The sequence below is a fragment of the Sciurus carolinensis genome, chromosome 1 (assembly GCF_902686445.1).
Source record: "Sciurus carolinensis chromosome 1, mSciCar1.2, whole genome shotgun sequence".
NCBI lineage: Eukaryota > Metazoa > Chordata > Mammalia > Rodentia > Sciuridae > Sciurus > Sciurus carolinensis.
This window is the reverse complement of record NC_062213.1, coordinates 117938366-118010454: the sequence shown is the minus strand read 5'-3', so window position 1 is coordinate 118010454 and position 72089 is coordinate 117938366.

Sequence of the window (72089 nt, the reverse complement as noted above, 5' to 3'; positions counted from 1 at the left end):
AAAAACAAGGAAAGAGAAAAAGAGAATAAATAAAAATACAAAATACAGAAAATAAGTAGATTTTTTTTTTCTTTTTTTTTTAATTACTGTATACAAATGGGATACATGTTGTTTCTCTATTTGTACATAGAGTCAAGGCATACCATTTGTGTAATCATACGTTTACATAGGGCAATGATGTTTGATTATTTTTTTTCCTTCCCCCCCACCCCTCCTACCCCTCTTTCCCCTCTATACAGTCCTTCTTTCCTTCATTCTTACCACTCTCCTTATCCCTAACCCTAAACGTAACACTAAACCTAATGTTAACCCCTCCCACCCCCCATTATATGTCCTCATCCGCTTATCAGTGAGATCATTTGTCCTTTAGTTTTTTGAGATTGGCTTATCTCACTTAGCATGATATTCTCCAATTTCGACCATTTGCCTGTAAATGCCATAATTTTATCATTCTTCATTGCGGAGTAATATTCCATTGTATATATATGCCACAGTTTCTTTATCTATTCATCAACTGAAGGGCATCTAGGTTGGTTCCACAATCTGGCTATGGTGAATTGAGCAGCAATGAACATTGATGTGGCTGTATCTCTGTACTATGCTGATTTTAAGTCCTTTGGGTATAGACCAAGGAGTGGGATAGCTGGGTCAAATGGTGTTTCCATTCCAAGCTTTCTGAGGAATCTCCACACTGCTTTCCAGAGTGGTTGCACTAATTTGCAACCCCACCAGCAATGTATGAGTGTTCCTTTTTCACCACATCCTCGCCAACACCTATTGTTGCTTGTGTTCTTGATAATCACCATTCTAATTGGGGTGAGATGAAATCTTAGGGTAGTTTTGATTTGCATTTCCCTTATTACTAGGGATGTTGAACATTTTTTCATATATCTGTTGATTGCTTGTACATCTTCTGTGAAGTGTCTGTTCATTTCCTAGCCCATTTGTTGATTGGATTATTTGTATTCTTGGTGTAGAGTTTTTTGAGTTCTTTATAGATTCTGGAAATTAGCGCTCTATCTGAGGTATGGTTGGCAAAAATATTCTCCCACTCTGTAGGCTCTCTCTTCACATTGCTGATAGTTTCCTTTGCTGAGAGAAAGCTTTTTAGTTTGAATCTATCCCAGTTGTTGATTCTTGCTTTTATTTCTTGTGCTATGGGAGTCTTGTTAAGGAAGTCTGATCCTAAGCCAACAAGTCGAAGATTTGGACCTGCTTTTTCTTCTATAAGATGCAGGATCTCTGGTCTGATTCCGAGGTCCTTGATCCATTTTGAGTTGATTTTTGTGTAGGTTGAGAGATAGGGGTTTAATTTCATTCTATTGCATATGGTTTTCCAGTTTTCCCAGCACCATTTGTTGAAGAGGCTATCTTTTCTCCATTGCATATTTTTTGCCCCTTTGTCTAGTATGAGAAAGTTGTATTTATTTGGGTTTGTGTCCGTGTCCTCTATTCTGTACCATTGATCTACCTGTCTATTATGGTACCAATACCATGCCATTTTTGTTACTATTGCTTTGTAGTAGAGTTGAAGATCTGATATTGCAATACCCCCTGCTTCGCTCTTGCTACTGAGGATTGCTTTAGCTATTCTAGGTTTTTTATTCTTCCAGATGAATTTCATAATTGCCTGCTCTATTTCTGCAAGGTACATCATTGGGATTTTAATTTGAATTGCATTGAATCTGTATAGCACTTTTGGTAGTATGACCATTTTGACAATATTAATTCTGCCTATCCAAGAACATGGGAGATCTTTCCATCTTCTAAGGTTTTCTTTAATTTCTTTCTTTAGTGTTCTGTAGTTCTCATTGTAGAGGTCTTTCACCGTTTTTGTGAGATTGATTCCCAAGTATTTTATTTTTTTCAAGGCTATTGTGAATGGGGTAGTTTTCCTAATTTCTCTTTCTGAAGATTCATCACTTATGTATAAAAATGCATTGGATTTATGAGCATTGATCTTGTAACCTGCTAATTTACTGAATTCACTTATGAGTTCTAAAAGTTTTCTGGTGGAATTTCCAGGTTCCTCTAAATATATAATCATGTCATCAGCGAACAGGGATAGTTTGAGTTCTTCTATTCCTATTCGTATCCCTTTAATTTCTTGGGTTTGTCTAATTGTTCAGGCTAGAGTTTCCAGGACGATGTTGAATAGGAATGGTGAAAGAGGGCATCCCTGCCTTGTTCCAGTTTCTAGGGGGAATTCTTTCAGTTTTTCACCATTTAGAATGATATTAGCCATGGACTTAGCTTAGCTGGCCTTTACAATATAAGGAATGTTCTCACTATCCCTATTTTTTCTAGTGTTTTGAGCATGAAGGGGTGCTGTATTTTATCGAATGCTTTTTCTGCATCTATTGAAATAATCATGTGATTCTTAACTTTAAGTCTGTTGATATGGTGAATGACATTTATTGATTTCCGAATGTTGAACCAACCTTGCATCCCTGGGATAAAACCCACTTGATCGTGGTGCACTATCTTTTTAATATATATTTGTATGCGATTTGCTAAAATTTTGTTGGGAATTTTTGCGTCCATGTTCATTAAGGATATTGGTCTGAAATTTTCTTTCCTTGATGTGTCTCTGTCTGGTTTAGGTATCAGGGTGATATTGGCTTCATAGAACGAGTTTGGGAGGGTTCCCTCCTCTTCTATTTCATGGAATAGTTTGAGGAGTATTGGAATGAGCTCTTCTTTAAAGGTTTTGTAGCGCTCGACTGAGAACCCATCTGGTCCTGGACTTTTCTTTGTTGGTAGGCTTTTGATGACCTCTTCTATTTCATTGCTTGAAATTGGTTTATTTAAGTTGTGTATGTCCTCCTCATTCAGTTTAGGTAATTCATATGTCTCTAGAAATTTGTTGATGTCTTCGAGGTTTTATGTTTTGTTGGAGTATAGATTTTCAAAATAGCTTCTAATTATGTTTTGTATTTCACTCACATCTGTTGTGATGTTTCCTTGTTCATTCCGAATTTTAGTAATTTGAGTTTTCTCCCTCTTTCTCTTTGTTAGTGTGGCTAAGGGTTTATAATTTTATTTATTTTTTCAAAGAACCAACTATTTATTTTGTTAATTTTTCCAATTGTTTCTTTTGTTTCGATTTCATTGATTTCGTCTCTGATTTTAACTATTTCCTGTCTTCTACCTCTTCTGGTATTGGTCTGCTCTTCTTTTTCTAGCGCTTTGAGCTGTAGTGTTAAGTCCTTTATTTGTTGATTTCTACTTCTTTTTTTGAATGCACCCCATGAAATAAATCTTCCTCTAAGTACTGCTTTCATAGTGTCCCAGAGATTTTGATATGATGTGTCTTTGTTCTCGTTTACTTCTAAGAATTTTTTATCTCCCTCCTGATGTCTTCTGTTATCCATTCATCATATAATAGTGTATTATTTAATCTCCAGGTATTGGAGAAGTTTCTGTTTTTTATTCTGTCATTTATTTCTAATTTCAATCCATTATGATCTGATAGAGTACAAGGTAGTATCTCTATCTTTTTGTATTTGCTAACAGTAGCTTTGTGGCATAAAATATGGTCTATTTTAGAGAAGGATCCATATGCTGCTGAGAAGAAAGTGTATTCGTTCTTTGTTGGATGGTATATTCTATATATGTCTGTTAAGTCTAAATTGTTGATTGTGTTGTTGAGATCTATAGTTTCTTTATTCAATTTTTGTTTGGACGATCTATCCAGTGGTGAGAGAGGTGTGTTAAAATCGCCTAGTATTATTGTGTTGTGGTCTATTTGATTTCTGGAATTTAGAAGGATTTGTTTGACGTATGTGGATGAGCCAATGTTCGGGGCATAGATATTTATGATTGTTAAGTCTTGCTGATTTATGCTTCCCTTAAGCAGCATGTAATGTCCTTCTTTATCCCTTCTGACTAGTTTTGGTTTGAAGTCCACATTATCTGAAATGAAGATGGATACTCCAGCTTTTTTGCTGTGTCCGTGTGCATGGTATGTTTTTCCCCATCCTTTCACCTTTAGTCTATGGGTGTCTCTTTCTATGAGATGAGTCTCTTGCAGGCAGCATATTGTTGGATTTTTCTTTTTAATCCAACCTGCCAGTCTGTGTCTTTTGATTGATGAATTCAGGCCATTGACATTCAGGGTTATTATTGTGATATGATTTGTATTCCCAGTCAATTGACTCATATTTGTTTTTGACATGATTTGGTTTCTCCTTTATTTGGCTATTCATTTATGCTAGTTCCTCCTGTTGCTGATTTGCATCGTTGTTTTTCATCTCTTCCTCATGGAATATTTTGCTGAGAATGTTCTGTAATGCTGGCTTTCTTTTTGTAAATTCCTTTAGCTTTTGTTTATCATGCAAGGATCTTATTTCATTGTCAAATTTGAAGGTGAGTTTTGCTGGGTATAAGATTCTTGGTTGGCATCCATTTTCTTTCAGGGTTTGGTATATGTTGTTCCAGGCCCTTCTAGCTTTTAGGTTCTGGATTGAAAAATCTGCTGATATTCTTATTGGTTTCCCTCTGAATGTAATTTGATTCTTTTCCTCGCCGTCTTTAAAATTCTGTCTTTATTTTGTATGTTAGGTATTTTCATAATAATGTGCCTTGGTGTGGGTCTGTTGTAATTTTGTATGTTTGGAGTTCTATAAGCCTCTTGTACTTGGTTTTCCATTTCATTCTTCAGATTTGGGAAATTTTCTGATATTATTTCATTGAATAGATTGTTCATTCCTTTGGTTTGTTTCTCTAAGCCTTCCTCAATCCCAATAATTCTTAAATTTGGCCTTTTCATGATATCCCATAATTCTTGTAGATTCTGTTCATGATTTCTTACCATCTTTTCTGTTTGGTCAACTTTGTTTTCAAGATTAAATAATTTGTCTTCAATGTCTGAGGTTCTGTCTTCCAGGTGTTCTATCCTATTGGTTATGCTTTCTATGGAGTTTTTAACTTGGTTTATTGTTTCCTTCATTTCAAGTATTTCAGTTTGGTTTTTTTTCAGTATCTCTAACTCTTTATTGAAATGATCTCTTGTTTCCCGTATTTGGTCTTTTAACTGTTGATTGGTGCCATCATTTAATGCCTGCATTTGCTCTTTTATCTCCTCCTGCAGTGCCTGCATTTGCTCTTTCATCTCCTCATTTGCTTCCCTGATCGTTTTAATTATGTACATTCTGAACTCTCTTTCTGACATTTCTTCTGCTGTGCTGTCATTGGGTTTTATTGATGTAGTACCTAGGTTTGCTTGGGACATTTTCCTCCCTTGTTTTCTCATATTGGTCAGCTGTCAGTGGTACCCTGAGATATTGCAGATTTCTGCTATTGGCTTATAGTGTTCCAGTAGATTTCCAGTGTGTCACCTCCCAGCCTTCAGTAGCCTGATGTCTTGGAGGAATTTGATAATGCAGTGCATCCAAAGAAAGCTGCCCCTAGCCCCCTACTGGTTTCAGGGTTTGGAGCTGGCTCTGTGCGGAAAGGCTCTCACTGGGGGCCTGCACCGTGTAGCTGGCCGTGTGGAAGGAGCCCACCGCTGGAGTGTGTAAGGCTACCTGGGGAAGACTCTGACTGCCCTGCCCTGCTCTGATAAGCCACCTCTATCTGGGCCTGCCACCCGGGCCGAGCTTTACCCAGTGGGCAGACTCACCTGTGGCTCTATTTCAGTCTGAGTCTCTCAATGCCTCCCCTTCTTAACTCCTGGGTTCTGGAGCAACTGGGGTGCAGTCACCCTCTAGGCCACCATCTTGGATCACCCCGTGAAAAGAGCCTGCGGCCGGAGTGGGCAGAGCCTCCTGAAGAGGTCTCTGGCTGCCCTGCCCTGATCCCAGAGGCTGCTTGCGAATCGAAGCTCTCCGTTGGTTCGGGGACTTGTGGCTGGTTCTATGTAGAAAGCCTCTCACTTGGCGGTCTGGTCCAAGAAGCTAGCCTTGAAAGGCACCTCCCACCGCAGGGGTCCAGGCTGCTTGGGGAAGTCTCTGGCTGCCCTATCCTGGTCCCTGAAGCTGCTTGCGTGCCGGAGTACGCTGTGCTGCGCTGGCTCCGGGACTTGGAGCTTGTTCTGGTCAGAAAGGCTCTCGCTAGGGGGCCTGCTCCGAGAACCTGGAGAAGCTGGCTGTGTGGGTGGGACCCACCACTGGAGTGCGCAGGGCTGCCTGTGGAAGACTCTAGCTGCCCTGCCCGGCTCCGATAAGCCACCTCTATCTGGGCCTGCCACCCGTGCCGAGCTTTGCCCAGTGGGCAGACTCACCTGTGGCTCTATTTCAGTCTGAGTCTCTCAATGCCTCCCCTTCTTAACTCCTGTGTTCTGGAGCGACTGGGGGTGCAGTCACCCTCTAGGCTGCCATCTTGGATCGCCGAAAATAAGTAGATTTTGATAAAATAGAGATCATAGAGCAGAATAAAACTATAAAGTCTGCATAAAAAGGTTTGATAACCAAAGTTTATAGCAAGCTATTGCTAAGCTATGGAACCAACCTAGATACCCATCAATGGACGAATGCATAAAGAAATTGTGGTATATATACACAATAGGATATTACTCAGCCAGAAAGAAGGATAACTTTATGACTTTTACCAGTAAATGGATGGATCTGGACGCTATCATGCTATAATAAGGCAATCTCAGAAAACCAAAAGTCAAATGTTCTCTTTGATATATGGATGCTAACCCACAACAGCAGTGTGGGGGTGGGCAGGGATAGAAGTTCAGTGGATTAGACAAAGGGGAATAAAGGAAAGGGAGAGAGTGGGAATGGGAAATTTTATGAAATAAATTTGACATCATTTTCTTATGTATATATGAATACACCACAGTGAAACTCACCATTGTGTACATGCACAAGACTGGGATCCTAATTAGAATAAGATATATTCCAAGCTGGTATAAACATGTCACAGTGGTTCCTACTGTCATGTATAACAAAAAGAACAAATAAAAATTAAAAAATAATAAAATGCAGGTTTCCAGGAGGAGAAAAAAATGTTTGATGATCATGAAAGAATTATTTAAAAAATTATCAAAAAATAAGAAAAAAACTATTAAATAAACATATATATATATACATATAAGCATATGTATTTTAAATCACATTCAATTATTTGTAAATAATTGTAAATACAATACATATGTATTTACAATACAATACAATTGTAAATAATTTATAAATATAATACATATGTATTTGAAATATTTGTATATTATCCAAGTAATAAAACAAACTGACCAACAATAAGACAAACTGACATTATGTGTCTCGTTGTAATGCATAGAGATAATAATAGATTCAATATCATTTGTCAAAACTGTTTAATCAATTTAATTATGCCAAATTATGTGACATTCAAATTGAGAAACAGTCTGCAAAACAACTGACAGAGAGCCTTCAAAAATAATCTTATGATTAAAAGTAAAACTGGAAATATTTTAGATTAAAAGAAACTAAAGAACTTCCTCCAATAAAAAGAAAAGTTCTGTTTTGAAGAACACTAGAGGGAATATAAAAATAGAATGCATATTGCAATTTTTCTCATATTAATGCTCTATAAAGTATCACAATCAAATTAGCTATACCTCCAAGATAAAATATTTTTAAGATAGAATACTATACCCAGCCAAACTATTAATAAGCAGGAACAATAATGAACTGTTTTAAACATACATTTTAAGCATGAAAGTTCTCAGAAATTTCACTTTCTATTTACCTTTTTTAGGAATTCACTGGAGGCATGGCTTCCAAAATCATGAGAAGGAGTGTTCCAGAAATAGAGGCAGACAAAGAGGAATCATTATATATACAAATGGTAGAAGAAGTGTAGAAAACCTTCTTGGGAAGGGAAAAATGGTATACAAAGAATAGTGTGGATTGAAGTTCTAGAACATGTGGAAAGAATATAGACTGGCATGCACAAAATCATGCATATAAGAAAAGGGGTGAACTAACTATCGGGAACATGAACAGTTTTTTTTCAAGAAAGGAAATACAGTATTTCTTACAGTGAACAGCATTTATATCATCATAAAGTTGTGAATGTTGATTTTTGATTTACCTACAAATAGTGCAGTTGACAATTTAAGAAGGTGGAAGAGGAATTGAGGTGGATTATGCAAGGGAGTTAAATTTTTGTTTCTCTTAAATGGACCAATCAAGAATAATACTTACAAGATTAACTTAGAGATACAGAATTAACCATCAAAAAGAAGTAAAGTTCAAAGTCTAGCAAAGTAGAAGCAGGATTAAAAACTGTATACAAAAGTATGTGTACATACTATTTTTCTTTTTCTTTTACTTACTTCCTTGTATAGCAGAGTCTGAGATAAATGTTTATGTGTGAGTAATTATTTATAAATATGATTCCAAGAACAAGAAAAAGAGCTAGTTCGGTAAAGTGGGAATAAAATGAGAATTCGTATGAGGACATATTATTGTCAGTCCTGTGATTATCAACCAGGTACTCAATTGTATCTAAAATGGAGAAAATTACACTAAAATGCACAACAGTCGGTATGGTAATCTGGTAGTGAACTCAAATGAGATTCAATGTTTAGGATTAATTTTGCTTGTTCAAACAACTAGGAAATTCCATTACTTAAACAAATGGAGGTCAGAGATGTTTGAGTCAACCATAAATCTCCATGATCAAAACAGTATACTGGCCCACATTTCAGAATCAATCCTATTCCCGACCTTAAATTGTATATTCTGCGTATGTTTTGCTAACTTCTTTGCATTTCCATTGCCATGTGTACATATACACATACATAACCACTATATACATTTATAACAATTATTGATTGGAGCCAAGAGTCTGGGTTTCTAGTTTCATATCCATTAGATTCCTTTTGGGATTTTTTTTAAAAGCAAAACACCTCAGAGTTTCAATTTTTTTATCTGTAAAATAAGAAAATTAGATCATTTCGAAACTCCCACTTGTTACAATTCTATCATCTGAGCAAAGAGTTGTGCAAGATGTCCTTACAAAAGGATTACAGCTGTGAAGTCACCGAGTTTCATACAATTTTTTTTTCATTTGTGGAATAGCATACAGATGTGTTTGTCAATAGCAATAGATATCTTATCTGAAAGCTATATTGGAAGCTGTCGAGGTCCTCTCTGCCATATCCCACATGGAGGAGGAAAGGATTAACTGCCAGAGGAGGATGTTGGCAGTTTTTCTATTATCCAAAAAACTTATCTACTCAATGAACACACAAGAGGCACGCTTTTTATGAGAGGGGTTGTGATGGGTCTGGCCATACCAGCTCTGGCCTCTTTACAACAACACGGAGTCGCCCAACTCTCTTTTACTTATAACACACAGGTAAAGGAACCAAGACAGGGAGGAGCTTCTTCTGTGATGGACAGGATAGGGTAGAGTTGGGGGACCCATTCTCTTAGGGGAGAAATTCCAGAAGGAGACAGGGAACCACTCCTACACAGTGCCACATACTTCCCAGCAGTTCCTAGAAGCCAGGCCTCTTCGTCACATGGCTCAACTTTAGTCTGATTCTGCTGTATAAGGACGTCTTCCCACAGGAAACAGTGCCAAATATCACTTACATCAGATGCTGGTTTTCCATTTATTTTCTTCCCAAATAGTGCCAAAACTACCACCCATTATTTACGTTATTTTCCTCGTCACAGGACACTCCATCAGTGCCAAAAATTTATTAAAAGAAACACAAAGAGACAAAAATGTCTGACTTAGTTTATGGTGACTTAGTTTATGATTTGGATGACAGCCCATCAATTATAGACAATCTTAATAGAACACATAACATATGAACGTCATATAGTTTTCTTACTATTTTCATTCTCAATAAACCTATAATGTATACTGTTCTTGCCACAGATGCTTCCTTTGCATGTATAATTTATTTCAATATATTTGAACATTATCAATGTGATTTTACATGTACCATTGTGTTTTAAACATTAATACAGAGTAAACATATTGGCCAGCTTAAAAACTAAAGTTTAAAAGTGATTAAATTGACAAGAATGAGAAAATAATAAAATATTAAATAGAATGCTAGTTAAAAAAGAGGAAGTGAACAGGCTTAGTTAAAAATTCTATACAAACTATAATAAGATACTACTACTATACAGCCATTAGAATAGCTAAAATATTTTTATTTAAAAAGAACCTGACAATACCTATTGATTTTAAAAATGTAGAGCAACAGAAACTTTCATTCATTGCCAGCAGAATGCAAAATGGTACAGTCACTTTACAACATATTTTGACAATCTCTTACACAACTAGGCTTAGCCTTACCGAAGCCTATCAATCATGCTCTATTACTTTAAAAAGTGATGTCTACAAAAAAACCTGTATATAAATCCTCATGGTAGTATTTTTTATAATCACCAGTAACCTTAAGCAACTTAGATGTCCTGAATCAATAAAATTGGGTGCATCCACAAAATGGAATATTATTCAGCAATAAATAGAAATGAGCTACCAAGGCATAAAAAAATTTGATGAAACTTAATTGTATATTACAACATGGAAAAAGATAATATAAAAAAGACTACACAGTATTAGTCAAATTATATGATGTTGTAGATAAAAAAAAATCTTTGAGTACACTTAAGAGATCAGTTACCCCCATGAGTTGGAGGATAGGGAAGAGAGTTGTTTAGCTGAAGCACATAACATTATTTATGTTGAAGCTATTCTATATTTTGCTGTGATTGTTGATACGTGACACTACAAATTTTCCAAAACTCAGAATTTTATAGGACTGACTAATCCTTAATATGTAAATTTTCAAAATTCACTTATGAGGTCAGTAGGTTATGGGATGGGTGTAGAATGTGACAAAATAATCTTAACTGTATTACAGATGTACAAAACATCTTCAGTGGAGGAGGTGGAAGGAAACTGTGCTGATACTAACTTTGGAAATTGCTAGGACCTGTAAAATCAAAGAAAAAAGGAAAGGCACATTAATACCAGTTAATAAAGTTACCTTCCCTGAGGAGGAGGAATAATAATTCTGAAAATGCCATACTCGTACACTGGAAATAACCAATTAAGTAAAGAGACGACAGGTGTAGCAGTCTTGTTTCTTACTGTTGTTGTAGAGGTTACAGACACGCCAGGGAGAGAGTCTAAAAACATCCATATGGTGATAAATTAGAATTGGAGACAAGAGTATGAACTTGTGTTTAGCTTGCTATAAACACACATGGTTTCATATAAAATATTTAGAGATCTGTGTCTATATAAGGGTTAGTGTTACACACATATATTTGCTTGTTCTGTCAACTGAGAAGGCCTATGAACAAAAATACCCTGATAGCAACAGGCATCCATCATGCCCAGACACTGGATTCTGATGCCATTCCTCAACAAAAGGAACTAGGTCTCCTTGGAGAAATGGTTGATTCTAGAATGGGGCAGTAAATATATAGGACGAGCCCGGAGCTTCTTTTAGTGCCATAAAAAAGGAAACTGCTTGGACAACAAACAAAAAACCACATTGATTAATGTATGTCAAAGGGATAAAAGAACCAACTGAAAGAGTTCCCAATGGCCCAAACTAGTGTAATAAAATAACTAAAGTGGTATTGATATTAGATCATAACCCAACACATAAAATAAATATCCATGAGTCCATACTGTTAAATAATTGATACAATAAATAAATACATGGAGAAAAAACAAATATTCTGTGCAGAAAAATCTCAAATAAATTTTGTAGATAAATATATATTTATGTATAGCTTCTCATTTTTTAAGTGGGAGTGGTGCAGAGTGACATCATTCCCAAGATAGCAGTGTTAAAAAAGAGAAAAAGGCTAACATAAACCTCAGGAAACTTGACATGACCACCTCAGCCAGATGACTAAAATCAGTACCAACACTGCTAAGGAAGTAATGTTAATGGTATGCAGCCTTTGTATGAGATGATCACCCCTCTTCCCCTCTGTGGTATTCCTGCCAGAAGCACATAACCCCAGTCTCATCATGAGGAAAATATTCCATAAATAACAACTGAAGAACAATCTACAAAACACCTGAGTCCTCAAAACTGCCAAAGTCATCCAAAGCAAGCAGGGTCCCAGAAACTACTGCAGCCAAGAGGACTCAAGGGGGCATTAGGACTCACATTGATGTGGTGATCTGGATAGGATCCTGTTGCAGGAAAAGGATATTAGGGAGTAACTAAGGAATCTGAGTAAAGAATGAGCTTCAGTTAATAATGTCACATTGTTATTAATCCAACTGTTGACAAACATTCCTTACTAGTATAAAATTTAATAATAGAAGAAATCTCATTATGATGAGAAACCACCATATACCAAAGTCAAAGAACCTCATCTGGCAATGGCTCTCTTCCTAATAGATTCTGAAGGTGGTGCTGGGCATAATAAAAGAAGAGACAGAGACTATTCGAGAGGTCTGGCCAAACTGCCTTTTATAGCAGCCCTACACTTGAGATAACCTATTAACTCATTAATTAATTAATCACATGAATTGATTAATCCATTCACAAGACAGAACCCTAATCATATCCCGTAAGTTCCATTGGTTGCACTTCTCAATATCCCATATTAGGGTTGAAATTTCAACATTAGTTTCAAAGGGAACAACCATATTCAAATTATGGAAATTTAGAAATTTTATACTATTAATATTTCTACTGTATTTCTCAATATTTAAGATGTTCCATCCAAATCTATTTACTCCTCATCCAATTACTTATTCATATGAGAAAAATTGTTTTAAATATAATTTGAAATAAACCCTAATACACACACACACACACACACACACACACACACACATATGCACACATACTTTAAGAGATAAAACATTTTATTTTGACTTTCTTTCTGCTTTTAGACTAGATTCTAACCTACCATTAGAGGAAAGTGATTGACCAAAATATCCTGCAAAAACCCCACAATGATTATTAATTCTTCTATACCATTATTTTTCTAGACTCACTGTGCAACTTACTGTAATCCATAGATGGTACCCTGATTGTGGAAAAATACTATCCTCTCTTTTTTTGGTTAAGCAGTTGACCACTAGCTTTCTAATCAGTCTTCAGAACTTCAGGAAAGCCTGCCTGCCTTTACATTCTCAGTCAGGTCATATCTTCCTGCTTTAAATGATCACGTACAACGCAGCGCTCCTTCTAACGTTTTGTTACAGTTGTGATTTTTCATGTATACAAATGACTTTGATTAAAGAGAGCAAAGGTGATACCTGTTTATGCCCAATTCTGGTGATTGGCTCAGAGTTGCAACTTCTCTAACTTGTTTCGGTTGAATGACTTACATTCCCCTTTCTCCTTCACTCTGGTAGCTGTTACAGTGACAGAGATCTGACTAAAATATTAAGGGTATAAGATGCTTATTTGGGTCAAAAATAAAATCAGATGAAGTTAGAAAAGTTTTTAAAAGCTTATTGTTCCTACAAAAACCCATAACTGGTAGACTTCAAACCAAAAATGTTAGGAGCTCTGCATGCAGGAGTTACAGTGCAGTTTATAAAGTGTACATGAGGAAGCTCATCCATGTCATCATGATTGAATGTGCACTCCTCTCAGGAAAGGAGAGCTGTTTAAGAGGATTAGTCTGTAAGTGATCAGTTTAATTTCATCAAACTATGCTGAGAAAGGAAAAAAACCAATGTATGTTTCATGTTTTGATTATGATTAGAACTAGGGTTTCAGGTACATTAAAATAATTTAAATTCTGGCTAAATGCCTACCTGGGTGGGTTAGTCTTATGGTGTCTAAATGGTTGGTTGATTAATAATTGATTAATTATTGATAGTTGAAAACAATGAAACTGATTCTGACATGAAAGGGGACTGTAACTAGCAAATAAAATCCCCAGTGACTTGTACATCAAATGCTGCTGCTGGCCCTGCTAACATTGAACTTGCACTGCTGCCTCCACCACAGGACTCAATTCCACTGCCCACTGAGTGAGTGATCTTCAACCATTCTGCTGTTTTATTTCCTGGTGAGAACATCTGACTGGCAGAACCTGTGCACAGTCCTGACTTTGGCTGCCAGAGGCAGAAAGAGGGAACGCACAGAAACCCTCAGACTTGCTAGAGTGACGTAGAACCTTGTTTCCTACCAGACTCACACGCTGGCCCTTCTTCCCAAAAGTGAAGAGGTCTAGATGATACATAGCTCAATATATCGATGAAAGCCTGGAAGAGATTATTTCAAAAATTTCCTGTTTCTTCATATTTCCCAAATTCCCAACACATGAGTGTTTCTTTACACACCACCTGAGGACGATTTTATTGTGTTATTTTTTTTTCCATTGGTTTATTAATTGTCCTATTGCTTGAACTTAAAGCTGTACCTGGAATATATACATTCAATAAATATTTGTTAAATAAATATTACTCAGTAAATATTTTAAAACAACAAAATTTATGCCAGTGTTTACTGTATGTAAAACACTACTTTAAATGCTGTAAATTCATTAATTATTAACATAGTCCTGTAAAGGAGGTCAGATTAGTATCTTCATCTTGAAGATCAGAAAACCTAAAAAGATGGGGATTAGGGGGAGCAATTCTCCCAGAGTCATACCATAATAAATAGCAGAGCCTGAATTTGGATTCTGACACAATTGAAATGTATATATAATTTTATGCTAGGTGGCCTAAATTACTGACTTTTAGTTTTGGTGTAGTATTATAAAAGCAGTAATTAAAATGGATTGTTGGATTAACTAGAAATCCTAAAATAGTATTGTAAGACAACATCATTGATGTTTCTAAACCCAGTTCTACTCAGAAAATTTCAACATTTCAACATTTCCTAGTAAGATTCTTGGCCCTCAGTCTAGCCTTCCAGGACCATTTATGATTTCATACTAGATTCCTGGTGCCTGGCACAGTGTTTACCATTGACAGTAAAATTTACTTCTATCGATGTCGGTGATTATTAGTCTCATCACCTACTCCACCTTCATATGCCCTCAGTTTTCCATTTGTTCTTTGAGGATTTGTATTTGGAAACTCCAGAATTCAAAATGCCATGTGCTGTATTTTGGCCCAAGGCATAGGTGGCAGTAGGAAAGACATTGTGCAGAGTCTTGGTGGGCCATCTGTTCTTAGGAGTGTGGCTCTCACACCACATGGCCAACACTCTTTCTGTTCACAAGTGACCACCTGTTTGGCCCACGTATTACAGGACATGCCATTTTTTTTTCTCCTGAGTGCTCCATGGAATAGGGCCCAATGCCAGGTTGAAATGTACCACCAATGCTCATGGAATAAGGCATCCCCCTAAACCTAGGGTCAGTCATTCCTTATTTACAAAGTTATACAGATTAATCTGAGATGCACAGATATGTGGACACATTCAACCCAAGGCCACCTTAAGGTCTTCAGCCGCATATTCCTTCCCTTAAACACAATTGTTCAAATGTCCCATTTTCATTAAATTTATAACAGAGATATTTAGGACTCAGCAAATGCAGTGCAAAGCACTATGAGAAAACAGCTCAAAGTGCAAGCTCACCAACCAGTAGTGCAAGGCAGTGCAGGCTGGCCGAACAGCAGCAGATCCAGGCTCGTGCTGAGAAACTGGCAGAGCAAGATAGCTGGCCAAATAAAGAGAAGACAGACCTCAGGTGGTGGTCATCATCTACACATCCTGCTTGCAGCTCAAATCTTAGGTCCACCCCATTTCCATGAGGTCATCTCACCTTGCTTTGTCTCTTGTATTTCTCTTTCATCCCTCATGTTTTCCTATCAGAATGCAAGGTTCAATCATCACGTGAACCTTTGAAGAACGCAATTGCTATATAATTTATCTCTCTGTTGAAGTAGCACAATATTTTGTAGCATTAATTCAATAGTAATGATGTGTTGTATAAATGTAGCTAATACCCTGACGGTTCAGGAGTTTCTCTTAATTAGAAAAGGAAAAATATATAAGTTATATTTAAATAAGATTTATAAATTATCTTATAAATGTCATTATCACCCTTGATGCATATCCTACACCTACTAAATAGGTCTCAATAACATTTGCTAAATTGTTAATGACCATCTTATAGATTGGATAAGAAAACTGTTTTTGTCCATATTATTAACAGTTTTTCAGGGTAATGCAAAATGCACTCTATTACAAATGCAAACATAGATATATTAGAAATAAAAAGAAGACTCAAGTGTTACAATTTCTTAAAACTTCATTATAGTTTCTGGGTTCTTTAAAAAAAGAGAAAAAAGGAAAGGTTTTTCAAAAGCTATTTTGTGAACTGTGAGAAAGCTAACCTTTGTAAAGGTGGCAAGATTTTGACATAGGCAATTTTTTATTTTTACCTTTCTGCCTCTGGTAATGACAAAAAGCACACTCTTCCCTTGGTGAAGCAAGGTTTGAAACTTGCTTCTTGGAAAAAGTCAGTGGGCTCAGTTCTATTCTCAGCTCTGCTGCCAGGAGTGTCACTAACCTGGGGCAATGATGCTGATCTGGCTTTGCCTCATTTTCAGCCCCTGAGGGAAAAGACAGTGGTGGCAGTCTCTTAAATTTGTATTAAAGTTGTATGAATTAGTGAGATTGATCTATGGAAGGTTTTGAGTTTTTAGAAGAGTGATTATTTATACGTATAAGCTGCTGTTATTATATCTGAGCCTGTCTTCCAACTGATAATGCTCAACTTTTCAATTTCGCATCCTGGGATGATAATGAATTACTATGGTACCCTAGAGAGAATGATCTACTACATATAAATATTATAAGTTCTTACTCTAATAACAAAAGGTTTTGATATAGACTCATCACAAATAGTAATTTTATTTTATTATACATTTTTGCATTTCTATGAAAAAATAAGAAATAAAATATGCTAAATTTCATCCTGTAGCCTCCCACAGTCACCTCTATGAGAACCATGGTGCTTTCGATATAAATAGTTTTGTCGTCTCTTGGTAAAACAGGATAAGTGGACACTCATGAGACCTAGTGTTTTGTCACTTGAGCATGCACATCAGAAAGGAATTGAGGAAAACTCTGAAAGCTTGGAGACTATAATTATAATAAAACTGCTTCTATTAAACCTGGAGCTCATAAGATAATAATGCTTGACAACTAAGAAAGCAACTTCAGAAATGAACAGGCAACATCTCATCTCAGCACCTTCAGATTCCCACTCAGATTTACTTTTACAATGAATCTGCAGTTAAAACAGCACCAGCACAATCATCGCCATCTCCACCTCTGATTCACCTCATTTCATTTTTTAATCATAGTCCTGATTACACCTGGCAACGTGTGTGTGTGTGTGTGTGTGTGTGTGTGTGTGTGTACTGTTTGTTTTTCTCTACAAAATGTATAATCCTGAAAAACCGCAACTCTTTTTTGCTTTTTCCCCTGAGCCAACAGAGCACACAGGAGGTATTTAATAAATGCTTATAGAATGGTTAACTATCTGATTTCTGATCCATGACACTATCCAAAATACATATTAAAATAAAATTGAAACACAAGGCTTATGTATTATAAGTGGTAAATTATAAACAGCAAATCTTTAAATAGCAATCATGGGAACTATTTTTATATTTATTACATTTCTATAGTCTCAAATCATTGATCAGTCAGTACAAGAATTTAGTAAGAATAAACATTGTAGAAAAGACATTTTAAAACTCACACACCAGCAGATTTGAAGCTAGAAAAATTAGTGTGACTCTGCTATTTTCAATAGTGCAGTTAATGCTTAGGATGATTATGTTTGAAGGTATCTTTCTATCAAAGGGTTTCATAGCTTTGAAAAATTTGAAATAACTCATTTGAAGCTAGCATATCATTTTCACATTATCATAATTGCATTTAATCATAAATATAGTTCTTTGTTCAGGAGGTATTACACATTTGATATTTTTCCAGGATTTAAAAATATGATACTGGTTTAATAATAACAGGAATAACTTTTGCCTTCAAGCAGTTTATGATGTGGACATGTGTTGGAAAATCAAAATGAACATATATAATACTAAAAGACATAGAAAAAATACAAACGTGTTAAATACAAAATATAATGAATAGGCTGTGGTGTAGTTTCAGGTTGGGGAATATTAAGGAAGGTGGTCCAAGAAATGATAAAGGAAAATTATACTCAATGTTTTTGGTAGTCATTTGTGGTCTAAAGTAAATGATGGTAGTAAAAATGGAGATGATGAAAAAATAGAATTTTCAAAGGAAAAGAATCATGAAAAGTTTAAATGAAACTTGGGGGAAAGGGTACACTCATTCATTGCCGGTGGGACTGCAAATTAGTATAACCACTTTGGAAAGCAGGATGGAAATTCCTCTAAAGACTAGGAATAGAACCACCATATGACCCAACTATCCCACTCCTTAGTATTTATCGAAAAGAACTAAGTAGTGTTATAGGAACATCAATGTTCATAATGCAATTCATAACAAAAAATTATGGAACCAGCCCAAGTACCCACCAACAGATAAATGAAGAAAATGTAGTATATATACTCAGCAATACATAAAAATGAAATTATGTCATTTGCTGGTAAATGGGTAGAACTAGAGAATATTTGGCTAAGTGAAATCAAGGGTTGAATGTTCTCTCTTAAATGTGGAAGGTACACTAAAATAAGGGGAAAAAGTGAAGGACTGGGGTTATCCCATGAAAATATAATGGAGTCAGGGAAGTAGGGGAGTAGAGAGAAGGGGAGGAGGGATGGGAAAAGAAAGGAACTGTGGAATGAAATTGAGTAAATTGTGCTATGTACATGTATGAATATACCACAGTGAATTTCACTTTTATGTGTATTTTTTTTAAATTTTTATTTGTTCTAATTAGTTGCACATGACCGTAGAATGCATTTTTACATTTTGATAAATCATACATAAATGGAGTATAATTTCTCATTTTCTGATTGTACATATTGTAGGATCACACGGGTCATGAAATCATATATGAACATGAGGTAATAATGTCTATTTCACTCTACTATCCTTCCTACCCCCATACCCCTTCCCCTCCCTTCACTTCCTTCTGCCTAATTTAAAGTAACTATATTCTTCCCTAGGCATCCCACCTACTGTGAATTAACATCTGCATATCAAAGAAAACATTCAACTTTTGGGTTTTGGGGTTTGTCTTATTTCTCATAGAATGATATTCTCCAATTCCACCCATTTACCAGCAAATGCCATAATTTCATTCTTCTTTAAAGCTGAGTAATATATCGTCATATATCCATTCATCTGTTGAAGGGCACCTAGGTTGGTTTCACAGTTTGGCTAATGTGAATTGAGCTGCTGTAAACATTGTTGTGACTGCGTCACTGCAGTATGCTGATTTTAAGTCCTTTGAGTATAAACCAAGATGTGGGATATATAAATCACCAATTAAAAGTCAATCAACAAATGCAAGGAAGACCAGTAAAGTACAGGAAGGGGAACAGAGGGAGGGAGGAGGAAAGGGAAAGAGGAAATACTGGGAACTGAAATGGAGCAAATTATATTCCATGCAAATATGATTGTGTCAAAAGGAACACCATTGTTATGTATAACTATAATTCATTAATAAAAACATTAAAATATGTGAACTAATTTTGAGAATAATATCAAAAATGGTTATATAAAGATTATTTTGCACTTAAAATGAATGTTATTACATGAAAAAACATTTAGAACATAACTATTTCATCATATTTAATAAGTATGATAAGTACTTTTTCTGACATAGTAGATTGTCAAATTTGACAAGCATGGTTATTTTTCATGTATAAATTAAAGTCTGTATTTGCATGTATTTATTCTTTGAAAATGTGCAATCTTTTCAAGATCAAGCATATTTTGAAAGATATTGTCAATTTAAGTGTTAAACTGAAATGTTAGAAATTTGAAGTTCAAAATTTTATGATTCTGAAAATCTGAGTCTCTACTGCCATGTGATGGAGTCTTCTGAGAGGACTGAGAGGGAGATGACTTGCATTTTATAGTCACAGGAACATGGATAGTCATTGCTTGTTATTTTAATATGTGCTTTCAGTCTCTTGATCTTTCTTCTGTTTGCCATCTCTTCTTCCTTTCCAGTGTGCTTTCTTCTAGCAGGGGTTGCCCTCAACTTGTTTCTAGTTACTTCTGAATTACTGAATAAGAAAGCTAAAAAATATGTAAGTTCATTTGAATTGTGACTGAGTAACTCTAACATAGAGTAAATGTTTTAACTCTATTTGCATGCTACAATACCAGTTTTGGCCACTGAGAGATGTTTCACTTAGAGATGTAGAAGTACATTTGTTTCATTTTTGTCATTTTAGATAATGGTGCTTCCGAGGTATGTGATCTTAGAAAAATAAGGCATTTAGAGAATAAAAAGGATGTATAGGCTAAAATTTCATCACTTAACTATGATGTTATCTTTAATATAAGGGAAGAAAAATAACTACAAAACTTAATCATTTTTAGTGATAACCCCTTTAATATACCTAGATTAATTTCTAGGCATTAAATGTTTAAATTATTATGCTTCAATATAATAAGCACAGAACTAAGATATAATAAATAATGTTAATAATATAGATGATGTTGTTTTGGGTACTTTTACTAGATCTACCACAAATATTTGTTAATAATCTTCAAAATTAATTAGTAAGTAGATTGAAAATTGATGGCCGACTCCAATATCAAAATAAATGTAAACACAGAACACTACAAAAGAGTTTTTAAAAATGTCACTCTCAATTCCTACTCTTGAATTACAACTACAAATATTGGATAAGATTTCTAATAAGTTTCTGAGAACTCGAACTCACTTTATTTTTCAAGTTTGCTCTTAAATGAGTGACTAAAACAAACACTATGTGTATGTGCATCTATGCAGTTGCTTACATATATATTCATATATGTATATATACATACATACATTTAATTAAGGAACAAATTTGTAGATGACTAAAAAATGTTGCACTCAATAAATTAATAAATTAGAAAAATACATTACTGTGTTTTTTCTCTATGTTCAGCAGGTAGGTTAGCAAAATGCTGTATTTTTAGGTTGCTACTTTATCTGCAAGCAAAGAAACTAAGAATAGGACTAGGTACAAGAAGTTTATTTGAGAATGCGATCCCAGCAAGTAGGACTGAAGCACAATAGGAATGGAACGGAGAAGATGGAGACAACAGAGGGGTGAGTTACTGAGTTGGTCATTCCTAATTAATCGATTGTTTCATCCAGGAGCTTCTGAGAATCATTAAATGCATCTAAAACCCATTGTCTGTGAGAAGAAAGAAGCATTCGTCCCTTGGTTCCCATAGTCATTGGTTAAAGTTTGCACTATACAGGGGTTAACTGCTCTGCATGAGTTGCACAGGTAGGAATGCCAAAAAAAAATTCCTATGGACCACCCACAGATAAACCCAGGAGGAAGCCAGACATTTGGCAAAACACTACATATTGTACCTGAGCAATACTGGTCAAAGTCTGTGTAAAAATGTTTGTTATATCAGTTACCAGAATAATAATAAGGGAAGAGTATCTGAAGTAGTAAGCACACAACAGATATCCAATATGGAGTTTCTTGCACCACTCAGATTTGCTCATGCCATTCATGAAACACAATATGTCATAGGTGGTAACCAGGTACAGTCTTTTCAAAGATACAAAAGAATATATGCAAAATGAGTTACATTCCATGCTATAGCCACTAACTGGCCTTGAGGATTTCATAGATATTCATCATCTCCCTCCTCCATCACTAATTCTAGATTTGTTTTCTGTTTTATTAGCACTTTGGCTAGTAAAGACTGATTGCTTTGTGGAGTGGCCCATACCTTTCTTACCAAGGAGCCTGAACCTCGGTTAACTTGTCCTAGTTGTATTTGCCCATTTTATTATTCTTGTCAGGCCAAGTCAATTCCAGACATGAGCTAAGCTCCATTTTATAACCACAATGCTAATTTTCTATACTATTCATGGACAATTACCAAGTACTTGTGCAAATATAATAACCATTTTTGTCTTGTTCATTTAACTAGTGAAGATTTTTAATCAAGTATAGCCCATTAGTTCTGCAAATGTGTTAATAAGAGTAGTGGAAAGGTCTAATCATACTTTTTCCATTTTGGTTTCTGACCCAGGGTTTTATATAGAAACTGGGAATATATCATCATTTATTAGCCATTGGTTCAGCATATATACTCCATTCAGGAGGACAGTGACCTAGTCCATAGTCTATTAAGTCTTAGCTGAACCAGTAATACCACTATTTCATTAGGTCTAGTTCTTCTCACTTCTAGTTCTACTTAGTGTAGAATCCAGCAGCATACCAATGCAGAAGAATTATCATCACTCAGAATGATTATCCTGGCTGCTTTAAGGTAAGTAGATTATATGAGACTCCTTCTAGGGGTTCTTACTTGATAGGAAGTGAATACAAATGTGAGTTTGCCTTTTATGGCCTCAATATATTTGTCAACATTCCTATTTAAGGGCTTACACTGTGCTCCATATATTGGTATGTTATACTATACAATATGACCTCTTGTTAACACTTCTAATTTTGTTCTGAAACAGATTTATGATAATGAATTCCTGAATAAGCAATGGGCCTTGAAAGATATGGCCACAATGGCAAGGATGGAGTCTTAATATGGGTCCAGCAATCTCACCTAGACTATCAGGCTACCCCCATCCCTGTTATGATCAAAGAAAGAGGATGTACCGTCCTTTCCACCTGACTGTTGAGTGCTTCCTCTGCAGTGGATGCACTTTGATGGGTATCAACTGTACAATATTTATAGATCACTACAGATGCCTCCCTGTATTTTCTTGACTCCATTTTTCTACTCTGTTTTTTTTAAGTTCCTGAAAATCCAGTCAAGTCATTCAATATTAGTCATAGTCCAGACCACTTCTAAAACTATGTGAATCTAATAACATGCATATTTTACACAACCGTACTGGGATAATTTTTTTCCATGCTGTTTTTAGAGCTACTTCTGACTAGGTTTGGAAGCAGTCTGTTTTCAGCAAGCACCAGTATATTGCACCAACTCGTGTGAGAGGCAGGCCAGGTGGAGAAGAGTCCCATTGTATCATAGGTATGTGTTGCGGGAGTGATGCCAGGATAATATGGCTAAACCCATGAACATGTGGATCATTTAAACATGTGATTTTACTCATACCTTCTGGATCTCCTCAATTCTGGTCCCCAGTGTACAATTTCCATTGCACAGTGGATTGCTTATTCATTATTATGACTTTATGTTTCAGGAGATCTGCTAATAGCCTACTGAAAATGTCCCATCATCAGGAACAGAGTCTACTGGTACCCGCTAGCACATCAGGGGCCTTTTCAAAAGAAACACAGAGGAGTTTTCTGCCATTGATGGCACTGCTTTCTCTACAGCCATCCTAGAGCTCTGCTCCTGGTTTTATCGGAGACTGAACACTGTGTCCTGGGACATACGGCACAGATAAAATCCATTGCTCTTCTGAGTTACATAAATTGGTTAGAACACTACACCTCTTTGGTATGCTGCCTCCAAAATCTGAAGACACTCTCCAATTTTAATGAGAGAGAATGTAATACACAGCCACTTTATTTTTTACCACATGCCTCAGGTCATTTAACCATAAAAACTTCAAACAACTCACTCTTTGGCACCTATGTAAGTATCGAAGATATCTACCAATTTCTGTTCACTAAGTGCAATTAACAGGTAGCCATTACTAGATTAGTGTGATGAAGAGCCCTTTGAGAGCTGATCACAGCCCCAGGTCACATGAATGAATATGAAAGGGAATTCTTTTGATTCTTTTTAATGATTAGAGAGCATTTAAATAAGTTGATTTTTAGTAGTGTGCACGCTCTATGAAATCTCTCCCCTTCAAGAATGTGTTATCTATTTTTAGATCTTGTCTGCAATACATAAATATTAAAGTCAACTTGAAAAGTTTCTCACAAAATCCCTTGGGATTTTGTCTGGAAATGTTTTCATACTATACTACATTTGAAAAAAATTGACATATTGCAGTTATTTAGTCTTCACATTCATGATTTTATGAATGTCTTTCAAATTTTTTCTAATTGTGTAAGTGCACTCTTGAAGATATGTTATATTTATACCTGCATACATTAATTTTCATTTATAATAAATGGTATTTGAAAACATACCTAAATTTCTAACTGCATGTGTTGATGTGTATAAGTAGTTGAATACACAACATTGATTTTAAATCTGTATCTCCTATAAATCACTGTTTCTTTCTTTCCATTTCTTGTATATTTCATTTATTTTTCAATGTTTTCATCTTACTCTCCTGAAAAGTACTAACTGTACAATATTGAATAAAAACACTGGTAGTGTTTGTTGATCAATTATTTCTCTTTATAAAGAATCACTTGTTGTTTTAGTCAGTTTTTAGCTATTGTGACAAAATACCTGCGATAATTCAACTTAAAAGTAGGAAAGGATTGTTTTGGCTCATGAGTTCAGAGATTTCAGTCTGTGGTCACTTGGCCATGTTATTTTGGGCCTATAGTAGCACAGCAGAGCATGGCAGGAACACATGGCAGAAGAAAATGCTCAACTCATGGCATTTAGGAAGCAAAAGATAAACAGAAGATGTCAGGGACCCAGTAACTGACTGAAGGGCACACCCCCATTACCTAACTTCCTCCAAATAGGTCCTACATCTTAAAGGTTCTACCACCTTCCAGTATTACCACTGGGTTGTGGTAAGAGCCTTAAATACATGAACTTTGGCAATCACTTCAGATCCTGTTACTAAAACTTAGTTTAGAATTTGAAATAGCAAATCACATAGCAAAAGAAAGTTTAAAAACTAATAATTATATACTGCTAATTATATGCGAGGAATTATTCTAAGCATTTTACATATATTTGCATTAATCTTTACTAAATAAAATACGAAGTAGAGCCTTTTATTAGTCCAATTTTATAGAAGAGCATAGCACAGAGAATATTATCCAAATCACATAGCTAGTAAGTAGCTGAGCAGACTTAATAATTGTGTAGTTTGTCTCCTGAATCCAAGGTCTTAACCTTATGTTATGCTGCATGAAAAGGTAATCAGGAGCTCATTTCTTCCTTATCTACAAAGATCCAAATTATAAAGCTTTTCTTTGACTTTAGCTGTGGACATCTAACTATGACCTCCCTTCCTTTCTCTCTTTTCATTCTTGATGCAATAACACAGCATTTTTTGTTCTGTTTTTAAGAAAATTAGCATATATATAAACACACATATCCCACTTGTATAAATTTCATACCTATCAAGTCTGTTATTTAGTTAGAACTTCAGAAAATCAAATTTTGCAGCACCTGTAATTATTTTTATAACTGTAATTAGCCATTTTTTAATGTGTTTAACCTTTAACATATCTACATGCTCTTTTTGGAAAAAAAAAAAGAAATCAGTCTATTAGCACTAAATTTTTAAAACTTCAATCTGATAAGCAGATTCAATCATCAAATGTTCTCGGGAAGCGCTAACCCAGAAGTCATAGTCGCACATGGCTGCACACTGAGATGAGAGAATGCACCACTGACTAGAGCCGATGCCAATCAGCTTTTAATCATTCTTTAACTTGCTCTGAATGACATAAATTAAAATAAACAAATAAACACATGAAAACACCAAGTTGAAAGAAATTCTAAAATGTTTAAAATTAATATACCTAGCATAAATGTTATAATAAAAAAACAGATTAGCAACTTCTCAGTTGCTGAGAACTGCTGTTCTACCTGCAGTTTCAGGTAGAGATTGGTGCTAACTATTAAATGTCAGAAGAAAGATGTAATATGATATCTGCACTTGGAAACTGTAGCAACATAACCTTATAGGCAATTGGAGTAAGGGCCTACAAATATAAAAGTATTTTTAAAACTGTTTATGCACTATTTTCTGTGCTACAATTTTGTGGTGGAAAGAAAGGAGAAGATAAAAAACAGCTAAAGCTATTCTTGGAATTTATATCTGATGACAATGGTTATGTTTACCCTAAACAAGTTCAGAGAGCACTAATGGTAATAAAATAATAGAATATTTTGAGAAAGGATAAAAGCTGAATCATTTTGAGGTATATTGCAAAGAATGAAATCAGATTCACAAATATTGAGTTCAGATCCTAGTCATTCACCTAGTAGTAATAGGACTTTAGAAAATATTCCTAAGAACACTGAGATGCAGGCTCCTTATTTGTAAAATGAGGACATTATATTATTTCAGAATATTCAGAATATGACATAATATTCTAAATACCTCACAGATTAGCAAGGATATGTGGTACTCACTAATAGATTTTAATATTCTCAACTAATAGTGATTGTTTTGAATAGCAACAGCAAGTATTCAAAACTACATTTTTATTTTAAAGTAAATACAGTAAAAATAAGAAAAAGATATCATTTATAAAAATTATTATATACCTGTAAAAAATGATTTGATTAGCAATCATTATGTTTGTTATACAGATAGAGTTCTTAAAAGAGACTTAAAATAGGCTCCCAAGACAGACCTACCGCTATACAACTGTTTGAACTTGAAAAAGTTAACCTAATTCTCTGAGTCTCTTCATCCGTGTAATAGGAAAAAAAAGTACCTATGTTGCAGATCTGTTCTGAGTATGAAGTACTCAGAATAGATCTTAGTAAATAGTAACTATAGTATTAAGTGTTAGTTACTTTGGTCAAAGACACACATTTGCAAAGGATTTATTAATTTCATAAAAAATTATAACATACATAATTTATTTCACTAAACCTTTTATAGATAAGTGCATTCTTTTAGGGTACTACTCAAAGGGTACAGAGTTTTACACTTGTATCCATATTTTCTATATGTGTGTGTGCATATATATGGCGTACATTTTATGAGACCTTTGATCAATAGATTGAGATGATTTTGCCTTTTTACATTGCTCTGGATTTTTTGAGAATAATATAAATATTTATTATAAAGTGTTTAGATAGTACAAATATAAGAAAAAAGGGCAAAAGAAAAAAATACTATAAAGCCAACATTAGGAAAAGGAATAAATTCAGGAGAATAATCATTCATTCTTTTTCAGTGTGTATTATTTCCAATTTTTTTATAATGGTTAAATTATAACATAATTTGAAGTCTGATATAAATTATTTCCAAGTGGCTAAAGTTAGTGTAAGGAATGTTTTAAGGTAATTTTAATTATGCTACTCAGAAAAAGGAAGCTCTCTACAACTTCCTGATGAATTTCCTATGAAGAAAACTCATTACAGATGTTAATCACTATTGTAATTAAAAAGTTTTTTCATAAATTGATCCAAATTTCATCAACATCTTCACTTTCTCAGTGTTTTCCTAACTTTACTTTGTGGAATAATTCTGTCCCAGTGTTTTTCATTTTATGGTGCTTCCACTAGATAGACGGGCAGCAGACCTTACAAGATCTGTGGGTCTGAACAGAAAGGAAGGAGTGCATATCTTTGCACCAAGCATGGGATACCTGGACCCCATTTCAGTCTACATTAGGAGATGCTCCTTGTGGCCAGGCTGACAATTGGCATTACTCAGACAAGAGAAGTCCTGACCTTGGGGCTGCAAAGCAGTTAAAGAAGCCCTAAAATGTAGAGGGGCAGAGCGAAGTTGGTTTTCTAAGGGCAGCTGGGGGACTCTGTAAACAGCTAGCTTACCTGAGCTGTTTCTTACTTAGACATACTCTGAGGGATAATAATACTCTATCCCCTCTCTGGAAGAATATTGAGACCCCTCCATCTTTGGACTAAGTTGGGTAAACTATAATTTAAAGAATAGAAATTAAGGAAGTTGATATCTCTGCCTCTCTCAAGACTCCAAAGGAGATGCTCTCCTGCTAAAAGAGTGCCCTTTACCAGGAGACACATGTTTGGCCTGCTCAAGATATCTTCTCAAGAGGAGGCTACTCGGAGAGAGGGAAAGAGCTCAAGCTGCTGGAGAAAATGAAATGGAGGGACAAATACATGAGAGCCAGTGAGATTAGGCAGAAGGGAGGACTCTGGAAAAGAGGGCTGATGTCTTCTAGTGGAAAAGGCGGCTTGGTGTCACCAACCATCAGGACTAGGGTAATTTATCTTCTTTTATGCTAGTGTCCACCCAAGCTAATGAAAGACAGACAGAAAGGGCTAAGAAGGATAGAACATCTCTCCTTGTAGGAGAAATGTGTCTTCTCACACCCTGAAATTTTTCCTTAAGGATCTAGACTAAGAACCAAATGGAAAAGAGGTCTTTACACCATTGCATTTGATGTCATGGGGGTAGATAAAAATCACCAAGTTTTACTGGTAGTCAGTAACATGGACAAGAACCATACCATCACACTGCTCACTAAACAAGTGGATCAAATCACTCATTTCCCTTTCTGATTTATTCTTCTAACTTCCCCTCACGAACTATGCAGTCTGACTATGAATGGGTTTTGATATTTTAGTTAGTACATGATCTTATGGGAAATTCTGGGTCTTGAAAATGTTTTATTACTGATTTCAAATTCAAGCACTACCAAACAATATAGAATTCAGACATAAAACAATATAGGATCAGGGATAGATTGCTATATAAATGAGGTATGATGGTCTCTGCACAAATTGATCCTCAGGTTATTTCTTCATTATAGGACCCAACCAGTTGGTTCAAAGTCTACCAGTGCCAAACTCAAATATTTACACTTGCAAAACAAGCAGATTTTTAACCATTTAGAGTCTGCCTGCTTTGCGTACTTCCTGAAATCTTACCCTATATCTGCTAGCAATAGGAAAGATCCCCAGCCATTGCTGCCCTTCTGTAGGTCTCTAACAGGCAGCTAAGCACCATCAGCTAGATACATAGCCCTGTCTCTGTACCTGGCTCTCCTGGGAGTTTCCTGCCTCCTCCAGCTCTGAGTCTCTGGACAGACAGGCTTAGAGGCACTCCCCAGCACATAAAACACAAGCCTTTTGTGGAGTCGGCTGGCAAATCTGCCACCTCATGATCATGTCTTTTTCTTAAACAGCTCCCAAATCTCTTCAACCTCCTATAAATATGTCATGCGTACATTAATGGAAAGAAAGTTGGAATAATTCTATCAATATAAAGTGAAATAGACCTCTGAACATGGATATTATTTAGCATGAGGAGATATGTTAAATTATGGAGGTAGTCAGTTCTCCCAAAAGACCTTAAAACTCTGGTAGAATAAAAAAGGGGAACTATTCATAATCATAATTGGAAATATTATAAAGAAGAAAAAAACATAAAAATTCAGTTGGATAGGAAAACTTATCTACCCATGTTCCTGAACTGAAAAACCTGTCTACAAATGACTGTATTTATACAACTCTCTACCTAGAAACTATAGGAGAAAAGCTCTTATCAAGTGCACAGGAGACATGCCCCAAGATAGAGACTATACTCTGTTCTATAAAATAAACATTACCAAATTTAAAGGAATAGAAATCATACAGTTATCAGTCAAGCCAAGGACACTGCCTGGATCCTGGCTGACCAGATTTGACTACCCACATACATAATAAATAAAAGAAGGAAATAGGAGAAATAAGTTTTATGCATTTTGATGAAACTGGGGAGAAGCAGCAGCCAGATTGCCACTGTACTATACTGTACAAAAGCAGCTGATATGTGTATATATGATCCAGGTGATAAACGTAGGTAGAGTTTTTAGTGAGGCAGTGCTTAGTCAGAGAATTTGTCAGTCTTCATTTCCTTGGTGCCTGTCCTTAACATGAAGAAGTTTTTTTTTTTTTTTATTCTCAGCATGATGAAGTTCAGGAGCTCTCCTGTTTCACAAGGACATTCCCAGAAAAGGGTGGATTAAACTAATATAGATATCTGAAATCCCCCTTTAAATGTTTACCAATAAATCAATGAACTAATATGAAATGCATAGGCCAAAGAGCAATCCTAAAGAAAATGCCATTTTTAAAAAAGTGTACTGAATAAAACAGAAAAGACATATCAACATTTATGGAATGCAGCTAAAGCAGCATTTATAAAGTATTGCTTGAAGAAAAAAATATAACAAATTCTCATATTAGAATAGCATGATACACTTGCAACTGATCATCCTTCTGCATTAAATGATCAACACAGAAAACATGATTTTCTACATGGAATTAAATAAGATTATACCTCTGAATCTCATCCTGTGGAATGAAATCCAAAGAGTTTATAATTATCAAGGAAGGCTCTGTATGGAATGACTGCATCATAGCTTTCAGACTTCATTTCCTTCCACCTGGGGCTAATGTTGCAGTAACATTAACTTCCTCACTCTTCCTCAATAACAGTAAAAATACTCCTGCCTCCAATTCTTTGCAATGATGTCTCACTCAGGCGGGACCCTTTGCTTCTTATAGACAGTTAGACAGTTTTCTCTAACCACACCTTGACTGGGTATTGCATTGAATACCTAATCTACCTGAGTATGTCAGTGCCTCAAACATAATAGATGTGTATATGTGACTCGCTCTGTAGTGACCATGTACACTGGTGGTACCACTGCCCTTGAATATTTGCTCAGAGGCTCAGACTGAATGGAACCAGGTGATCATGTCCAACATGTGTCTTCCAAGCTTGCTGGGGTCATTTCCATCATTGCTAGTAACAAGAGTATGAAAACAAAAGCATGGCAGTATTTTGTTTTGTTTGCGTTTTATTGGCCAAACTTGAAGAATATAGACATAACTTCAGCTCAGCCACATGAGTATGCCTTACCTTAAGGGTATCTGATCTTGACAGTCTGATTACATTCTCAGGCAGAAAAATAAAGAATTATAATGTGATTTTTAGTGAAAAATTAAGGATCTGTAAAACCTTGCCTTTTTTTCTTATAGTATTTAATAGCTCCTTCTAGACTATGAATGAATAAATTAGTCTTAATTCTGAAGCAATTTAAATATGTTTTATCATTTTTTAAAATTTCTTATTGCTAAGCATTTATAAGAAGAATCATCTCAGCCAGGTGCAGTGGTTCAGGCCTGTAACCTCAGCTACTCAGGCAGCTGAGGCAGAAAGATTGCAGGTGGAGGCCAACCTGGGCAACTTAGTGTAACCCTGTCTTAAAATAAAAGGACTGGGGATGTGGCTCAGTGGCAAAGCAATTGCTCAGCATGCATATGGTCCTGGGTTCAATCCCTGGTACTTTTGAAAAATAAGACAAAGAAAGAAAAAAATGCCATAGCTTCTCATCCAACATGAGGAATCTACACATATTTTCTGTCTTTTACTTTCACATATCTATAACCATAAATTAATATCGTAGAAGAATTAAATCAGAATTCATGCAATTATAAATGTTTTTTCAGTAAAATCACTTTCCAACAAATGAGAATAGTCCTCCAAAAACTCTCCCCGCATAGTAAAAAAAAAATAACTAACATTTTTATTTGACAAAAATTTAATGTTGTGGTACAGGCATGCAAAGAATTAAGAAGTGCAAAATATATGAAATCGGTTGCATCAGAAGTTTTAAAAATTTTTGGCATTATTTGTGTCAGAATACAGTAACTATCTTTACAAATCTAAATACACAGAAATAGAAAACTAAAAGTTTCAGAAAGCCCAGCTATTAGTGTGTGCCCAAGATACCTAATGCAAAATGGGTAATATGGAATGTACAGCATGAAAAATGGACAGTAGAGTCTCACACTGGGAAACCTCAGTGATGCCTGCATGCTGCCATTCCCAGAGGCATTGAAAGTGAATCCAAACCTTGACAGAAAGCTTGTACAGTACAGTAATGGGGAATTTCTTTCTATTAGCATTGTTAAAATCCTATCCAATTTTTTGCTCATTTTAATTTTGTATCAACTTGTAATAAATGTACGTATCTATGGAGTAGAGTGTGATGTTTCAACATATATACACAGTGTATACTGATCAAATCAGGTTAATTAACATTTCTATTTTCTTATCATTTCTTAGATTGGATCTTTCAAGTCTCCTAATTCTTCATAAAATACAGAATTAGTGCAAACTATAGACTCCCCATTGTGCTGTGGAACAGTAGAATATATTTCTTCTATCTGTGTTTTGGTACCTGTTATCCAAGTTCTCTGTGTCCTTACCCTGCATCCTTCTGAATTCCTACGTATCATTATTCAACATTCAGATTGACTTCTTTGAACTTCTACATATGAGAAAGAAGAAATAGTATTTGTCTTACTATGTCTTAACACAATGTCCTTTAGCTTTATTCACTTATCTGTGAATGACAGGGTGTTGTTCTTATTTATAACTGAATAATATTCTGGTATGTATATTTATATATATAAATATATTAATTATTAATATAATATTATATAGTCATATGTTAATAGATAATTAGATTGATTCCTTATCTTGGCTATTATGAATAGTGCTATAGGAAACACAGGAGTATAAACAACTCATTGATATAATGATTTCATTTTCTTTGAATGTTTATCCAGAGTGTGATAGCTGATATGGTAGATTTATATGTACTAATGTACTAATTACATTCCCACCAGCAGTGTCTAAGTTACCTTTTCTTCACATACTTGCCAACATTGTATTTATTTATTTATTTATTTATTTATTTATTTATATCTCTTTGATAATAGCCATGAGGTTAGAACTGTGATTTTGATTTAAAAGTCCATGATGACTAATAATATTATACATTTTTCATATATTTGCTGGTCTTTTGCATTTCTTCTTAGAAATTCCTACTCAGATAATTTCCTTGTATTTTTAAATGATTATTTGTCTTCTTGGCATTGAGTTTTTGAGTTCCTTATTTAGTATGGATATCAAATCTTTGTCAAATGAATAGTTTATAAATATTTCCTTCCATTCTCTAAATAATCTCCTTACTTTGTTGATTATTTATCTGGCTATGCAGAATCTTTTTAACTTGATATAAACTTTTCTACTATAAAAGAAAAGTTTGATTTGGAGAAAAAGATGTAAATTGAGGTATTCTTGACACAGGGGAATATAAATTTTAAATAGAATTGCATTCAAAAAAGCACACATTTGTTTTTCTTACTGCAAATAGGGGCTTAAAGTAGCACATACAATGATCATAAAGTTCAAAATATAAAATTTTATATCCATATCTTATTTCATACCATCCTTCCAACCAAACATTCTTAAAATTACAATTATATACTTATTCTCCAAATGGATCTACATTCCTATTATGTATTGTTTACTATTTTCAGATTGTTATTGAGTTTTGTCCTCTTCACATTGTTTACACAGCAATAAAAACCATTTCAGATACTTTTTTTTTTGTCATTAGTAACCTATGGTTTCTGTAACAGAATCATAGATGTAGTGGCTTAAAACAACCCACATTTATTTTTTTTCAATTTGAAGATGAGGAATCTGAAATAGGTTTCACTGGGACAAAATCAATAAAATTAGGGAATGGATACTTTTGGGAAGGCATTATTCAGTTTGCCATACTATCCAAGATGCTTTAGATTAAGAATTACAAGGAAATGATCAACCCAAAGATTAATTACTTCTGATGCAACACTTCAATTCTTATAATAATGTGAATTTGATTGGGTTGAAATGACCAAAATTAACATTTTTTTCTGAAATGATGAACCTGAACCTAATTTACCTATTTTTTTATTCTCCTCCCTCTTCCTCCTTCTCATTTTTTCTCTTTCTCCTCCTCCTTCTCCTATTTCTCCTTCTCCTTCTGGTCTACCCTTGCCCTTCCTCTTCCTCTTCCTCCTTGTTCTTCATCATGATCCAGGGCCTCATGCATACTAGGCTAGTGCTCTACCACTGAGTCCAGCAATTTTACTTTAATTCGAGACACAGTGTCACTAAGTTGCCCACACTGGCCTTGATATTGTGATCTTCATGCCTCCACCTCCTGTAGCAGGGATTAAATATGTGCACCTCTGTGCCCAGTTTGATTTCTCAAAAGGCAGTGTTTATTTCTACTACTACTTACATGAGAGTCCTGCAATTAAACATTTCTTAAATATATGATATTTTAATCTGATTTGTATTTAGGAAAGAAAAAAAGTATGCTAATATTTTTTCAACATTCTAGAAAGCAATTTGGCATCATAACAACATTCATTAACCAAATAATTCTATCAATTCTCAATTCGATCAATTCTCAGAATCTTTGCTCGTCTTTTTTAGTTATCTACCCATACCCAGGTCATCTCTCTCATTCTTAGTTTAAACTCCTGTCTTATACCACATTCTCCAACATTACTCTTAATCTATGATGATTTCTTGTTCATAATAAGGATTACACCAACACCCTGTCCTCATGTTTCCTTGAACTTCTTTCTTCCCATGTTCTTCTTCTTGTCTTCACACATATGGTCAATTACCCATTGAACATACCCTACAACCTGCCTTCCTCTATGACCATTTCATGCATTCACTTTCAATCATTTCCTTCTCAGATCCCTACATTCTTTCTTATAAACTAACTCTTTCAGACATAAGATTCCAAGTTTTCAAACTGCAGGGATGTTTAATCTATTATTTCTACAGCCTCCCCAGTATATTTAACTCTTTCCAGAGATAAACTCCATAGTTGAACATTGTAACCACTTCCTTGTGCATATATTCAATTCCTTTATATGTGTCCCATTTTTTTTGGTAATTCTTCTCTGGTTGAATTTCTTTCTCCTGTGCTCTGCTGCTCATGTTTCTGTCTGAGCATCTTCCAATGAACTTCCTCCAGTTATGCATACACATTTTTCCTTTGCTTCTGTCTGAGTTTGTAAATATGCAATATTTTTATGGGCTTCTTTCCACTTTTTAAATACAGATGCATTTCCTCTTCATTTGTGGGTTTCATTTTCTTCCTGTCTTTATACCAATTTTCTGTACTTTCCTCCATAACACTTGTTAATTTCTAAAATTTCACATATCTTACACATTTATTTAACATATTAACTGTTCTCTCTTCCTTATCTTCTCACACACAGGACAGGATGTGAGCTCCAGTACTGTCATCTCTGTGCTCTTTTCCACTGGGGTACTCCTAGACTAATGCTTATGATTTAATAAATATGAAAAAATGTGTTAAATGAATGAATGAACAAACATGAATGCCTCTAAAATTCCAGGTATCTGCAGCACAGTCTGTTCTGACCTGAGCACAATTGTGTCTTTCCCCCAATAGATATCCATGAGAACTTCTCAAGGGTTTTCCCAAAACTGAAATAACTTTTAAATGGAAGAGTCCATTCTGAAACCACAATCTTTTATATAAAGTTTATAGTTCTTTTCACTATACTGCTCAGCCTGAGGGAAAATTTAGTTTCATTTGTTGTTTATGTGTGGAAATGTCTGTCCTACAGAATTTGGTGTATGTTGTATTTTATTAAAATGTTATTACCACATATATATATTTGTTATAAATATAATAGATTGAACAAGAAAATCTTTGACTCCAGATCTTCAATTTTCTATAGTAAAGAAAAATAATGAGAACAAATAATTCAATCAATTCTCAAACTACATTTCAAAAACAGAGACAACATTGTAAAATAAAAGTATGCATGTTCTTTTCTATATAAGGTGATTTACTACCTTTGTCTTATTGGGATTTTAATAAATTCATTAAAGCAAATAAAGTTTGTTTTGAAATTAAAAAAGAATATTTCTTGTCTATCTTGTGTATCATAGTACTGTGCTACAGTAATTTACTTTGTTACACAGTGTTCATGAGAGTACTATACAAACCATAATTAGAGATATTTACCTAGGCAATGCAAGTTTCAGTAATCCAGGGGGTCAACATCCTTGTGCCTGTAGATTTCTCCTTCACATATTTATCTAAAATGTAGTGTATTACTATGGCTGTAGTCTTGAGCCTGGCAATAAATCACATGGTTTTCATGCTTCGCATTTCCACGTTCAGACTATTCTCTCTCCTTCTTAGTACATTTTCTTTATCCATTCATTCATTGATGAGCACTTCATTTGATTCCACACCTTGACTGCTTTGAAAGTGCTCACACAAACATGGGAGGGCAGGTGTCTGTTTCATACAGTAATTTCACATCTTTTGGATATGTACCCAGTAGTGAGATTGCTGGATTATATGGTAATTCTGCTTTATTTTTCTATATTTTTTTGAGAAACTGCCTTCTTTTACTATAGTGGCTACTTTATATTCCCACCAGCAGTGTATAATAATTGTCTTTCTTCCAGGCAGACCAATGATACAGAATAGAAGACACAGAGATGAACCCACAGATCATCTGAATACAGTTACTTCATACTAGACAAAGGAGTCAAAAGCATACAAAGGAGAAAAATAACCTGTTCAACAAATGGTGCTGGGAAAACTGGAAATCCATATGCAGTAAAATGAAATTAAACCTGTATCTCTCACCATGCACAAAACTCAACTCAAAATGAATCGAGGACATAGGAATTAAACCAGAGACTCTGCACCAAATAGAAGACAAAGTAGACCTAAATCTTCATCTTTTTGGCTTAGGATCAGACTTCCTTAACAAGACTCTCAAAGCACAAGAAATCAAAACAAGAATCAATAAATGGGATGGACTCAAACCAAAGAACTTTTTCTCAGCAAAGAATACAATCAATAATGTGAAAAGAGAGCCTACAGAGTGGGAGAAAATCTTTTCCACATGCACTTCAGATAGAGCACTTATCAGCAAAATTTATAAGAAACTTACAAGACTTTACACCAAAAATGCAAAGAACCCAATCAATAAATGGGCCAAGGAACTAGACAGATGCTTTACAGAAGAAGACTTATAGGTGATAAATAAATATATGAAAAAGTGTTCAGCATCTCTAGTAGTTAGAGAAATGCAATTAAGACAACCCAAAGATTCCATCTTACTTCAATTAGAATGACTATTTTCAAGAACACAAACAATAATAAATGTTAGCATGGATGTGGGGAAAAAGGCACACTTTTACATTGCTAGTGGAGTTGCAAATTGGTGCAGCCACTCTGAAAAGCAGTGTGGAGAATACTCAGAAAACTTGGAATGGAAACACCTTTTGACCCAGTTATCCCACTCCTTGGTTTATACCCAAGGGACTTAAAAATAGCATACTACAGTAATGCAGCCACATCAACGTTTATAGCATCTCAATTAATAATAGCTAGATTGTGGAACCAACCTAGATGCCCTTCAACAGATGAATGGATAAAGAAACTGTGGTATATATAAACAATTGAATTTTATTCAGCCAAAAAGAATAATATTATGGCATTTGCAGATAAATGGATGGAATTGGAGAATATCATGCTAAGTGAAATAAGCCAATCCCCAAAAACCAAAAGCGAAATGTTTTCCCTGATAAGTGGATGATGATATATAATGGGGGTAGGGGAGTGGGGGGGTGAGAGAAGAATGGAGGAACTTTAGATTATATAGAGGGAAATGAGAGGGATGGAGGTATGAGAAATGTTGGAATGAGACAGACTTCATTACCCTATGTACATGTATGATTACACAAATGGTATGAATCTACTTCGTGCACAACCATAGAAACGAAATGATGTACCCCATTTGTGTACAATGAATAAAAATGCAGTCTGTAAAAAATAAAAAAAGATTTAAATAAAAAGAATTCTTTCTTACACATCCTCACCAGTATCTGAAATTTTTGTAATAGACCTTCTAACTGGTAAGAGGTGGCATCTCCTTGTGGTTTGGATTTGCATTTTCCTGATTATTAGAGATATTGAAAAGTTTTTCATATACTTGGTGGTCATTTATATGTTTTCTTTTGGGAAATGTTTATTCATATCATCTGAATATTTTTAATTGGACTATTCGTTTCTTTTGCTGTTGAATATCTTTGAGTACCATATATATTCTGGATATCAATATCTTGTTGAATAAGTAGTTTGCAAATGTTTTCTCAGACTGTGTGCTGGTTGACTTGTCATTCTGTTGACTGTGTTCTGTGAAGGAACTTCTTAGTTTGATATAATCCCTCTTGTCTATTTTACTGTCCTGTTTCCTTTTTGTAGTTTCATAGTTTCAGGTCTTACATTTGGATCTATGTTCCTTTTGAGTTTATTCTTTTACATGGAGAGATGAAAGAATCAAGTTTCATTTTTCTGCATATGTATATCCAGTTTTCTCTGCACCATTTAGTGAAGCTTCTGTCCTTTCTTTCATGTATGTTCTTGTTAACTTTGCCAAAACTCTGTATGTAATGGATTAATTTCTGGCTTCCTTATTCTGTTCCATTGACTATGCATTTTATTAAAAAAATCATTCAATTATATAATTAAAGTGAACTTATTTTTACTGTAAGTTATGCCCTGATACACTTGAATTTATTTTAACTGTAGGTAGATTATACCCTGATAATTGATTTAAGAAACTTGAAAACTTCACAACAGGAAACAATAAAATATTGACTTAGAAATGCAAAAAATATTTGCAGTTCATATAAAAAGGACTGAATTTTTAGTGTGTAAAATCTCACTAGAAATTATAAAGAGAAATCTCAACAAGGAAAGAAAAGGCAGAGAATATGAATGGATAATTCACAAAAAGAAGCTACAAGTGGAGGGAATGAGATAAGAGTTGGCTTTAACACATTTTAAAAATTGTTCATCAGTACTTATAATCTTAAAATGTATATACTATCCAGAAAGTACACTGTATAATTTATCAGATTGTCACAAATTCACATTAGAAAACATTTTGTATAAGTGAGATAATGTAGAAGGTATACAATCTATACAATCTTACAGATTGCTAAAATGAGTATAATTTACACACCACTTTTATAGAAATTTGAAACCATCTAAAAATGTAGATAATTTTCAAACCAGAAATCCCACTTTTGGAAATTTTTATTAAAGGTATATTCATATGTAGGCAAAATAATATGTAAAAGTCTTTCATTCTTAACATTAACTATAATATAATATAGGAAATTAAATCAATGATAGACTAGATATATAGATTTTAGTATATCCATGCTATATTGGAAATATTTCTACAATATATACTGATATGGATAAAAGAACAGTACACTATAGGTGTGAACAGTATCTCTATTTTTGCCAGATGTCCAAAAAAAGCCAGGCAAATAGAGATAGAAGGCTATTTTTCACTGCACAACTTTCTTACACATTTCAATTCTTAAGCCACGAGTTTAATTATTGTTTTAATTAAATATATTAACTTAAATTAATTGCCAACATGATAAAATATTTCCATCTGAATTTGAAAACAAATTCAGTCCTGCATTTTAGTAGTGGAATTTTAAATTCATCTTAAGGGATACATGCTGGACAGGACATTTGTAACAATAAAAGATTAGTGAAAAGTTGTCAACAAGCAGGACTATATTTGTATAATTGCTTTTAATTCAGTGTTTCTCTTTTTAAAATATTAACTAACTAAATGCTCATCAATCATCCTTGCTAAAGACTAAGTAATTAAAACTTACAAATTAATTGCCCATAACCTACTATCGTATTGTGTCCCAGCTGGCATGACAAACACAACATTTTTAACATTTTTAGTGAATTGTTTACTTCTTTTTTAAAACCTCTATAATAGTAAGACTTAGTAAGCAAAGGCTATGGATTTATAACGGGTCAGTATTGCCAACTACTGTATCTGATTTATCACTGTGGGGAAGAATGATCTACAACATAGCAGTCCCTGGCAATCCTTGCTGAAGCTTATAAATTTACATCAATGGCGTCTAGAACACAAATTAATTTGTGCATGTTTTCCTAGCAGCAATTAGCAGCAGGCAGGAGTTTTAATGAAATAAAGTTGTGATTCCCACAGGGACTATTTATAATGAATACTACAAAGCAATAAGAGCTTCAAACTATTTACATTAAGAATTGATTAATAACAAAGCCATTAAGTTACATATTAGGTTACAAGTTGTGCCAATTTAAGGGATACTGCTAATTAAGTAATCATAATCGTTTGTGTGTGCTATATCTAATTAGCTTTTTATATCTCTTTAAGTTTTTCCTTCAGGACCAATAGCTTTCAAGTGGCATTAGCAAAGGAACACTTAGGCCATTTCTTGGAATATTGTTTTCCAATAAAGTAGATTTCTATGAAAACATTTGGAGAGTTTCATCAGAATAAGTGCCTTTTCATGACAATGACTTTGGGCTACATCACATCTGCACTTGGGGGATGGTTTAACATCAGGTTAAGGTTAAATAGAGCTTTTAAATGTGTCTATGTAAATTAAGTTGAGAAAGTAGCTTTACAACCTCTGAAAAACTTTCACAATAGAGTTTTAATGCCTGAAAGGATTATATTGATCTGTTTTTTTTTCTTTTTTTAATGTATGTGATTTAAAGAATGCTATATATGCATCCGGGAAGATATTTAAAGATTTTTTTTATCTTGGTGGTAAGAGTAGGTTTAAGAGGCTTCTCCTCTTCAATATCTGGCTCATAAAAATGTGATACCTTCAAAGTAGTTCCACCTTTACAAATAAATCTCTTAATTCATCTCTTTTCAAAGAAATATAAGAGTATCATTTAATCCTCCAAATAGTAGCTTGTAAAATTACTTTAATTTTTAACAGTTTAAGAGCTTTATAAGTTATTTAGTCTTAAATTTATTTATTATGCAGTGCTTTACATTGAATATCATGTAACAAACTCTTCATCATGAACTAGAATAGTAGATTTGATTGTCTACATTATCCAGTCAATTAAATGATAAAACTAATATTGTTCTTGTTATGTTCTTTTACAGACACACTTCTGCATTGAACTTCCTGGACTTTTACTAACAATATATTAATAGTTTAATTAAAGTACTGATAGTCCAATTAATTACACTGAGTGTGTACTAAGACTAAAGTACTATGCTATTTCTTTTTTTGGTAACGGAGATTGAACTCAGGGACATTTAACCACTGAGCCACATTCCCAGCCCTTTTTTTGAATTTTATTTAGAGACGGGCTAACTGAGTTGCTTAGCTCCTTGCTGAGTTGCTGAGGCTGGTTTTGAACTCTTGATCCTCCTGCCTCAACCTCGTGAGCGGTTGGGATTGCAGGTATGCACCACCATACCCAGCCTATTCTATTTCTTAACACATTATGATCATTATGACTAATAAAAATGTCTTATAAAATAGATCTTATTTTCATCATTTTGCTGATAAGAAAATTGAGTGTAATTTTAGTTTTAATAAGTCAAAAGGCACATAAATCCTGAGTACTAACACATTTGTCTCTGGACCCAAAGGAAAGATTGCCAAATACATCAAACTACCTCTCCAATTAATCTAAGCCTTCATTTCTTGAAAAACTTGTAGCCATTGTTTACCTGATTATTCACAATTGTGAAGATTCTGTTGTATAACTTTCTAAAACCAGATCATCTTATACAAATGTCATGGCTAACTTAAATGTTTATAAAACTTTTTGGTGCCTGGCAGGGTGGCACACACCTGTAATCACAGAGGCTGGAAAGGCTGAGGCAGGAGGATCGAGAGTTCAAAGCCAGTCTCAGCAAATGCAAGGTGCTAAGCAACTCAGTGAGACCCTGTCTCTAAATAAAATACAAAATAGAGTTGGGGATGTGCCTCAGTGACCCAGTGACCAAGTGCCCCTGAGTTCAACCCCTGGCACACCCCCCAAAAATTAAAAAACAAAACTCTTTAGCTCTCAACTTGAACTTGAGAGGTTCCTGTTTTTACCAAGAGAAAACTGCAGAAACAATGTTGTACTACTTTCTGGGACCACTTTCCGCCTTTGGTATCCTCTCTTTGTGAGTCATGGCTGATATGTAACAATCAAGGGTACCCTAAGAAGAGTACTCTAGGAAGATTATGGATAGACATTCCATCTAACAGTTCTAAGCCCAATATTTCCACTATTATTACTAATGCTTTGGAGTATGATATCATACTGGTAATGATACTTTTGAGGACATAAGTTTAAGGTAAATTTATTTTGCATGGGACAATTGAGCTGCTTACTCAAACAGTCCATTCCTATGGACTTGGATGTAACTCAATAGAAGAGTGCTTACCTACCATGCCCAAGCCTCTGGATTTGACCCTTAATACCCACTTTCCATTTCAGTCACCTTTTTTGCTGCTGTGACCAAAAGACCTAGAAGAATAATTACAGGAGAAAAGTTTATTTGGGGGCTCATGGTTTCAGAGAGCTCAGTCCATAGATGGCTGACTCCATTCCTTGGGACCTGAGGTAAGGCAGAACATCATATCAGAAAAGCAAGATGGAGGAATGTAGCTCAAGAAGCAGAAAGAGAACCTTCTCTCAGCAAGGGCAAAATATACATCCCAAAGGCATGCTCCAATGACCTACCTACTCCAGTCATATCCCATCTGCCTATAGTTACCATCCAGTTAATCCCTGTTAAGGGATTAATGCACCAATTAGGTTAAAACTCTTATAACCCAATCATTTTGCCTCTAAAAACTCTTGCATTATCTCACACATGAGCTTTTGGGGGACATCAAATATCAAAATCATAGCGCCCCTATCCCCCAAAACATAAAAAACATTGATAAATATTCTTATTAAAAATTCTTCACTCAGTTTTGATATTAGAGATTTTTGATGTCACAATAGTTCCACAGAGCCAAAGGGTTAACAAAGATCCACTAGAAAATGTTGTTGTGTGTGTGTATGTGTATGTTTTTAATATATCCACACTCTTGGAGAGTCCTTACCTTTGTAGACTTCAGCTGAAAAAATAACTCTGAGATTCCCTGGAGTGAATAATCAAGGCAAAGGGAATACAGAGAAAGAAAAACTAAGAGGAATATATTTTATCTTATATATAACAGGTTATTTTTCACATTTTGTGATGGCCTGCAATTTTTTTTCAATAATAAGTTAATTTGTACTAAATCATGTCATTCTTGGGCAGAATATAGTTATAGACAAATCCGTGAGAAGCATTTAAATGTGTAAATGTCTATTCATAATTTTGTTGTTATATTTACATATGACTCTAAACAAGGAAAACTAACACATAACTTTGTTTTAATTTCTATATAGATTTAATATTTAATGATATTCAAGTTTTTTCATATTAGTAGAAAATTAATATTAAATACTTGATTTTTAAAATATAATTATTGCACTGAAAGAATTTGTTTCTTCATGTTGCAAGTGTAGAAAATGATACTAATATATTGCCACTAATTTTTCACTTTTTAAAAAATTTTACATTTGAAATGTGTAAGGAATCAGGAAAAATCTGACAAGAGTTATGATTATATGAATTTACATATATACTAAAATATTTAGAATATCAGTTGCAATGAGCCAGAGTCAATTTGATTAAGTATAAATGGTATAAATCACAGAACCACTCATTATATGTATGCTATTTCCTGCCCCAAACTTTTCACACCTGTAAATCTGATTTAAATTTTCTATCTTTAAGTAGTTTATAAAGCTCTGATTTCTGATGTCTAATTTTTATTAGATACATATTCACTTGCATAATTATTACATTTCAGAACAATTGTGCAAAACATATTAAAGCAAAGAGGACACAATTATGCAAGGGACTCAGTATTATAAATCATATTTACATCAAGTCAAAACTAAGCAGTAATCTACCTTTAAAAAACTACCAGTAGCTAAAACAGGTTGGGAGGTGAATAGGGATGATAGTAAATTTTAAACTTTCTCCTAAAATTATACAAACTCCAAAATGGAGCAATGACCTTGGGTAGAAAATCAAACACCACACACATAGAATATGTAATTCTGTAGAAACCAGTAAGAGATGACATTACTTATGGCATTAGATTTATGGAAAACTTTAAGTCTTTGTTGCACAAATGCATATTCAGGAAATGCCCAATTATAATATCCTAGGGGAGAAGTAAGATGGAGGAAGTCTGTTTTCTGTCATTGTAGAAAAACTATTTGGAAGGTCATATTGTTATTGTTTGGTGACTGGTTTTGTTTATATAGCACATAAAATTGTAAAGATCATGTACTTTATAGGGACCTACTATTTCTTAGGTAGGTTACATCTGTTCCTTATTTATGGAATATTTAAATCTCTTGAAATTCATATGCAAAACAATTGAGAACTTTTCACTTAAAATCTATTTTCAATATTCTAGAAGAATTTGTACTTACATAAATTATTTTTATAAATTGGTAATACTTATACACTTATTTTAAGGGATGTGCTAATGTATGTTTCTTTTCTCCTACATCTTAATTTCCTATATTTACAAGTAGAGTATGAATCTCTATCTCATTTTATGTCTCCCTTTTAATGTGCCTTCAGCTCTTGAAGTTAAAACAATACATTTTTACTGAGTTTATCCATAACATAAATAATAATTTAGGCATCTTTATCACTTCTTATTACATCTGTGAGCCATTGCAATCAATCCTGCATGTTCATAGCTTCCAAATCAGATTTCCAATTCCTATCGCCATCTTGGCATTCATTCCTCTATTTATATATCTAGTTCCAGTACATTTTGGCTGGAATGTTTTGAAGCAACCTAAAAGGCAACATGTCCAAAGTGAAATTCACTTTGTAATCCACATACTTCATGATTTCTCACATGTTCTCTTTCTCTCCATTCCCACCAACACTGACTTAGTCTACTATACAATCATTTCTTCCCAACTAGGTGGTAGCAAATGCCTCTGTCTTGCTGTCCTAGTCCAGTTACTGCCATCAGAGTTGCTTTCTTGTACACCTCACCTGTGAGTCACAGCTGAATCATTCCCATGCCTAAACAAGCTTCTATGTGGCTAAGCATGGCTCTTTGAAATGACCTGTCATCCCTTTTTCCCCCCAGGAGATATCTCTACAGCATGTAAGATTCAACTCATTTTATATATCATTACTGTATTTCCTAAAGGGGCGAAATTTGTCACCAACTCCATGGCATTCTTAGAGGATTTAACAAATGTCATTATCATAAACACTTTTTACATTTAGACACTCTCAAACAGAGATTTTTTTCCCTGTGTTATTAGAAATAAAAACTTAAAGATGAAACAAATCTGGGATTAAGTCATAATTTTATCACGTGCTTGCTTTTTGGAAACATACTTAACTTTTCTGAAAACTTTAGTTTCCTTCTGTACAATAGAGATAGTATCTATCTTAGAGGTTATTTTTAGGATTAAATAAGATAACGCATATGAACAAAAAGGTTATCATTCATTTTGTAGTAAGGGCTCAAAAACAATACTTTGTTCAATGAATTGTATTACTGTTGTCTTTGGGTATGTTTTTCTATTAATTTTGTAAGAGAACAAACTGTATTCTGCTATTTTTATATCACCATTCCAAGAGTATGGTTTGACTTATAGTAGGAAACATTAAAAATCTACGTTCAGGGACTAAGTGTTATGCTGGCTAGGACTATAATTTAGAATTAAATGTTCTTGTCAATGTCCTTATCAGTAAGTACACACTCTCTCATAGTAATTTGAAATCATTGTCATGATTTTTAATATTATTGCTATTACATATATGAGAAAAAAAATTCTAAAAGCTTTTCTAAGTCATGGCTGAACATGTAGCTTTTACATCTATATGGGGTAATAGTAATAAACATTTTGAAGTGTAACAATTCTCATTTAAGAACAATTTCTTAACTATAAGTTGAATACAATTAATTATTTTTAAAAAATAATTTTTCTCCTAGATATGCCAATAAAAATTATATTACTTTTGGGATCTCAACAAGTTTCTTTCCACAAAATATGTTGATAACTTCTCCAGAAGTACTAGAACAAAACATCTTTAGGTGAATGTTATTACATTGTCTTTGGTTACATCCTGGTTACATCCAAGATGTCTGTTTTTAATCTGTAGCCTACAGCTAAGCTGTAAATTACTTTGTTCTCCTAGGATAATATCTGGCCATTTTGTTGATGACTCATTTCTCCACACAGACAAAAAGAAAACCATTGTATGTAATGTAACATACTTGGGAAAAATTTTAGCATAGATGTATGATTGTTCAGTATTGTCACATGAATGTGTAATGTATGACAGTATTCAAGTCCTTTAGGTGTGAATAGCACTATATGAAGTAATATGCATAATATGAAGGTGTTCTTATTAATGACATAATCTTTACTTGTCAAAGTGATAACAATATACAATATATGTTAACATGAGTTGGACAGAATGACTTACTAGGAAACTAAGAAGAGTGAGAATGTGATGGTTTCAGACAATCATTTTAATTCCATTATTTCAGCTAAACTACCATATGATTTGTCTAGGTCAACTAGAGATACTCATATGTAAGTGAGAAATATGATGATTATTAGGATCACATTCTATGGATATTGCATCTTTTATTAGAGAGCACAGCAATTCATTGTTTACAAAGCATAATCATTGTAACTATGGTCGTCATCACTGTCAGCGTAGAGCTCATATAATTCCACATTACCGTTCTAAACATTGTGTTAATTATGTTGAAAATTATCTTAAACATTATTTGCAAGTGTACATTCTATACCTTAATGTGTTAGTTGGCATATAGCCAATGGCTAATTATCTATGCATCTATGCATCTAATTTTTAATTGAGCAATCCACACTGAGGTATTTCATGATAACAGGTTATATCAATCCAAAGGGAGCAACACATAAAAAAAAAAAAAACTTTTATCAGATGCTCTGAAGAAAACAGGATGAACTTATTGCTTGTTATGTAACAATAATTTGCAGTCTTAACTTTGTGATGTTCTGTATCTTATTTACATGGTGGACACTAAGGAGGTTAAAACTGTAGTGAATGTGGAACCAGCTAGCCACATGTGGCTACTTAGCTTTTGAAAGCAATTAGTCTGACCTATGATGTGCTCTTTGTTTTTATTTGTTCTAATTAGTTATACATGACAGCAGAATGCACTTAGACTTATTGTACACAAATGGAGCACAGCTCTTCATTTCTCTGGTTGTACACCATGCAGAGTCACACCATTCATGCAATCATACATGTACATAGGGTAATAATGTCTGTCTCATTCCACCATCTTTTCCATCCCCATTCCCCCTCCACTCCTCTCCCTCCCCTCTGCCCTATCCAAAGTTCCTCCATTCTTCCCTTGCCCCTGCACCCTATGAAGTGCTTTTGAGTGTACACAGCATACTGGATTTTGCAGAACTAATATGAAACATAGAATGTAAGTTTCTATTAATAATTTTATATTGGTTGCATACTGAAATGATAATAATTTGGCTAAATGATTAAATATATTATTTAAAGTAATTTTTCTTGTTTCTTTTACTTATTTGCTTGTATTACTAGAAAAATTAGAAGTTTGTATAGTAGCATTACATTTATACTGAACAACACTGTGTTAGAATATTTGAAATTCATGAAGATAGGTCAGGTACACTTCAAAGAAAAATGGAGGAGAATTAATAGAAAACATTAAATTAATTATGTGCCTTTAAAAGACACCCACTGTGTGAAAGCCAACTTAAGATCAGACCTAAGGGAGCTGTTCTGCTGCTGTTATTTGAAATAAAATAACAAAGTGGCAGTAGCATTTTACAGAGGATACTTTTTCAAATAAAGTCATGCATCTGGGCTGAGGAATTCTCTCTTGAGTTACCATACTACTTATGCTTATGTGAGTCCAAAATTTGTTGGGAAAAAGGAGCTTCTAAAATAAATAAGCACTCTCCATGGTCAAATTATCTTGATAAATTTATTCATGAATTCATTAATATTCTACCTTAAGGTGTGCCCAGGAAATGTCATACAGATGAGGAACAGATGAACAGAGAGCTCTGTTATCTTTATTTTTCACATATTCCTTATACACAGCCTATTTCCCATATCTCTTTATGTATGTGGCTGTAATGAGAATTTATGATGTATTGAATTCTCTGTTTCCAATTTTCAAGCCATACCATATATTTTCATATCCAGACTTAACATATATACTGCACATTGCATTGCTTTTGTTACTTGTGGCAAGATGAAATTAGTCATATTAATTTATTTTGTTAACACTAGATTGTATTTTCCATATGCTTTCCTTGATCTTATTTCTTATTTAAATATTGAAAACATAATAAAACAAAATTATCCATGATACAAAATTCTAAAAGTACTTCTTAAAAATGTATTGTATTTTATCTTATGGAACATTACATGTATAATCTAAAATAACATGTATGAGTATTCATTAAAAATAATAAACAAGCCAGAGACAGTGTTACATGACTATAATACTAGTGACTCAGAAGCTGAGGCAGGAGGATTGCAAGTTTAAGGTCAGACTCAGCAACTTAGTGAGACACTCAGCAATTTAGCAAGACTGGTATCAAAATGAAATAAAAAAGGGCTGGAGATGTAGCTCAGTGGCAAAAGTGCCCCTGAGTTCAAACCTCAGATAAAAATGTGAATAAATAAACAAACAAAAAATAATAATGGCAGATATTTATTAGTTTCAGTTATTAAGGATATACAATTAATATTAATAGAATGACAAGGTAAGACAAATTATAAACTAGAAGGTTTGAAAAACATCCTTTGATACATCTAGAGTTAACAAATTAAGTTGTTTATTACAGTATATCATAGGCTAGTCTCAAATGACATGATCTCTGTTTTGTAACCATGTTGGCAAATATATATTATATATCATATATTTGCCTATATTGAATTACATGCATATATATATATATATATATATATATAGTGTGCGTGTGTGTGTGTGTGTATATACATATATATATATATATATGTATATCATAGGCATTTTGAAGGAAAGAAACCCCATCTAAGGCAGGTCATAGAGGAAAATCAAGAATTAAAAATGTTTTGTTTAAACATCTTTTGTTTCTTTATAGTAAATTTCCAGCAAAGATTCCTAGCTCTAGATGTATATTACAACTACTGAAATGACAGAACTACTTAGCACTATCCAAAACAGAACCACACCTAATAAGGAGGAGGTCAGATGGCTTTATTGTTTAAGAGTCTCCTGAGTGATTATAGTGTGGAACCCTAATCAAGACCAACCAGAAACCCTATATTTCCTATTTTTCCACCATTGTGCTACTGAAGTCTACACTTTCTCCATTTGGAATGAGCCATACTCTGCACATTGCCCTGTTGATTTCTCACTATTGAATGCCATTCTCAATTCGTTCTATATTTTCAAAGTCTCATTGGGTTGTTGGCTTGCTAATTACATATCCTAATTTATAATAAAACACTAATGGTTGAAAATTATTTAATGTGTAATAACTTTTTTGTTAGTAAAGTTGCTTTTAACCTGGTATTTAACACACCCTCAGGCATGAATGGGCCAATAAAAGCTGAATTTTAGTCATTCCAACAGACCTACATAGAGATACTTTAACTCTGATGGAGCATTCATTATTCCTTAAGTAGTTTCTGAGGGACAATTGTACTAGGAGTTAGCTGCCCTGCTTCTATTGTTATACAAAATTATGAAGAAATAGAGGAACAGCCTAAGACAAAGATAGGTGAGAATAGTTAAATGGAATGTCAAAACAGGGAAGTAAAATGAAAACTAAGGTAATACAATAAAGCATGTGTGTATATCACTATGGGTAATTTCAAACTATAATATTACTTCCTTAAAGTCATTTTTGATCCTATTTCATGAATAACACTTTGTTGGATAAAATTATGCAAAATGCACAGTCTTTTTCTGTAAAGAGTGTAGACTCTATTAGAAATTACAAATTTTGTTTTGACAGTACTGGAGATTGAACCCAGGGGTGTGCTACCACCAAGCTACATTCCCAGTCCCTTTTACTTAGTTCTTTTTTAAGACAGGCTGGCCCCATCTGGTCTCAAATTTATGATCCTCCTGCCTCAACCCACCTAATTAGATTGGAGGAAAATACAAAACTTTTAAACAGCCCTATAAATTTATAATATGGTAGTGCTAGAAAGTAAAAATGTATCTTATGACTGAAAGTTATATAAGTACTATTCAATTAATTAAGGTGATAGAATTATTCAATTATAAGGGATGGACCTTGAATTTCAAGAAATGCATGGAATGTCAATTTCATTAGAGAAATAAAAATTCAAGCAAATAAGTGAAATTAATCATTCATAGGGAATATTTCACAGGTATTTCATCATGAAGAGTGGAATTGCATACCTCTATAGTGGTCATTAGAAAGGCTATATTTCAAACTGTAACTAATGCACATGAAGAAGATTGATTGGTTATTTTAAGTACAATTCATGACATAATTCATGTATTAACAAAGTTTTTTCTAACTGTTAGGGATTATTGGAAGAGGAGGTATAGATATAATTAAATTATTAGTATGTTTCTTCTTAGGTCAGGGAAAGAGGTTGACCATTAACTGAATTCTATGATATGGAGACATTATATCTTGGAAATAGAGAAATACACTTCAAAGTTTCATGGATTTAAGATAATTTTATTTATAAGATAATTTCTTTTTGTAATTCTGAATTTATCAAGTTGCTTTTATCAAGGAAAATCTTCTGTTGTAAAGGAAAAAAAAAAACGGTTTCTTAAAGGCCCATTGGGTATCAAATACTGTGCATTCTTTTAGGTACCACTCAATAACCTTCACAGAAGCCATACGGTGAAAATGTATTTTTCCATATATGATGGGACTTAATCAGACAAACAAGTATATCATTCTGCTAATGTGAGTCTCTGGGGGTTTTTTTGTTTTTTGTTTTTTTTGTTTTTTTCTGAACAGAGAGTCATTCATTGAAATTAAAAGGAGAAAGTTAATGTCTTTCAGACCACACATTGAGTACTAAGATAAATTGATTGTAAGGAATATCTAAAGTTATAATTTAAAAGCAATATTTTATCCATCTTCTTCATTTGTGACCTAATAATGAAAGTAACTACATGAGAATAAAGTGGGTATAAACTGAGTTTGAGGATAGATATTCATATCCAAAATTTTCTTGAAATGAAATGATGATGTCACCAAGGAAATGGACTCAGGGTTTAAGTCCTGAGTTTCTGCTATTGCCTCAGTCATGATTGGTAGTTGACCTTGAGCCAGTTACTTCTCTTATATCTCAATTGGGACTATATACATATTTATGTCATGAATTTGTTGAGAAGGAAATGTTTGAATGAGGTAGTACAAATAAATCCTTTAAAAGTGCCTAGGAAACAGTAAGAAATAGTAGAAATGAGCTACTCTTATTACCAAATACATATATGCAAATTTATAAATGTTTTTATTATTTTATCTACAGTTATGACTATACACATGCTGTTAGTAAAGTTCAATTTCCAATCTTCCTCTAACAAAGATTTATAGAGTTTGGCGCTCAGAGTTACACAGATCCCCACAACCACTCCACCTGTTGTGATCAGACAGTTGCACTAATTTCTTGCCTCTTGAACCACATTATCTTGCCCCATTCCCTTGACTGGTGATATTTTCATTAGATCCATGATTCTCTCTTTTCCAATAAATTGGCTATCAGTCTTTGAGAGTCATTACTACAACTTACTTGATGTCTAATCCATGAAGTTAGATATTTATGAGAAGATATTTTTATGCCAGGAATTGACCCAGGGGTGCTGTGCCACTGAGCCACATCCCTAGCCCTTTCTATTTTTTATTTTGAAACAGGGTCTTGCTAAGTTGCTGAGGGCCTCACTGAGTTGCTGAGGCTGGCTTTTTGAACTTGCAATCCTCCTAACACAGTCTCCCAAGCCACCAGGATTATAGGGGTGCACCACCATGCCTGGAAATAAAATGTTATTTTTTTTATTGTAAACAAATGGGGTACAACTTGTTTCTCTTTTTGTACGTGAAGTAGAGGCATACCATATATATATATATATATATATATATATATATATATATATATATATATATATATCACAGTTTCTTTATCCATTCATCTATTGAAGGGCATCTAGATTGGTTCCACAATCTGGCTATTGTGAATTGAGCAGCTATGAACATTGATGTGGCTGTATCTCTGTACTATGCTGATTTTAAGTCCTTTGGGTATAGGCCAAGGAGTGGGATAGCTGGGTCAGATGGTGGTTCCATTCCAAGCTTTCTGAGGAATCTCCATACTGCTTTCCAGGGTGGCTGCACTAATTTGCAGCCCCACCAGCAATGTATGAGTGTACCTTTTTCCCCACAACCTTGCCAACACCTATTGTTGCTTGTATTCTTGATAATCACTATTCTACTTGGAGTGACATGGAATCTTAGAGTAGTTTTGATTTGCATTTCTCTTATTACTAGAGATGTTGAACATTTTTTCATATGTCTGCTGATTGTTTGTAGATCTTCTTCTGTGAAGTGTCTGTTCATTTCCTTAGCCCATTTGTTGATTGGGTTATTTGTATTCTTGGTATAGAGTTTTTTGTGTTCTTTATACATTCTGGAAATTAGTGCTGCATCTGAGGTATGAGAGGCAAAGATTTTTTCCCATTCTGTAGACTCTCTCTTCACATTGCTGATAGTTTCCTTTGCTGAGAGAAAGCTTTTTAGATTGAATCTATCCCAGTTATTGATTCTTGCTTTTATTTCCTGTGCTATGGAATTCATGTTAAGGAAGTCTGATCAAAAGCTGACATTTTCAAGATTTGGACCTACTTTTTCTTCTGTAAGAAGCAGGGTCTCTGGTCTGATTCCAAGGTCCTTGATCCATTTTGAGTTAATTTTGTGCAGGGTGAGAGATAGGGGTTTAGTTTCATTCTGCTGCATATGGATTTCCAGTTTTCCCAGCACCATTTGTTGAAGAGGCTATCTTTTCTCCATTGCAATTTTTGGCCCCTTTGTCTAGTATGAGAAAATTGTATTTATTTGGGTTTGTGTCCATTTCCTCTATTCTGTACCATTGATCTACCTGTCTATTTTGGTACCAATACCATGCCGTTTTTGTTACTATTGCTTTGTAGTAGAGTTGAAGATCTGGTATTGCAATACCCACTTCTTCGCTCTTTCTGCTAAGATTGCTTTAGCTATTCTGGGTTTCTTATTCTTTCAGATGAATTTCATAATTGCTTGCTCTATTTCTGTAAGGTATGTCATAAGGATTTTAATTGGAATTGCATTGAATCTGTATAGCACTTTTGGTAGTATGGCCATTTTGACAATATTAATTCTGCCTATCCAAGAACATGGGAGATCTTTCCATCTTCTAAGGTTTTCTTTAATTTCTTTCTTTAGTGTTCTGTAGTTCTCATCATAGAGGTCTTTCACCTCTTTTGTTAGATCGATTCCCAAGTATTTTATTTTTTCGAGGCTCTTGTGAATGGGGTAGTTTTTCTAACTTCTCTTTCTGAGGATTCATCACTTATGTATAAAAATGCATTAGATTTATGAGCATTGATCTTGTAACCTGCTTCTTTACTGAATTCACTTATGAGTTCTAAATGTTTTCTGGTGGAATTTCTGGGTTCCTCTAAATATATAATCATGTCATCAGTAAACAGGGATAGTTTGAGTTCTTCTTTTCCTATTTGCATCCCTTTAATTTCTTTGGTCTGTCTAATTGCTCTGGCTAGAGTTTCAAGGACAATGTCGAATAGAAGTGGTGAAAGAGGGCATCCCTGCCTTGTTCCAGTTTTTAGGGGGAATGCTTTCAGTTTTTCACCATTTAGAATGATATTGGCCATGGACTTAGCATAGATGGTCTTTACAATGTTAAGGAATGTTCCCAACATCCCTATTTTTTCTAGTGTTTTAAGCTTGAAGGGGTGCTGTATTTTATCAAATGCTTTCTCTGCATCTATTGAAATAATCATGTGATTCTTCATTTTAAGTTTATTGATATGGTGAATTACATTTATTGATTTCCAAATGTTGAACCAACCTTGCATCCCTGGGATAAAACCCACTTGATTGTGGTGCACTATCTTTTTAATAAATTTTTGTATGCAATTTGCTAGAATTTTGTTGAGAATTTTTGCATCGATGTTTATTAAGGATATTGGTCTAAAATTTTCTTTCCTCGATGTGTCTCTGTCTGGTTTAGGTATCAGGGTGATATTGGCTTCATAGAATGAGTTTGGGAGGGTTCCCTCCTCTTCTATTTTGTGGAATACTTTGAGGAGTATTGGAATGAACTCTTCTTTAAAGTTTTTGTAGCACTCGACTGAGAACCCATCTGGTCCAGGACTTTTTTTTGTTGGTAGGCTTTTGATGACTTCTATTTCATGACTTGAAATTGATCTATTTAAATTGAGTATGTCCTCCTGGTTCAGTTTAGGTAATTCATATGTCTCTTGAAACCTGTTGATATCTTTGAGATTTTCTATTTTGTTGGAGTATAGATTTTCAAAATAGCTTCTAATTATGTTTTTGTATTTCAATCATGTTTGTCATGATATTTCCTCATTCATTCCAAATTTTGGTAATTTGAGTTTTCTCTCTCCTCTTTGTTAGTGCAACTAAGGGTTTATCGATTTTGTTTATTTTTTCAAAGAACCAAATATTTATTTTGTCAATTTTTTCAATTATTTCTTTTGTTTCAATTTCATTGACTTCAGCTCTGATTTTAACTATTTCCTATCTTCTACTACTTTTGGTGTTGCTCTTTTCTTCTTTTTCTAGAGCTTTGAACTGTAGTGTTAGGTCGTTTATTTTTTGATTTTTTTCTTCTTTTATTGAATATGCTCCATGAAATAAATTTTCCTCTAAGTACTGCTTTATAGTGTCCCAGAGATTTTGATATGATGTATCTTTGTTCTTGTTTACCTCTAAGAATTTTTTTTATTTCCCTTCTGATATCTTCTGTTATCCACTCATCATTCAATAGCGTATTATTTAATCTCCAGGTGTTGGAGTAGTTTCTGTTTTTTATTCTGTCATTTATTTCTAATTTCAATCCATTATGATCTGATAGAATACAAAGTAGTATCTCTATCTTCTTATATTTGCTAACAGTAACTTTGTGGCATAATATATGGTCTATTTCAGAGAAGGATCCATGTGCTGCTGAGAAGAATGTGTATTTGCTCTCTGTTGGATGGTATATTCTATATAAGTCCGTTAAGTCTAAATTATTGATTGTGTTATTGAGATCTATGGTTTCTTTGTTCAATTGTTGTGTGGAAGATCTGTCTAGTGGGGAGAGAGGTGTGTTAAAGTCACCTAGTATTATTGTGTTGTGGTCTATTTGATTCCTGGAATTCAGAAGAATCTGTTTGACATAAATGGATAAGCCACTGTTTGCGGCGTAGATATTTATGATTGTTATGTCTTGTTGATTTATGCTTCCCTTAAGCAGTATGTAATGTCCTTCTTTATCCCTTCTGACTAACTTTGGCTTGAAGTCCACATTATCTGAAATGAGGATGGATACTCCAGCTTTTTTGCTGAGTCCATGTGCATGGTATGTTTTTCCCCATCCTTTCACCTTTAGTCTGTGGGTATCTCTTTCTATGAGATGAATCTCTTGCAGGCAGCAAATTGTTGGATCTTTCTTTTAATCCAATCTGCCAGTCTATGTCTTTTGATTGATGAATTCAGGCCATTAACATTCAGGGTTATTGTTGAGATATGATTTGTATTCCCAGTCATTTTTTTTTTTTTCACCTGACTTGATTTCTCCTTTCTTTGCCTTTTCCTTTAGGGTAGCTCCTCCCTTTGCTGATTTACCTGGTTGTTTTTCATCTCTTCCTCATGGAATATTTTGATTAGAATGTTCTGTAGTGCCCACTTTCTTTTTGTAAATTCTTTTAGCTTTTGTTTATCATGGAAGGATTTTATTTCATCGTCAAATCCAAAGGTAAGTTTTGCTGGTTATAGGATTCTTGGTTGGCATCTGTTTTCTTTCAGGGCTTAGTAAATGTTGTTTCAGACCCTTCTAGCTTTTAGGGTCTGGATTGAAAAATCTGCTGATATCCCTATCGATTTTCCCCTGAATGTAATTTGATTCTTTTCTCTCACAACCTTTAAAATTCTGTCTTTATTTTGTATGTTAGGTATTTTGATTATAATGTGCCTTGGTGTGGGTCTGTTGTAATTTTGTATATTTGGAGTCCTATAAGCCTCTTGTACTTGATTTTCATTTCATTCTTCAGAATTGGGAAATTTTCTGATATTATTTCATTGAATAGATTGTTCATTCCTTTGGTTTGTTTCTCTAAGCCTTCCTCAATCCCCATAATTCCTAAATTTGTCCTTTTCAAGATATCCCATAATTTTGTAGATTCTGTTCATGATTTCTTACCATCTTCACTGGTCAATTTTGTTTTCAAGATTAAATATTTTGTCTTCAATGTCTGAGATCCGGTGTTCCAGGTGTTCTATCCTATTGATTATGCTTTCTATGGAGTTTTTAACTTGGTTTATTGTTTCCTTCATTTCAAGGATCTCTGTTTTTTTCAGCATCTCTAACTCTTTATTGAAATGATCTTTTGCCTCCTGCATTTGCTCTTTTAACTGTTGAGTGGTGCAATCATTCAAAGTCTCCAATTGCTCTTTCATCTCATCGTTTGCTTCTCTGATCATTTTAATTATGTACATTCTGAACTCCCTTTCTGACATTTCTTTTGCCATGCTGTCATTGGATTTTATTGATGTAGCATCTAGCTTTGTTTGGGAAATTTTCTTCCCTTGTTTTCTCATATTAGTCAGGTATCTACCCCTCTAGTAGTGAAACTCTGAGATAATGCAGATTTCCTCTATTGACTTATAGTGTCCCTGTGGATTTCCAATAACTCACCTCCTAGCCTGTAGTAGCCTGAAGTCTTGGAGGAACTTGATAATGCAGTGATCCACAAGGAAGCTGCTCCTCTAGTGGTAGTGGCCTTCAGGTGGGGTATATTCCTTGCTAGTGGCCAAAGGCACCTCCACTTGTTAACCGATGATCAGCCAAAGGGAAACTAGACTGCGGGCTTGGGCATGGCTGGTCTGGGCCTGTGTCTCTGGTTCTACCGCCCTGGTGGGAATGCTTCACCCGGCGGGGAAGACTCACCTGGTGGGGATGTCTTGCTGGACAGCTCTCCTCTGAGAAATTCCCTTTGGTCCAACTACCACCTGGGCTGGGCAGCCCACCTCTGTGAAGTTCCCTGGCGTCTGGACCTATCACCTGGGCCAGGGAGCCTCACCCTGGGCCAAAGTCTCTCGCTGTGGCCCTCCTCCAAGAAGCTGCCTGCGGTCCGGTTCTGCCACCTGGGCCTGGGACCCTCATTCTGCACGGAAGCCGCTCACTGGGTGGTCCTCCTCTTCAATGCTCTCAGTTGTCTGGGTTCACCACTCCAGTGTTGGAGTCTCTCTGAGCAACTCTACTCCAAATAGTTCCCTGCATTCCAGACTACCACCCCATCTGGGGAGCCCTGCCCACTGGGAGAGACTCACCCAGAGGCCCTGAGTTGGTCCTGAGTCTCTCCATACCTCCTCTTCTTGAATCCTGAGTCCTGGAGCAACACGAAATGCAGTCACCCTTTAGTCTACCATCTAGAAACTCGAAATGTTATTTTTACACATGCTTTGTGTTAGTCCTCACAAATGTACTTTGTGTGAATTCTCACAAATACCTAGTTTTAGGTATATACTACTTTTGTGGATGAGGAAAGTTCGTCTTTAAGGTTAAATAACATGACCACCTCACACATTTCATTAAGCACCTGAGTCAGATTTTAAACTCAGACAGATCTGTCCAATCTCAAAGTTTTTGCTCTGTTACCATTATCTTTCCAAGTCTCTGGATTCTCTAATGTCCAACTACATTCCTCTTGGTTTGCTCTTTATCCCATTCAGATTATTTCTATCCCAGCTTTCATACATAATTGCAACTATCAATTGATATACAAGTTTCAACTGATAATTGGTTTGACTTATAATTTATTTCACTAAGAAATTCACATTATCTTATCAACTTATAACTGAAACAATTCATGGAGCTATAGTTTTCACCTAATAATTTAATCAACAAGAATTATTTGTAAGGAAATTCGTGAGGGCTTTTGAAATAATTTTAAGAGATGTTTAAAGCAAGAAACAACTATTTGTTCTTATGCAACATGTAAATATATGAGAAATTACTTTCACATTATTTATTTAATTTTTATTGTATACTCTTCTACAGGTCACATCTGCCTTGGAGGCAGCATAGTATAATGATTCTGGCCAAAGACTCTGAGACAAATCTTCATGGCTGGGTTAATTTGCAAGCTGTCACTAAATGTGTGATTCTGGGCAAATTACTTCAACTCTTAATACAAGAAATGGGGGTCTTGTTAGTGTCACTGGCATAGAGGGTAGGGGGACTAGATAAACTAAAATATGAAAATGTCCAGAACAGGACCTGACACAGCAAACACTATTAAATTTTAGGAGTTTTTGCTATTTAGCTGTGACCATTTTGAAACATGGTAGTACAGTCTTCAATAGTTTTAGTCTACCCACTGTCTTTGTACTGGGGAGGTAGTGCTGAGGGGATACTTCATTATGTGTTTTCCTTAATGAGGTCATATTCATCAGTGATCATGCAGCCTCTGCTTTCTCTCTGGGAATGCTGCGCCTTTTGGAAAGTACTTACAAAAAGTTTGTCTAGACTGAGAATATTTTGCTGAAGAAGCCCCATACAAAGACCTAAACGCTCATCAAAAGATGCCCTGATTGAACAAGAGAACAATAATGAACAAGGCTTGCTACTGTTCAATTCTTCACAATTGACACCCCAGATATATGAGTCAGATCCCATTCATCCCTAATTCTCGATTCATAGAATGCACAAGAGTAATAAAATTGTTTTTGTGTCACACAATTTTAGATTACTTTTCTACACTGCAATAGTAAACCAGCAAGTTCTATTTGTTTTCTTAGCATTTACTGGGATTATCAACACTATTTTTGCCTCATAATTGGGAAAATCATGATGACTTAGTACTCTCTCATTATTACTGTCATTAACCTTCCAATGTTTCCTTTTCACCTCGATTCAAATGAATTTAAATTCCTGATTTTTGCACTCTGATTATTGATGACTTTTTAAAAATTTTTATAACTATTACAACTTGACAGTTACCGAAATTTCCACTAGCAAAATAAAGGACAATTTTTCCAATAATCCGATAGACGACATCTACAAAATTCAGTAGGGAGCATCGTACTTAATGATGAGAGATGACCTAAGATCAGGAAGATGGCATAGATGTCCTTTCTACCCACCAGGACTGAGCATCATATTGGACATGTAAGTAAGACAGATTAGCACTCAGGCAAGGAAAATAAATAAAAGGGATGTACATAAGAAGAGAAGGAGCAGAACTGCATGCTTGCAGAAGGCATGGATGTCTACATAGATAACCACAAAGAATCTAAAAAGGGCTCATATAACTTCAAATACTATAATTCATTTTATGTTAGCACCTTATTGAAACTTTTCAAAATTTCAAATTAAAGTACATTGACTTGTTCTGTGGGATATGTGACAATGATTTCTTAAATATTAAGATTTTCCCTAAAATTTTTTTCTCATAATGTTAATCCAGTTTTTCTTACAGACTCTAGAACTCTTTGTAATTAAATCATTAAAATTGCATGATTAGTTTCTAGGAGTATACTTATCTTTTTCTATGTATGGGACTCATATCTAAGGGAAAGTAGGATCAGCCCATGAAAATTAGTATTTTAAGGGAAGAGCTCTCATTTACATTTCAATTGTCAATTTATCCACAATTCTATTTTAGTTTAATCTTTTCTTTTTAAAGAATAATCTGGATTTTGATTTTTAACTTTGTAAGAATCAAATTATGTCACTGATTTTAGCATTTTATATTCATTTGTATGGAAGTTTTCATTTGGACTTATCTACTTATTACATTACTTGTGTAATATTGGGCATAGCTGTTAAAATTGTTTTGTCTGTTTTCCATGATGCCCTGGGAGTAACTCTGTGGTGCTCTACTCATTAGTAAAATCCCCCACTGATATTCACTTAGGAAATCAGCTAAGCAATCAGGTTTATGTTTGATAAATGTCCACATTTCTCAATATGATGTCAATTTTAGTATCATTTTGATTGCATATGTCCCACATAAACATTGTGCATTTTTCCTCAATAATCTTACTTTGTGTAGGTCTGCAATTCTCCAAAGAAACTGTAAGCAAAAAAAAATGTTTGCATCCTCTTAAAAGTACCTCACTACTGCTCCTCCAAATAATTTTGCTTAATAGTTATTTTAGGATCTCTGAACTTTCTAGTAAAATGTGAAAATACACACTTTTTAAAAAGAAGCTGAATATTCAGACACATGACACATATTAGCACAGTATAAGTAAAAGTGAAAGGAAGGATGTATACCTTCCTAATTGAAATGAAATATGCAAGAATTCAAATGTTTTCCATGGACTGTCTAAACTTAATCCTAACATAATTGGCTACATACTGTCTGTTGCAGAAACAACTTCCTTTCTGATAACTAAAATCATTGGGATACTATTTTTCAAAGTGGTCAGACTTAATTTCTCTCTTTGAACATAACCTACTTAAAGGTGTGCATATAATATTTAATGCATATATGTAATAATTTCACAGACTTCAAGCAAACTAGCTTAAAGTAAATTGTTGTTTTCCAAGGAAAAAATAATTCATCATGTCTATTAAATTTACTTTAGTGTAAAATGTAGATGTGGTGTGGTCATAGTTATATTCTTCCTCAGCATCTAAGAACTGTCTTTCACAATAAATTAATCCTGAATAAAAAGTGATAGGAATGATATGGTCCTCCCCAAGTAAGAGAATACTACCAATTTGTTTATAAATTACATTTTGACTCAGTATCATCAGTGACTTTCACAACAGCTGCTTCTCTCATTTGGGAGAACATCAGCAACCATGAAACCATATCTTTAGTACACAATAATGAGATATCATCCTGAAATAACTGTACCACATCTATTCCTCTGGCTCATTTAGATTTTAACTTTTAGTTAAACCAGATCACTGAAGTTTTAAAATCTTTGTGTTATCCCTTTGTTAAATTCATTTTACAGAACAATAACAATATTTCTATAATCCACACAGGGGAATTATAACAAATATGCTATATTGAAGTATTTTTGTAAATCAATTTTGCAAATCAGTGCATGTTCTTTGAATAATTTCCTTGGGACAGACAGAAATACTATTCACCTTGTTACATCGTGCCATACTCTGGGGAACTCATGAGAGTAGGTTTTTCCTCAATAGTGTTCAAAATAGGTTCCTATATAAAAGTGGAGCTTGGTACCTGAATAGAATCTTATTAATATAGCTGTTTTCATTTTATTCAGTTTAATGATATAATTCGTGGTGGTGGTTCCATAAGCTTATGTAAGTGCTCAAAAATTCCTGTTGCCTAGTGGTGTGCTGTTGTCACAGTGTAATACAACACTAATCTGTTTGTGGTATTGCTATATATAACCTGCTTTGCTGCCAGTTTCATATAACACATATATACAGAGTATAACACTTGATCATGATAATAAAAGACTATATTGCTGGTTCAGTATTTACTATACAACACTTTTTATTATTGTTTTAGAATATATTCCTTCTACCTGTTAAAAATGAATAGTTATTTGTAAAAGAACATGTTATGTTAAGTCTGCAGCAACCTCACATGCCTCATATTTACTGTTTCTTGATTGCATCAAAGGGCCACATCATGCTGTTGACCTAATCATCTAGGTTTATGAGTGAACTATGCTTGTCCAACAATAAAATTGCCTAAAAATACTCTTCTCAGACTATATCTTGTCATTAATTGGTGCATAACCATACTTGCATAGTGATCTTACCCTGCAACTCTATCCTTTATCTTGTTTTTCATTCATCATACTTTTCTTCATAGACTTGGAGCCTAAAGCAGTAATGAATTGTCCAATAATTGTGCTGTTTCATTTGTCCAAAACAGTGGTAGTAAAAATTTGAAATGATGTCCATATGGAATTCATCAAACTTGTGACAAGTAGCAGGAGTTGCGGTCAGGAGTCTAAAGGGTAAATAAATAATGGGCACGCCAGCAAACACTGTGATGTTGACTCTCATGATCATTCATCAACACTCACTCTTCCTCAACTAAAGCAAGTAGGGGATGCTGTTCCTGCATTGTGCTGGAACATAGTGAAAGCCAGATTCATCATATTTCTCCTTTTTTCTATCTGTATTTTAGTACAAGCTGGAGGAGTCTTGGAAATGGGCTCCAACAGGAAGTATGTGCCTAAAACCTGAAGCACTAATAACTTCCTGTTTTTCACCTTCAAATATAAACTCCCCTGAAAAATCCTTCATATCCTCGACAATGTTGCTAGATGCAGCATGTATTTATTTTTAGCTATGTTGTAAATATATCATGCTCAGTTATACTACAAATCAGTCCCCTATTTCCATCCATTTGTTCAATTGATCCCTATTAGTATTTATTAATTGTTTAAGGTAATAGGTATAAAGAACCTACTCTGATATATATAAATTTAACATGCAGAGCAGTTTTCCTCTTTTATAGCATTATCTAAGGGGAAAAAAGAGATTAGCTTCCAAATAAATCAGTAAAGCCTATCTAACCAGAAAACTAACTGATAATCAATTTAAAGTCAAATTGAATTAATTTAATTTTTATGCTAATGAGCAATTATAAAAGAAAAGTCCAAGAAACAACCATGTGTTTAATTCTTAAACATTTTATAATGTTGCAACTTAGAGTGTATTTCCTCCAAACAACTTTGAAGATTTGAATTGAGAACTCATTAAAAAGTTATTCTGGGAAGATATTAATATCTAAATATAATCTGTTCTGTGTTGACCCACAATGATAACCAGAAGCCACTCTGCCATTAAGTTAGGCCACACTATTCCATTATGTGAAACTTCATGTCAAAATGTTTAAAAAGAACCCAGAAAAATAGCAAATGTCAATTGTCCTCAACTAGATAAGTTCAAGGTAAGAAAGGGCTGAGTGGAACAGCTACTTCTGGGAGCATCTAGGAAATTTAAAAATAGCATAGAACTCTGTAGCTCAAGATGTGGTACATTACAATGGCATCATTTGGAAGCATACAGAACATCGTTATGTCTTTTCTGTACTGAACCATAATAAATTATTGTTTAGATTCCCAAGTAATTTGTATGCACATTAAAATTGGCGAAATACTTTTATAGAGACTACTCTATCTGTAGTCAGCATTCCAGCAGAAAAAACGGAAGACTCACAAGGAATAACTGAAAAAAACAAAATTAAAGTGGTTTGTTATGAACTGAATTGTGTGCCCCCCAATACAGAAGATTCATGTGTTGAAATTCTATCATCTAGCACATCAAAATATGACTGTATTTAGATACAAGGCCTTAAAAGAGGTAATTAGGTTAAAATGAGGTTGTTAAAATGAACCCTAATAAAATATAACTAGTGTCCACATAAGAAAAGGAAATTCGGTCGCAGATGGTTACAAAGGGAAGACTATGTGAAAGCACAGGGAGAAGATGGCCATCTGCAAGACGAGGACAGAGTCTGCAAGACTTCAGAATAAACCAACTCTACTACCACCTTAATCTTAGATTTTCAAGCTCCCAAATTGTAAGAAAATAAACTTCTGGAGTTCACAATCCTAGCTAACTAATACAGGACTATTTATTAAAGTGTGGTTGAGGCTCAGGTTGACAGAGCACTTCAGGACTGACACAGCAGAGCCCCCACATCACTTCTAGGCCTACAGACAACTGCAGCCATAAAGAAGGCATCCCTGTAGAAGCAAAGGTCTTCAAAGTCTGAGTGCAGAAGTCTATAAGTTCCAGACTGACAAGAAGGGAGCGTGGAAAATAAATGTCCACACAGTTATTACTAGTGTCCTTTGATATTTTGGTTTCTCCTACTGGCCAAATCTAGTCTAACATGAGTATGTCCTGGTGATGGAATTTGTGTACGCAAGTGGAGGGGATGCAGGGTGAGACAATGATAGGGAGTAAAATGCAAGGGCAAATAGAAATTATCCATGAGAGTTGAAATTTGCCTTCCCTTCTTTTTAGTAACTGACCCTCACTTTTATTCAGAGGAGCAAGGCCTCCAGCTAAAAGACTATTTTCCAATTCCTCTCATATCTACCTATGTGTAACAACATATTAACTTTTTTTCATATATGAATTGAAATTATTGGGTGAGACTTCAAGGTATGCTGTTTAATGGAATACAGCTACCTGGAATGGACCTTTTGCCTTTCCCTCCTTTCTTGCTAATGCCTTTATTTATCATCATTGTTGTTTATTATTATTTAAAGCAGGTGTGCAGACTGATGTTCTGAACACCATCTTGGATCCTTGAATGACCTTCAGTCGGAAAGCACTGTGGAAAGTGGAGGTTTGAAGAGGGCTTGGGTCTTTGGTAACTGATGCACAATAAAATCCGTGCAGTAAATATTTAACAGAGTTTATGTATTTAAGCCACTGCTACTTTGTGTTTCATATTATATTAAGAGGATCCATAGCATGTGTTTTAGTCAGCCTTTTCACTGCTGTAACTAAAAGACCAAACCATAACAATCATAGACGAGGAAAAGTTTATCTGGAGGTTCATTCTTTCAGAGGTCTCAATCCGTAGACAGCCAGCTGCATTCCTCAGGGTTTCAGGTAAGGCAGAACATCATGGCAGAAGAGTATTGCGGAAGGAAACAGCGCACATGATTCAGAAAGCAGAGAGAGAGAGAGAGAGACACTTCACTTGCCAGATCCAAAATAAATACCCCAAAGGCACAGTGCCAATGACCCACCTCCTCCAGTCACATCCTATCTGCCTTCTGTTTCTACTCAGTTAATCCCTTCAGGTAATTAATTCACTGATTGGGTTAAAGCTCTCAAAACCCAATTATTTCTCCTCTAAACCTTCTTGCATTTTCTCACACATGAACTTTTGAGGGATACCTAATGTCTAAACCATAACAGCATGCAACCCCAAAATATAGCACTGTAGCAAAAGAATTATGTTGAGTTGAAGGATACTGAGAATCAATAGATGTAGGGAGTTTCCTTTCCTTACTTGTGTAGGTGCAGAGCATAAATTTCCCTTTGGAGAAAATGTTCTTCCAGAACCAGGGAGAGAAGAGCAACTCTTATCCTCAAAGATGGGGAGTCAACATCAAGATAACTAATTCTTAAATAGCATCTTTTTTTTTGTATGGTTAAGACTGTGTATTATATGATTTCATTGGGATATAATCGTTTTTAATTTATTTTTATTGTAAACAAATGGGATACATCTTGTTTCTCTGTACACGAAGTAGAGGCATACCATTTGTGTAATCATACATTTACATAGGGTAATGGTGTTTGATTCATTCTGTTATTTTTCCTTCCCCCCACCCCTCCCATCCTCTTTTCCCTCTGTACAGTCCCTCCTTCCTCTATTCTTGCCTCTCTCCCACCCCCCATTATGTGTCATCATCAGACATAGAATATTATGAAGTCAATAATTGATGTTAATTATAATCAATAATAGATTACAGAACTTCTCATATCAGAATATTTGTATATTAATATCATGCTTAAAGACTTAAGGACTGGGGATATAGCTCAGTTGGTAGAGTGCTTGCCTTGCAAGCACAAGGCCTTGGGTTCAAATCCCCAGCACCACAAAAAAAAAAAAAAACCTTAAAAATGTATACAGTACAATCTCAAAGATAATAGGAAATTCTGTAGAAAAAATGTGAACAGTCACAGTGATGATTTGTTTATTCAGAATAATATCTTTTTCCTTAACTCATCTATATTTTTTAGTTACAATGTACATATTTTTTTACATTTAAGAAAGATATTATTAAATTCTACTAATTTAAGCAATGCTTTTTAATTCCAGAAAAATATGAAAATTTTTATTGTTCTGTTTTTCTTGAGAGTACAATGTTCTCCTTTTTCATATATAATAAAAAATGAGTTGCCAGATGTTCAAAAAAAAGATAACTAATTCTATATAAATAGACTTTATTAAAATAGCCCTTATTTTCCATTAGTTTTCTCATGTATATCCTAGTCATTTTCTCACAATTTATCATACCTTGAAGTCTAAACTCTTTCCTTTGTTAAAAAGATTTATGAATCCCTGAATCTAACTACTTCTTTGCATTTCTTTACTTTTATATAAACTCCTATACTTGTAAATATTTCTAAAATATATATGCCTTTTCCCCATTAATCTGTATTTGTCAGTTCAACTTGCAGGTCCATAAGTAGAGAGTCTATGAGAGGAGAGGAAAAGTTTTTTTCCTTCACAATCAAAGTTTGGACCCAATTCAAACTGATGCAGAGACAAAGTTGAGGGAAGATCATTCAAGAAACCTCACAAAAAATGAACATATTAATTTTTAAGAATAAAAAAGTCTCTGAAGAGTATCTGAGGTGGAACAGCTTCATCAGTGCTTTCTGTTTGACCCTAATAAAAATCACAGTTATTCAAATCTCAAGTTTCTTACTTATAAATTTAGTTTCATAACAGCATTCTGGTATACTAAGAAATTTTTTTCTGAAAATATATATGAATGTGCTTGACAAGTAAAGTTTAAAGAAAATAGACTGAGAATCAGAATTTGGAGACTAATAGTAGCTTTTCAACTAAGTGAAAATTTATTCTTTTTGATTGATAGTGCTCTCTATCATACAGTAAGATGAATTAAATAATTTAAAAATCTTTTGGATTTTAACTGAATTTGGAAAGTATGTTATTATTTTTAATCACTAAGGATTGTTAACAAGTTCAATCTAATATATGAGCATTAATATCCATATTTAAGATAACTGCATAAAGGATACAATGTAATGTTAAATTCATATTAAATAAACTATTTTGAAATGGGCATGCACTATATTTCTAGGTGTTTGCAACACCCCAAGGGAAAACATTTCACTTTTGACAATTGATATCCATTTATAGGTCACTAAGTTATCTGGAATAACTGGTGAATTATAAGAAAGATTCTGGGGAAATATAAATTGAAGTTAGTGAGTTCTTGGAAGAATAATGTCCTATGGGTTCTCTTTAAGGATAACAATGATTTTAGGAACTTTTCATATGAATTTTTGTTAAGATAGAAACATCATTATTAAAATACTAAGTGCTGTGCTAGATAAATTACATTACTCTTATTGACCACAAATAACTGGATTTTTTTCTTAAATTTGTGTGAATTTGTGTGTATGTCTGTATTGCATGTATTACTGAAAATAGAGAAAGGTGATATGCATAGAGTACAATTTAGCAAACTGTAATGAAGAGATGCAAGAAAAAAACAGACTTTCAGAAGAAAAATTCACAACTATGCCACAATTGAAAGTTAGTTGTTAGGAATGACATGACTCTGAATATTCATTAAGAAGGTAGATTATTATCAATACCTGTTTACACTGAAAACGGTTTGTTTGATACAAAAAGGTCACAAGTTTGATAATAAGTGATCGATCATTACTGTGCTTAGGAGTCATAAGATTAAAGCTTCTGATAATGCTCTGTTGAATTATAGTTTGTTTGCAATTGAGGTAAATATTTTAAACTCATCACTTATAAACCAAATTCAATTATTGAATATTTATTACTCAAAGTTAAGTTCTAAAGTGTCAAATCTGTATTGGTTACTATAATAACCAATTTTGCTGATGTAAGTTATCGAGAGTCCATAGCTTGTTGTTTATTATAACATTAAAAGCAAACAAACATCAGAGAAACAAAAAGTCCAAAAAATGCAAGGTAAAAGACATATATTTTTCTTCCTCCTTCCTCCTAATAAAAAGGTGGTTTTTGCAATCTCCTGTTAGGAGATAGGATAGCATTTTCCTTATCCTTAATGAATTTAAAATATTTACCTCTTCCTTACCAGCTTACATAGCATTTTCCAACCAACACAGGAAATGTGTTCAAAATGTTAATCAATTGAGCGATTATGTGATCCAGCAAACTTTACCTCTGAGTATTTATCTAAAAGAATTGAAATTGTTATCTCCAAGAGTTGTCAGCTGACTCACATACATTGCAGCATGGTAGCCAGAATGTGGAACAACCTGAATGTCCATGGTCAGATGAATGAATAAAGAAAATGTGATGTATACATACAATGGAATATTACCAATTTTTATTTTATACCCTTTGCCATAATTCTCATTCTATAATTCCTATCAGAAGGGGCTTGATTATCCAGTAGCACCTATCCATTACTTTGACTGAAATACCTAAATGAGAATCACAGAAATTCAGATAGAGAAGAGATTCAGAAAATTAATACATTTTCCAATTGCATTTTTTAATATCCTCCTGACAATATTTAATATAAATTGTAATCCAACCACAAATTATACTACATTATACCACAAAAGTTTACTTTTAAGTGTTTATTGTTGTTGTTTAAAGGCTTTATTATTTTTTAGAGCAGTTTTAGATTTGCAGCAAAATCGAACAGAAGGTAAAAATGATTCCCATGTTCCCATGCATGGATAGACTCCTAGATTGGATTGAATGTTTATATCCTCCCCCCAAATCATATGTAAATATACTACTCCAAGGTAATGGCATTAGGAAGTGAGAAGTAATTTGTCATGAAGACAAAGCCCTTAGGAATGGGTTTAGTATTTCTATAAATGGAACCACAGAAAGCTAGTTTGTTCCTTCTACCATGGGAGGATATAGAGAAAATACAGTCATATATGAGCCAGGAAGTCAGTCTTCATAAGACACTGAATGCGTAAGTGCCACACTCTTAGACTTCTAAACCTCCAGTACTATGAAATATAAGTTCCTGTTGTTTATCAAATACTTGCTTTATGCTTGTTAGTTATGGTAGCTTGAACAGTCTAAGACTGGGTGTTAGTGTTTCTTTCAGAAAACATCTGCCTTTTTTTTCCTTCTAGTCGCTGACCATATTTTGGCATTCACAAATCACAAATAAATCATCTGCTTACTCTGCCACAAAGTAGTCCTTTCTGTGTAGTACTTTGGAGGCACTAACAAATTTATATATTATGTATTTAATTATTTTGGTTTTACATATTTTATTGAGGTATCTGTATTAAATAGACTATACCTACATTAATTTACAAGTCTATGGATATTAATAAGTATAGAGATGTGCAGGCACTGCCTGAAATATTTTCCATCCCCTAAGTATTCTCTTGTGCCCCTCTGTAGTCAACAAGTGCCCTCACTCTTAGGACTTGATAAGGACATAGACTCTCTTTAAACAATCTTTAGTCAAGCTCCTCCAGTCCTCTTAATCAGTCTTTTACCCTTGACTTTCATTTTTTTTTCTTGCAGAATTCATTTTAAGTAAGTGCAAAATAATAAGATGAATGTGTGTGTGTGTGTGTGTGTGTGTGTGTGTGTGTGTTTCCTGGTTTCTAAAACTCTTGGAATTTCCTGGGTGAATAGAACATCTTGTAGCCTGATGAAATGACTTTTGGTGGGTTCCTGGATGAAAGATGGTCATCAGAAAGACCAAACCATAATTAAAAACTTGGTACTTTCAGACCCCTTGGTACTTTCGCCTCCCCATCCTCTTGGAATGTAAGAAGAGCTGAAGATTGAATTTGTAATCTATGATGCCAATTAAATGAAAACTCCAAAAAAATCCCTGCATTCAGAGAATAGATTTGGCAAGCAAAAACATATCCAGGAGTGTCAGGCACCCTAGCTCCATGGTAAAGAAATTCCTATGCTTGGAATTCTTCTGGGCTTCATCCTATGTATCTCTTTTTGTGATTGTTCATCTGTACCCTTTATAATTTGTTTAATAAATCAATATGTAAGTAAATATTTTTCTCAGTTTTGTGATCCATTACCACAATTTTGACCCTGAGAAAGGGGTCATGGGAACCGATTTGTGGGCAAGTTGAACAAAAGTGTGTATAACCTGGGGACCTGTATTTGCCCTTGGCATATGAAGAAAGTGCTGGGGAGCAACCTTGTGGAACTGTCCTCTGGGATCAGTGCTAGCTCCAGTAAGTTAGTGTTTAAATGATATAACACAGTTGGTGTCTGCTTGGTGTGGAAAAGCCACACATTTGGTATAAAAATACATCATGTGAGTATAGGGAAAACAGATTGTTTTCCTTTTTAGAAAGAATCCTGCTAAGCCATTTTGAGAGAATCATCTTCCACTTGATATCTGATCACCCTCATCTGCCTCCAGCAAGAATTCTGATATGTCAGTTTAACAAGAGTTTCTGATCCCTTCATTACTTCTTTCAATAATTTTCCATCCCCAACACCTCAAAACCACCACTACCAACACCTCAATACTACCAATGCCAAAAGCCTTCTCCTTAACTATAAACACTTATATTCTTGTTGTATTTGGAATTGTGTCCACTCACTCTCCCTGCCATGACAGTCCTAACACCTAGGCAATAACTTTGACTGAAGTCTTCCTTACCCTTTCATAAGAATTGAAATGATTCTTCCTTTAACAGGAAGCACTGGTCTGTCTTCTGCCTCTGCAGTTGTGCCTGTTACGGAATCCTATGAATTGAATCATACAGTGAGCCATCTTTTATGTCTGGCTATTTCACTTAGCACTTGCAACAGAAATTCACTCATGTTTCTTCTTGTATGAGTAAAACATTACTTTTATTGCTAAGTAGCATTCCTTTTCTTTTTTTTTTCTTTCTTTTTTTTTTTTTTTTTTTTTTTGTTCTTTTGCCAATAAAGGGAACTGTGGATTATTTTTTGGTAACTGTTAGTAAAACTGCTATAAACATGGACATTCTAGGATTTATTTATCTTGAGTAAATACTTAGGAGTAGAATTGTTGTATCATATACTAAGTGTATATTTAACTTTATAAAAAAAGTATCAAAATGTTTTTCAAAGTGTTCACATGAACTGGAATTGTGACTCAGTGGTAGAATGTTCACCCAGTACATGTGAGGCACTGGGTTCAATACTCAACACCACACAAAAATAAAAATAAATAAAATAAAGTGTTCACATCATGCTCTATTCCTACTAGCAATACACAGGAGGTTTACCTGGGTTAGATTCTCCACAGCATCTGGTGGGTCTTCTATTGTTTTGTTTTGTTGTTCTTTACAATAGGTGTGGAAAGTAGATCTTTGTGGTTTTAATTTTCATTTCACTAACAACCAATAATGCTATCTTTTTCTGAGTTTAATCGCCACCAGTACATCTTTGATAACTTGTCTATTCGACTCTTTCTCTGTTGTTTAAAATGAGTTTTTATTATTTTTTAACTTTTGGTTCTTAGGAGTACTTTATATAATCTACATAAAAACCTATACAAGATATGTGCTTTACAAATATCTTTTCACAGTCTGCAGTTTGTTGTTTGGTTCTTTTGACTAAGTTTTCTGAGATCAGATCTTTCAAATATTGAGAAGATTGAATTTATTATTTTTATAAACAATGTTTTTGATACAATATCTAGGAAATTTTACCTAACAAAGTCTTCTTCCATGTTATCTGCTGGAAATTTTAATATTATTTGTATAGCATATAGGTCTGTGGTACATCATTAGTGAATTTTTTTTATGGTGCAGGTTAGGGAAGAAAAAATTTTTGATGTAACCTCTTAGTTCTATAGTTGGAAGCGTCAAACTTTCAAAAGACAAAATAACAGTAGAAAAAGCATACACATTTTATTTGATTTAATATTTTTACATGCATAAAGGCTTCACAGAAAAGAAGTGAGAAACTAAAGGGATAATAAATTGATAAGCGAAGAAGATAGTAAAAGAAAGTCAATCTTTTCAAAGAATTGATAAAGGAAAAAGGGGTCTGGAATTGGGGTTTCTAAATTGTGGAAATATGATTAGAAAATGTGTGGTACCTAGGGCTATGTAGTTAGCTTGTTCTCTTCCTCCTAAGGGAGAAAGGAACATATTTACACAAAGAAATTCATGCCAATTTTATCAAGGAAAATTTATACCATGCTTTTATTCAGTTGCTCCTGTGCCTGTTGCTTCTCAATTGCCTTCAATTCAAAATAATATTCATACCAAAGTGGCATGTTTTGGGATGGCATTTTCTTACCACCCCCCGTACTTTTTAAAATTTTTTATTTATTTATTGGTTCTTTTCAGTTATACGTGACAGCAGAATCTATTTTGATATAATTATATAAGCATGCAATATATCTTTTTCTAGTTAGGATCCCATTTTTACCGATGTACATGATGGTAGGATTCACTGCATTGTTTTCATAAATGTACATAGAAAAATTATGTC